General features: G+C 40.9%; 2 protein-coding genes across 6 annotated transcripts; both read left to right on the top strand.

Moving 5' to 3' along the window:
• Positions 1 to 13590: 13590 nt before the first annotated feature.
• Positions 13591 to 70100, top strand: LOC115146166 (protein phosphatase 1A). Of its 5 annotated transcripts, none has more exons than XM_065004207.1 (6): positions 13591 to 13941; positions 14951 to 15796; positions 15943 to 16060; positions 16199 to 16310; positions 16621 to 16678; positions 69963 to 70100. In XM_065004207.1, the coding sequence occupies exons 2-6, from the start codon at positions 14966 to 14968 to the stop codon at positions 70011 to 70013; spliced, it is 1170 nt and encodes a 389-aa protein (XP_064860279.1). In that variant the 5' UTR covers positions 13591 to 13941; positions 14951 to 14965; the 3' UTR covers positions 70014 to 70100. The 5 variants fall into 5 exon arrangements, with proteins under 5 accessions (XP_064860279.1, XP_029543920.2, XP_029543919.2 ...); XM_029688060.2 differs by lacking the exon at positions 69963 to 70100 and adding an exon at positions 20945 to 21236; XM_029688059.2 differs by lacking the exon at positions 69963 to 70100 and adding an exon at positions 35646 to 36242 and having other exon boundaries at positions 13592 to 13941.
• On the top strand, positions 67608 to 68925 carry LOC115146167 (homeobox protein SIX6). Its single transcript, XM_065004208.1, has one exon. The coding sequence runs from the start codon at positions 68350 to 68352 to the stop codon at positions 68923 to 68925; it is 576 nt and encodes a 191-aa protein (XP_064860280.1). The 5' UTR covers positions 67608 to 68349.
• Positions 70101 to 72089: the final 1989 nt, after the last annotated feature.

Genomic DNA, 72089 nt, shown 5'->3' with positions numbered 1-72089 from the left:
CGGGAGTGAGAGGAAGCTCGGGAGTGAGAGGAAGCTCAGGCAGGTTGATGGATCTACCAGATCCTGGCTGGCTGGTGGTTCCGACAGATCCTGGCTGACTGGCAGATCCTGGCTGACTGGCGGATCCTGGCTGACTGGCGGTTCTGGCAGATCCTGGCCGACTGGCGGATCCTGGCTGACTAGCGGATCTGGCAGATCCTGGCCGACTGGCGGATCCTGGCTGACTAGCGGATCTGGCAGATCCTGGCTGACTGGCACTTCTGGCGGATCCTGGCAGACTGGCGGATCCTTGCTGACTGGCGGATCCTGGCACACTGGCGGATCCTGGCTGAATGGCGGATCTAACTGATCCTGGCAGACTGGCGGCACTGGTGGCGCTGGGCAGACTGGCGGCGCTGGGCAGACTGGTAGCTCAGGCGGCGCTGGGCAGACTGGCGGCACTGGCGGCGCTGGGCAGACGGGTGGCTCAGACGGCGCTGGGCAGACGGGTAGCTCAGACGGCGCTGGGCAGACTGACAGCTCTGGATGCTTCATGCAGGCTGACAGCTCTGGCTGCGCTGAACAGAGGAGTACTGGTGCCTCTGGAATGAGGGGCTCTGGCGCCTCTGGCATGAGGGGCGGTAGCTCTGACAGCGCCGGACAGGCGGGAAGCTCCGGCAGCGGCGCCGGACAGGCGGGACGCTCCGGCAGCGACCGCAGCGGCGCCGGACAGGCGGGAGGCTCCGGCAGCGGCGCCGGACAGGCGGAGGCTCCGGCAGCGGCGCCGGACAGGCGGGAGGCTCCGGCATCGGCGCCGGACAGGCGGGAGGCTCCGGCAGCGGCGCCGGACAGGCGGGAGGCTCCGGCAGCGGCGCCGGACAGGCGGGGCGCTCCGGCAGCGGCGCCGGACAGGCGGGACGCTCCGGCATCGGCGCCGGACTGGCGGGAGGCTCCGGCGTCGGACAGGCGGGACGCTCCGGCAGCGCTGGACAGGCGGGACACACTGTAGGCCTGATGCGTGGTGCTGGCACTGGTGGTAATGAACCGAGGACACGCACAGGAAGCCTGGTGCGGGGAGCTGCTACCGGAGGGCTGGGGTGTGGAGGTGGTACTGGATAGACCGGACCGTGCAGGCGCACTGGAGCTCTTGAGCACCGAGCCTGCCCAACCTTACCTGGCTCGATGCCCACTCTAGCCCGGCCGATACGAGGAGCTGGAATATACCGCACCGGGCTATGCACCCGCACTGGGGACACCGTGCGCACCACTGCATAACAAGGTGCCTGCCCGGTCTCTCTAGCCCCCCGGTAACCACAGGAAGTTAGCGTAGGTCTCCTACCTAGCGTAGCCCTACTCCCTGTGAGCCCCCCCCCAAGAAATTTTTGGGGCTGACTCTCAGGCCTCCATCCGCTCTGCCGTGCTAGCTCCTCATAATGCCGCCTCTCTGCTTTTGCTGCCTCCAGCTCGGCTTTGGGGCGACAATAATCTCCAGGCTGATCCCAGGGTCCTTTACCGTCCAGTACCTCCTCCCATGTCCATTTCTCCAGGTAGTGCAATCTCTCCCACTGTAGCTGCTGCTGCTCCTGCTGCTGCCTCTGTTGCTTCTCCTGTGGCTCCTGCCTGTTGACACGCTGCTTGGTCCTGTGGTGGGTGATTCTGTAACGGCTTTCTACTGGTGAAGGAGAGTCGGACCAAACTGCAGCGTGTAGATTTCGATCCATGTTTAATAAAACAACTTAACACGAATCAACACACAAACTCAACAAAACAATAAACGAAAACCGAAAACAGCCTATACATGTGTCTACAAACCTCTAACAAGGACATCAAGACACACAGGACAATCACCCACAATACAACCAAAGAATATGGCTGCCTAAATATGGTTCCCAATCAGAGACAACGGTAAACACCTGCCTCTGATTGAGAACCACTTCAGACAGCCATAGACTCTCCTAGAACACCCCACTAAGCTACAATCCCACTATACACACATTCCAAAATCCCAAGACAAAACACACCACAATACAAAAACTCTATGCCACACCCTTGCCTGACCCAATACATGAAGAAAACACAAAATACTTAGACCAGGGCGTGACAACAATACATAAAATACTAAATACACGGATTAAAGCAACCACATATTTAGCCATGGAGCACATTATTCTGGTTGTGAAAATAGCACAAATATTTCTGACACACCCCCAAACCTATATCACCTCCAGCGCTAAGATTTACCATTGCGTTAGGCTTTATAATATAGAGCCCTTAGAATAAGACTACACATCTAATAAGACTGAGCTGTACTGGACTTAGCCTTGAATTCCATTTTCATTTTGAGCATGTGCATTGAATACAATGTCTTGTCTTTTAAATAAGTAAGGCCAGTCTGGCCAGACTATTAAGTAAATGCTAAGAAACTATGTCCTAAGTTACTAATGACTGGTTACTTCTTAAACCTTGATTGAGTGGTTAATCAATTGGAAATTGTCAGACACTAAGTTGAATTGAATTACGATTACTTGAAATCCCACTGAAATAAAAGTGATAAGGGGGAGTCTAAAACTGAAACAATGTAGCAATTGAAGGGAGAGCAACAAGTTACAATCAGTAGAAGTCCGTATGTAAAATCATTGGGGAAGCCAAGCGCTTTATTATGGGCAGACTTCTCAATAATCTTAGCTACTATTGTATCAATATGTTTTGACCATGACAGTTTACAATCCTGGGTTACTCCATGCAGTTTAGTCACCTCAACTTGCTCAATTTCCACATTATTTATTACAAGATTTAGTTGAGGTTTAGGGTTTATTGAAAGATTTGTCCCAAATACAATGCTTTTAGCTTTAGAAATATGTAGGACTAACTTATTCCTTGCCACCCACTCTGAAACTAACTGCAACTCTTTGTTAAGTGTTGCAGTCATTTCAGTAGTAGCTGATATGTATGCGGATGTTGCAATCCTCAGCCAGTGGCATGTCATTAGTAAAGATTGACAAAAGTAATGGGCCTAGACAGCTGCCCTGGGGAATTCTTGATTCTACCTTCTATTAAAGAACACTGTGTTCTGTTCTCTGGGTTCTGTTAGACAGATAACTCTTTATCCACAATATAGCACAGGGTATAGAACCATAACATGTATATTTTTCCAGCAGCAGACCGATATGATCGATAATGTCAAAAGCTGCACTGAAGTCTAACAAAACAGCCCCCACAATTTTTATCATCAATTTCTCTCAGCCAATCATCTGTTATTTCTGTAAGTGCTGTGCTTGTTGAATGTCCTTATTCTTCCCTATTCTGAACGTTTGATGTCAATTTGTTTACTGTAAAAGAGCATTGTATCTGGTCAAACACATTTTTTTCTAAAAGTTTACTAAAGGGTTGGTAACAGGCTAATTGGTCGGCTATTTGAGCCAGTAAAGGCTCAAAAAAATCATTAAAATCATTAAAGTAGTTGGCAATAACAGTTGCTTTTGTGATGAATGAGCCATCTGATTCAATGAAAAATAGAGCAGAGGTTGCTTTTTTCTCAATTTCATTTAAGGTGCTCCAAAGCTTTTTACTATCATTCTTAGTCATTTATCTTTGTTTCATTTTGTAGTTTCTTCTTCTTTCTATTCAGTTTAGTCACACGATTTCTCAATTTGCAATATGTTTGCCAATCGGTTGTGCAGCCAGACTTATTTGCCATTCCTTTTTCCTCATTCCTCTCAACCATACAATTTTTCAATTCCTCATCAATCCACTGGGATTTAACGGTTTTATAGTAATTTTCGTAATAGGTGCATGCTTATTAGTAACTGGAATAATACTCCTCATTAAGACACCACGGACCAACAAATATTCTTTACATCAACAACATAGGAATCACTAAAAAATGTATTGTATGACCTCTTATACACTATATTACGCCCAGCCTTTGAAACTGGGTTTTTCTTAGATATGGCTACTATATTGTGATCACTACATTCGATGGATCTGGATACAGCTTTCAAGCAAATTTCTGCAGCATTAGAAAATATGTGATCAATACATCTTGATGATTTCATTCCTGTGCTGTTTGTAACTACGCTGGTAGGTTGACTGGTTACAATTTGAAGCTTTTTCTTGAGTGGGCAGCTTGATGAAAGCCAGTCAATATTGAAATCATCCAGAAAATATACCTCTCTGTTGATATCACATAGATCAGGCCTTTCACCCATGTTATCCAGATACTGACTGTTAACTCTTGGTGGTATATTGCAGTTTCCCACAAGAATGGAATTGAGGTGAGGCAGGTGAACCTGTAGCCATATTACTTCAACAGTATTTAACATGCAATCCTCTCTAAGCTGTACAGGGATGTGGTTCTGAATATAAACAGCAACACCTCCACCACTGCCATTTCTGTATTTTCTTGTATTGCTACCACTGTATCATCAAAAATATTATCTAAGTGGGTTTCAGAGATAGTCAGAATACGAATGTCATCTGTTACTGGCAAATTATTGATTTCATGAACCTTGTTTCATATGTTAACGTGGGTTATTTTGAGCACTTTTCTTCTGGGATGCTTACTTGTTTGTATTGGTTAGCAGAAGTAGATATGCTCATGCTATTGATGTTAGTGCAGGGTGAACTGCACACAATGAACTTCCTCCTAGGGCACACCGGCTCAGTGCTAACAGTATAAATCTGGTTATAGGCACATGATTACTGCATACTATTGCTGTAGGATCAGCAGAGGCATTCAGGACATAAATTAGGTTACTTACATTGTGTCTGCCAACGCCCCTTGGTGTAATGTACATTTGCTGAAGCATTATGACAACTATGCGTCAAATTGGTAGGGATTAGCTGAGCTGGGCTTTGGTCAGTGACAACTAAAATATATTTTTTAAACAATTTAGTCCAATCAACATAAGCTAAATATGATGTGGCTTTCCATGGTTTTGATTTATGTTTGCGTGTGTGAGTTCATACAAGTAGAAAAATATGTTGACTCACCCAACTTGTACAGAAACACTGAGGTAAAGACAGTTTACATTTTTGAATTTCAATAGCTCAATTTTCAACTCACATGATTTTACATTAATTTTTCAAACTTTAACATTTCAATAGCTCCTTGGTCATGTGACCTACTGACTTCAAACAAGGTTCAGAATGTCCACTGACGACCCTTATATGGACTATACACTACCTGGTTAAAGAAAGGTGAAATAAAAATAAAATAATTAATTAAATAATTATTCCATTGTACTGGATCTAATACATATTAGCATTTTACATACATTCATAAGTGTAATCATTTTTTATGAAAATACTGTGAAAAACTCTTGGCTGCTGGCTCTGTCACTTTCAGACATGCGCAGAGCAAACTGAAAGGGGAAGGGTAGCTCTTGACTTGAACCACAGGGGTTCTCTGTAAAGAGAGAGTAATCCAAAAGGCTAAGACACACCCCTTGACTTTCAATTGGCACCCTTGACCTGTATGTATTCTCTCCTGATTGGTCTCCGTGGTGATTAGTCAATGGGAACTCAGTTGCCGGCCCCATCATAAAGTTTTTACACAGTCTGGCAGTCTGACTAAAGTGCCGGAAGTATGAGGAGAGACATCCTCCTTTGTATTTATAGGAACAAATATGTCCTAACACTTTGGATCCTATTCTTGGATAGTTAGAAGACATAATGTAAAACGCTTTTTTTTAAACTAATTACTGTCCATGAGTAAGTAACCTCAACCTTGTGGGTCTGTGGGTGTTTGGGCCAATAAAGTGCCAACTCAATTCTACCACTGACTAGTCTCTCATGCACCTATGAACGGGGACACAGGGCAAAAGTTTTTAATCTAAACCAGACCATTTTTACTGAAGTACACTAACCCCTAATTGGGTCTCTTTTCTTGACACACAGTAGCAGTTTACCAGATAAGAAGTCAAGAAGATCAAAAAGTAGATTGTTGTAAGGGTGTATTACGTCTTGTGCTGGCCCCATTGTCATATCCATTCTGGATTCTAAGTGGTAAAATCATAGCTGAACAATGCCTCTATGTAAGGTGTATGTGGGAATGTCTTATGTCCGCCCTACATGTGGTGTTGGTACATGAAATATTCCTCAACTGTATTATCATAAATTGCTATTGTAAATAGAAGTATTATGTTCATCAATTAACATTTTCAGATATTATTTTGACAAACACACTTTAACACGCTTTGTTGCTTACAATTCATCGACCTGGCCAAGGCTTTCGACTCTTGTCAATCACCACATTCTTATCGGCAGACTAAACAGCCTTGGTTTCTCAAATGACTGCCTCGCCTGGTTTACCAACTACTTCTCTGATAGAGTTCAGTGTGTCAAATCGGAGGGCCTGTTGTCTGGACCTCTGGCAGTCTCTATGGGTGTGCTACAGGGTTCAATTCTCGGGCCGACTCTCTTCTCTGTAAACATCAATGATGTTGCTCTTGCTGCTGGTGATTCTCTGATCCACCTCTATGCAGACGACACCATTCGGTATACCTCTGGCCCTTCAGTGTTAACTAACCTCCAGACGAGCTTCAATGCCATACAACTCTCCTTCCATTCCCTCCAACTTCTCTTAAATGCAAGTAAAACTAAATCCATGCTCTTTAACTGATCGCTGCCCGCACCTGCCCACCCGTCCAGCATCACTACTCTGGACGGTTCTGACCTAGAATATGTGGACAACAACTAATACCTAGGTGTCTGGTTAGACTGTAAACTCTCCTTCCAGACTCACATTGAGCATCTCCAATCCAAATTGAAATCTAGAATCGGCTTCCTATTTCTTAACAAAGCATCCTTCACTCATTCTGCCAAACATACCCTCGTAAAACTGACTCTACTCAACAAATTGGATGCAGTCTATCACAGTGCCATCCGTTTTGTCACCAAACCCCATATACTACCCACCATTGCGACCTGTACGCTCTCATTGGCTGGCCCTCGCTTCATACTCGTCGCCAAACCCACTGGCTCCAGGTCATCTACAAGTCTCTGCTAGGTAAAGCCCCGCCTTATCTCAGCTCACTGGTCAGCATAGCAGCACCCACCCATAGCACGCGCTCCAGCAGGTATATCTCACTAGTCACCCCCAAAGCCAATTCCTCCTTTGGTTGCCTTTCCTTCCAGTTCTCTGCTGCCAATGACTGGAACGAACTGCAAAAATCACTGAAGCTGGAGACTCATATCTCCCTCACTAGCTTTAAGCACCAGCTGTCAGAGCAGCTCACAAATCACTGGACCTGTACATAGCCCATTTGTAAATAGCCCATCCAACTACCTCGTCCCCATACTGTATTTATTTATTTATCTTGCTCCTTTGCACCCCAGTATCTCTACTTGCACATTCATCTTCTGCACATCAATCACTCCAGTGTTTAATTGGTATATTGTAATCACTTCGTCACCATGGCCTATTTATTGCCTTGCCTCCCTTAGCTTACTTCATTTGCACACACTGTATGTAGAATTTTTTCTACTGTATTATTGACTATGTTTGTTTATTCCATGTGTAACTGTGTTGTTGTATGTGTCGAACTGCTTTGCTTTATTCTTGGCCAGGTCGCAGTTGCAAATGAGAACTTACCTGGTTAAATAAAGTTGAAATATATATATATTTTTAAACTGTCATCTGTGATCTTTGTGATATGACTAAGCACTACTGATGAATCTGTCACTTAATATTGTTTTCTTCAAGTCTACAAACACACTACATTTATTCACTCTGTGATAAGGTTGGATACTATATGCTACTTTTATTATTCTCCTGTAAATGGGTCAGGGCCTATAATTTAGGCTGTGTGTAGAATGGGGCATAAAGGAAATGACCTCTGTTAGATTATAGTGATAAGGAAATCAGCATACAGTTTTGGCCTGTGTATTCATTTGCCTATAACTAATCAGAATTCAATTTTGTTTATATGAAAAAAGAGAATACTACAAAATGAGAAGATCCTGCCATGGAAAAGATGACTGGGCGGACATAAAGTGAAAAGGAGGGGAAATAACTCCCACCATGCAGCAGGACACCTTCAGCTGCGGGGTCTTTGTAATGCAGGTTTGATAGTTATATTTTCAATAATGAATAATTAGCTGTTATGTGACAATTAGGTCAAAAACTCAATTTATTTTTTGGTGTAGATGGCCAAGGAAGTTGCACAGAACTTCGCCAACATCCCCTCCCAAATTGATATAGAACCTTCACAAAAACACATGGAGCAACTGCGAAAAGAAATGGCTAAGGGTTTACTAAAAATGCCTGGTATGTAATGACATTTAATTCAAAGTAAATGCTTTATTTTCATGTAGTTGAGTGGGACAGCCATATGTTCAGTTCATGCCTATGATGTCAGAGTTCAACAAAGCCAACAACTGCTTCATGTGTGCCACTGATAAAGAACCTGCATGTGGCCCAAAGACTGACTGGGTTAGTAACTTAATTGAACATGTTTATAATCTTTTGACAATACTGACGGCATGTAAGACAATTTATGGTATAACACAATGGATGGCTAATTCGTCATACTGCATTGATATTATTTATAACGTGTTACACTTTGTTTTGTTTTAGATTGAATGTTTTGCATGCCAACGGTGGTTCCATGTGCTGTGCCTAGGAATGAAGACAAAAGATTTCAGACTGGAAGTGCTGTCTTTGTTGTTGAAAATATATGCTATACCCCATCCACACTGAAGCGGCTCTGAATGTACATCAACCAGGGATAAAGAGAAAGTTAACACTGAAATGTTTTGCACTGATTTGAAGTAACGTGTCTGTTGACATGTTGGAAAAGATTAAAGGGCTACAATTAGTTTAATTTGTCAAAATTAAATTTGTATTCATTGATTTTCTGGCCACCATTACTGTGGTTACATGTTCAGTATATGTATTGACCAGCAAACCCACTGCAGCCTACCTCACTAGCTCACTCTCCATCCCTGCTTTGGACAATTAATAGCATGTCTCTACTTTGCCCTTTTCATTTATGGTTGATATTAAAGACAAAAGGAGATATTATCTGTCTCTCTCCTATTGTGTACCACTGTTAAATACTGTGGCAAAATAAAAAAACAGGGAAAATAAGTACTTAGAACTACCAATTATTATAGATAAATATTAAAGAAAAGGCTTAACACTGGACTTAACCCCCTAATTGTCAAACTAATTTTAATGTACAACAATATAGAAGATACATGACTAGAGGTTATGCAATATGGGTGTATATCCACTGCACACTTCTTAGGTGTGTAATTGACATGACCAAGGAGCGTTAAAAATTTAAAACTATGAAAAATGTATATGTTACACTGCGTGATTTTACAGTACACAAACAAGAGTGTGCAATGTATAAGGCTAGTCTGTGACATTCCGAAGTTTGTTTGAGTCCAGTAGGTCACATGAAAAATTCATGTAAAATCGAGTGAGACAAACTAAAGGGTGTGCAAAGTGTAGGCCCACTGAGTGTAGATTCTGAACCTTGTTTGAAGTCAGTAGGTCACATGACCCAGGAGCTGTTGATATTGGAAAGTTTGAAAAATTAATGTAATAACGTGTGAGATGAAAATGGACAAACCAAAGGGTGTGCAATATAGAAGGGTAGTCAGTGGACATTCTGAACCTTGTTTGAGTCAAGTAGGTCACTATTGAAATTCGAATGTTAAAAAAGTTTGTACTTTGTTTACGCTCCCAAACTAATTCAATTAGCAACACAAAATGCTGCTCACATTTCCACATGTTTATTAGCTTAGGAAAGCGAATTAATGTCCAAATCGTGAAAATAAGACCTGTGTAATGTTGTGCACAATTTTTCCAACATCATGACACTTATTTGGAGTCTGTGGCTCACGTGGTTCGAAGCACGGAATATCCAATTTGAAACGGTTAGAGAAATGCCTATGCATCCTCCTCTCTCTCATGTTGATGAAACAGTCTATCACGCTGTCATACAGTACACACTTTTATTTTTTGTTGTTGTCCTAAATTACCTGGCTAAAATGCTTGCTCGCTAGCCTAACTTCCATTAATCGGCAACATTTGCTAGTTAACATTAGCCTTCTACATCTAGTTAATGTACATATTGAACTAACATCCTCTCAGATCAGGGGCACAACAATGACAATGCATTAATTAATGGTTGGATCAGAATCAACCTAATAATCACTGGCCAGTACGAAAAAATAAGTAGCCACCGGACAACAACAACACAACAAGATGCAACAATTCAAGTTGTTTCTGTTAATGACAGAGGATATGTCATTAACAACGCGATTTGATAGGAGAGACCCCAAATCCAAGCTGGCTTCCCTTGACACTGCTTTTTCTTCACCAGGACCATTCACTGTTATTAAACTCGCTCGGCGAGTTTTTTTTTGCTCAACGCTGATTGGCTAATTTATTATACTTTTTTTTGTCAAGGGAGGCCAAATCAAAGGTTATTATAACTAAGATAGACCAGAGCCTGTTGTTTCAATGGGAACAAATAAATCATAGCGGGCAGAACAAGCAAGGAGGTGGGCAGAGCCAAGCACAAACAAGCAAGATCAATTTTTGTTACGCTTTTTATTATACGTTTGCATATTTCTGTTAGGGAACGCCTACTCCATGAAGTGCGCGTGTGCAATTTTTAAAAACTTTTACGAAGGTTAAAGTCTACTTTGTTCAGCACATATTCTAGTTTTGGGAATAGAAAACTGTAGAGATAAAAATGTTTCATTGATGAGAAAATGTGCAGAATGTCGGCCAAAATGTTTCTTGTTACGTCTTCTCCCACTGCAGGCCAATTGGCTTTCTCTCACTAACATATTTGGGAGTGAGTGGAAACGCCAAGCGGATGCTTCACATTTATAAGTTCGATGAAATATCTGTCATTGTTCTATTTGTGGCCAAATGTTCGCTTGCTTCTTGCTTCCCTTGCATTCAATGCTACGGGCTGCAACAATGTCATACTCGTTCGGACAAGACAGTATCAAATAGATGGCCTACACGCAGAGAGACAGAGGGGCACTGTTTCGCTCGCCCGGGTGCTTTCTTCTGTCATACTTTCAGCGTCTTGCGAATTGAAGGGACATTTTACAAAACACAGCGAGATGATAGATATTATTTAATGTTATTATTATTATATATATTTTTTGGGGGGAAGGCTTGCTGGCTTCCCTTAGCGTCCATGAATATAGGCCACTGCTTACAGTGTATCTATCGAAAAACTCATACAATGATACCAGTGGCAAATGCATGGAGTTCTTGATCAATACAATTAAGGGACTGGTGCTGATACCTGGCTTGATCCCGAACAAAGTTGCCCATACTAAGGTAAATAAAGGTACTAAAGTCCGAGTCTGCAAATATGAAGTGCCCAAATTGTACAAGTGAAGTCATGCAACAATCCATATTCGTCTGGCTGGTGTGAAAATTATATGAAAGACAGTCACAACACAAGAACAATGGCCATTTGCAGCCCTTGTGACCACTGAGTTTTAGAGAGGAAGAGGTGAAGAGAGGCCCAACTCGGTGGAAAATCTGTCTTCCTCCAGCAGTTGGCATTTTTTTGTTTTTATATGGAGGTCATATAAAACGTTTTGATAACCGTATAATCTCTCTTGGACAATGTGACGATCAATATATTTGCCTGTATTTAACCCCAACAAATGAAATGCTAATTAGCTACTAATGTGGCTATCATAAACAACTACAAAAATGCCATGACAATCTGGAGGAGGCAAAGGTAAGAATCTCTGGATGAACTATCTAGCTAAATTGGCTAAAATATTTTTATATGTACCTGTTAACAAAGGTGGCGGCTGGAGATGACGTGCAGGGATTTGTAGTCTTGCATGATGTCTACTTTGATGCTAATTAGCATTTTTGAATCTGAGACAAAATAAAGCCTAATATATTAATAACAGTCACCTTGTCCGAGAGATTTACATGGTTATCAAAAGGTCATGCCAGGATAAGCCTACACGAAATACAGCCCTTCAAATTTTCTAAAATCCTCTACAGGGAAAAACTATTGGAACCAATTAAGTGTTTGATCACTTGGCTTTATGACACCTCCACTGTGAGGCTCTATGTTTAGGTTGTTAGGAGTGTATGATGTGGCATCCCCACAACTTTGATTTTTTTTATATCAGATTTGTTTCGAGATGGCTATGCATGTTCAAGGTATGAGGCTAGTAACATAGCATATTTTACCTTTGAATACAGGCGGTTTCCCACAACAACCCTCATTTAATATTTTAAAACTGATTACAATAATGAGATGTATAAGGCGGGAGCTAGACAGCCCGCGATGTCGCTTTGTGGACATTGAACAACTACTTCTATTGTTGGGGCGGAGAGACATGTATCTTCTTGTTAGTTGTGTCGTGCATAAGAACACACAACTGGTGTGGCATATTGGCCATATACCACACCCTCTCGGGCCTTATTGCGTAAATAACGCATGGTATATTTGCACCATAGAATTGAATGGCTATCGTTCCTTTTTGCATGTTTTATTTGAGCTGTTTTTGAATGCAAAAGTTGAATTGAAAACAGCATTGGTATTGTTGAATTCAATTTTCATATTAGCAAGCTAGGACAGATGGTTTGGTTAGCTGCAGTAGTTGCCGTGGTAACCAAACAGCTATCTAAACTTGCTGGCTAATTCATTGGATGTTGAACACATTTCTAGTGCCTAATGTGGTAAATTATAGGCATTATATAAAAGGGTTAACTAGGGGCTCTATGCTTTCTATGGAAAATAACACAACTCCGTGGACGATCAGTTCCACTCTGTTGGCGCGTCGTGGAACACACCTTTACGTCGTTCATTATTTTCCAGAGAACGCATATGCCGCGTTCAAAACAATTGGGAAGTGTGAACTCTGAAATCTCCGAGTTCCGACTTCAGTGCCTTCAAAACCACTGAGAACTCTACTGGGAAAAATCGATTTGAACGGTCATCCAACTCGGGAAATCGGGCCTCTTCTGGAGTGACCTGAAGATCACTGACGTCATGATTCGACCTTGTATTTTTCCGAGTTCCCAGTTGTTTTGAACGCGGCGGCAGCAACCCTCCTTGATTAGACAGTCTGCCGTGCCGCTTTGTTAATTAACGACTCCCATTTTTAGGGCGGAGAGAAAAGTATCAGTATATTAATAATATTTGGCTTTAGCAGAAAATAATTTCTCAATAACCCGGAAGCGACTATTAGAAATACAAAACACTTCTGGTTACAGTTTACTCTTATAGAAAAAGATTATCTCGAATTTTTAAATATTTTTCAGTATGACTAGACCCGATTAATATTGATATTTGGCGCACTGTGCCACTTTAATATAGACGGAGAGTGATACAAATTGTGACTGAAATAAATGCATACTGAGAACATTTTGAATCACCACAGCCCACAGATATTTCCATACGAAATGTATTGGCTTTATGTTAATATGCGTGCTCGCCTTTACAATGTTGAATCCATAGAATTAGGAATTAAAATACTAATAATAGCAGTAATGTAATAGGATATATATGGTTGAATCAATGTATGGGCTTTTGTGTTGATTACCAACTGCCTCATAGGGATGATGTAATGCTTTCAAGCACGCAACCTGCAACATCCGGGTATTTTTTGAGTCCACTGTTTGGTTTAGCTAGTGTTTGCAGGCTGTGTCAAATTCAAGTGAATAGGCTGGGGCTTGACATTCATTTGGCCATAACAGCTCCGGCCTAAAAATTCAAAGGAGGGACATTTTAACTATACTTTACGTCGACAAATGTTAAAGTAATGCATCCCTGGTTTAGTCAGAACAGGGAGTTCCGCACTTTCACAAATTGATGCACTGTGAGGTGATTGCTAGCTAGCTAACGTTACCCGCAAACTCCCTCCATCTCGTCGGTGTTTCTGTTTCGGTCACAGCACCTCTGCTCTGTTGCTGTCTTTACAACTTCAAAACAGGTCTTGCGGATTTTGGTAAGTCACGGTGATTTGTGCCTGTGAGAAATCTCTCTTGATTGTCTACCAGGCTAGTCTGTTAGCATTACTGATTAGTTATACACAGCGGGTGTTTCGCGACGAGGATAGGCCGTGGGGTAGTGTAACTAAGGCCTGCCAAAGCTATGGGGCCAAGGCCCACAACGACGCAGCTGTTTGTTTATTTTGGTTTTCATATTATTGCGACCGAAGGATTTAAGCTAACTAGCTAGCTACCATAGCCAGCCAGCTAGTTAACGTTGTTGAAAACATTGTTGTTCGTAATTTTGTGATCATCAAAAATGTGACTTATTTAAATTTAAGTAACCCTGGCTCTGTCATTGACTTAGTTGGACGATGTCTACAGTAACTAGCTAGTTGGGATAGGAGGCTATTTGACGTAACTAGCATTAGTCAGGTAAGAATACCTACTAACTAAGTTACTTCATTGATGGCTAACATCACTAAAACGCTAAACTAAATAGCTAACTACACTGTATTCTAGCTAGCTACAAAACAATAACACGTAGTTAGCGAACGTTGGCTTGGGACCTAGCTGGCTTGGGCGTAAGGAAAGCGGAAAATAGCAAGCGGGAGGATCTTGTTTTGCAATTTGGGTAGTTAACGTTAACTATTTGCAGTGCTGACTTTATTGTTGACATCACACAATCAATGTCCAACACCTACAAAATGGGTTATTTAGCTAGCAGCTAACGTTAGTAATTAATTGATAGATGTTTCTAACTAACGTTAGCTAGTGTTTAAAATGTCTACAGTACTCACCTATTTTTAGACTAGAGGGTGCAACGTATGAGTGCAGCCCAAGGTGCTATCTAATCTTTTTGCCATAAAAGGATTGTATCTGTGTCATCTGCTTCGAAATCATCCATATCTTAACTATTTATATTTGGCAAATATTTTGGGGTTTAATTAGTAAACATGTAGCCGAGTTTAGCAGAATAACAAGTTAACATATTATATTATCCTTTGTTTTGTTCCTGTTTTGAAGGTTTTAAGAGCTACAATGGGGGCGTTTTTGGACAAGCCAAAGATGGAGAAGCACAATGCTCATGGTGAGGGGAACAGTCTGACCTATGGCCTGAGCAGCATGCAGGGCTGGAGGGTGGAGATGGAGGATGCGCACACGGCAGTCATTGGCCTGCCTCATGGTCTCGACCCTTGGTCCTTCTTTGCTGTCTATGATGGGCATGCTGGCTCCCAGGTGGCCAAATACTGCTGTGAGCACCTGCTGGAGCACATCACCAGCAACCCAGACTTCCAGAGTGGTCTGGAGCCCAACGTAGAGAGTGTGAAGATCGGCATCCGCACAGGTTTCCTGCAGATTGACGAGCACATGCGGAACATCTCAGAGAAGAAGCACGGTGTGGACCGCAGTGGCTCAACTGCGGTGGGGGTCATGATTTCCCCAGGCCACATCTATTTCATCAACTGTGGAGACTCCCGGGGTCTTCTGAGCCGTGGAGGAGCTGTGCACTTCTTCACACAGGACCACAAGCCCAGCAACCCACTGGAGAAGGAGAGGATTCAAAACGCCGGAGGCTCTGTCATGATCCAGAGAGTGAACGGCTCTCTGGCTGTGTCCCGGGCCCTGGGAGACTTCGACTACAAGTGTGTGCATGGCAAGGGCCCCACTGAGCAGCTGGTTTCACCAGAGCCTGAGGTGTATGCAATTGAAAGGTCTGAGGTGGAAGATGAGTTTATTGTCCTAGCCTGCGATGGCATCTGGGATGTCATGGCCAATGAGGAACTGTGTGACTTTGTCAGGTCCAGGCTACAGGTGACCAATGACCTTGAGAGAGTCTGCAATGAAATTGTTGACACTTGCTTGTACAAGGTGAGACCTGTTAATTTATTGTTCACTGAATCAGTAACAGCTAAGCATTTGCATGTACCTGGATGTTACCACAGCATGTAAATTATTTTCCTTTTTTTTCCTTTTTAAGTCTGTCTGTATTGCTCTCGCTTTCTCCCTTTGAACAGGGGAGTCGGGACAATATGAGCGTTGTGCTGATCTGCCTCCCAGGGGCTCCAAAGGTGACTGCAGATGCCGTGAAAAGGGAAGCAGAGCTGGATAAGTACCTGGAGAGCAGAGTAGAAGGTGCATTATCTAAATATGCCATATAGAAACCTAGATAGTACAAGAACATTGTCATGAATTTGATGTGGTTGAAGCTCACTTCACTCCGTGTGATATTGTTTTCTACTCACAGAGAATGTTGTTCTGCTATTCCCACAGAGATCATAAAGAAGCAGGGAAACGAAGGGGTTCCAGACTTGGTCCACGTGATGCGGACGTTAGCATCAGAGAGCATCCCTAACCTCCCTCCTGGGGGTGAACTGGCCAGCAAGTGAGTGATCTCTTTTAACTGGACCTCAGCCAACTCAAAGTTTGAGGTCGATTAAGTACTAGGGAAATAGTACCATGCTTTGCAGGGTAAGGTTTAATGACTTTTCACTAAAGTGGTTTTGATAGTTTGTACTAGTGTGGAAGTTTGGGCTGTTAGTTGGGCTAATTGATTTTTGCCCTTCAATTCCAGCCTTGTATGCTCAGCATTTAGCTTTTCTGTATAAACTGTTTTGTTTTTATTGGGCTTATATACATTGGTATTTTTATTGCTTGCTACGCTAAACCTGCATGTTAACTTTTATGTGTCCTAGGCGAAACGTTGTTGAAGCGGTGTACAACAAACTCAACCCATACCGAAGTGACGACACAGTAAGTATCTCCTGGCAACTGCTATCTACTCACAAAAGCTTGTTTATTTGAATGTATGTAGATACATGTTTGTGCAGATCCGTTTGTGTTTCGAGGGCAAAATACAATTACATGAATATTTTTGTGTTCGTTTTCTAACTTTCATCAACCCAATTTGTAACATTCAACATATCAATAACCATATCTGTTTTTAAAGATGAATCAAGGGGAGGCAATATATGGATTTCTGTATGTTTTAGTTTATTGTAGCACTCGTCTTTTGAGTATCATCCTTGTTTGTAATCCACTTTACTCGTTACCATAACATCACAGAACTCATTTAGTTCTTCCCACAGTTAACAGCTGTTTCATGATGTGTATAGTTTAGTTCACTCCTGAATTAACACTGCAGCCAATATCACAGAACAGTTAACACATCTCTGGGCTGTGTTTACACAGGCAGCACAATTCTGATCTTTTTCCACTAATTGGTCTTTTGACCAATCAGATCTAGTCTTGCCAATGATTGGGCTGCCTGTGTAAACACGGCCAATTCAAATCGTCAATTTACTTGTCAAGATGGAACGCTAAATTGTTGCTTGTCCCATCAGATAACCTGGCACAGGTTAGCCCAATGCTAATCTCACCAGCTGACAGTGAATATTTCCTGCAACAAATTCCACATCAACCTATCAAAGATCTTAAACTTTATCCACTAATCAATGGCATTTCTTAAAATACAGTACCAGTCAAAAGTTTGGACACGCCTATACATTCCTTTGTTTTCCTTTATTTTTACTATGAAGACCTCAAAACTATGAAATAATACATATGGAATCATATAGTAACCAAAAAAGTGTTAAACAAATCAAACCATATTTTATATTTGAGATTCTTCAAAGTAGCCACCTTTTTTGCCTTGATGACAGCTTTGAGACGCAGTGTCGGGAGCCATCCACAACAGATGATTCTAAGAAGTGGCAAAGTGTGGCTCCGGCAGCTCTACACCCCTGTATAGCAGTAGTCTCAGTCTGCAAGAGGGACTCCAATAAGCTCCTTGTTAAATATATTTGTAATCTTAATTTACAAGTAAACGTAATTATACATTTCCCAAAGGAAAAAACAATCTCACCTGGGATTTGAACTTACCACGAACCCCCCCCCAAAAAAAGCTGTCTCACAATACTGTGAGCTATATGTCCAATTTAACTTTTGTGCATGTTTTAGTAACTTTGATTAGAAGATTGTGCCATGTGACTTCTGTTCACCTGTTAAATGTAATGTCAAATTGTAGATTTCCACCTAAATAGACATACCCAAAAGTAATTATTTATCATGAGGGTCATAAACAATACATAGTGATGCTTATACTGACAACTAAATATTATCTCACGTTTCTGTCAAATACAAAATATTTGCTTAGGTGTATTCGTAAAGTATTCATACCCCTTGACTTTTTCCACATTTTGTTAAGTTAGCCTTATTCTAAAATGGATTAAATACATTTTTCCTCATCAATCTACACACTACTCCATAATGACAGTGAAAACATGATTTTTACATTTTTTAGCTAATTTATTTAAACAAAAATGACAAACACCTTATTTACAGGATTATTCAGACCCTTTGCTATAAGACTTGAAATTGAGCTCAGGTGCATCCTGTTTCCATTTATCATCCTTGATGTTGCTACTACTTGATTGGAGTCCACCTGTGGTAAATTCAATTGATTGGACATGATTTGGAAAACACACACCTGTCTATATAAGATCCCACAGTTGACAGTGCATGTCAGAGCAAAAACCAAGCCATGAGGTCGAAGGAGCGTGAGACATCTGTGTTAAGTCACAGATCTGTGGAAGGGTACCAAAAATGTTCTGCAGCATTGAAGGACCCCAAGAACAGAGTGGCCTACATACTTCTTAAATGGAAGAATTTTGAAACCACCAAGACTCTTCCTAGAGCTGGTTGTCCGGCCAAACTGAGCAATCGGGGGAGAAGGGCCTTGGTCAGGGAGGTCACTCTGACAGAGTTCCTCTGTGGAGATGGTTGTCCTTCTGGAAGGTTCTCCCATCTCTGCAGCACTCCACCAATCAGGCCTTTATGGCAGAGTGGCCAGGCGGAAGCCACTCCCAAAAGGCATCTAAAGGACTCTCAGACCATGAGAAACAAGATTCCCTGGTCTGATGAAACGAAGAATGAACTCTTTGGCCTGAATGCCAAGCATCACATCTGGAGGAAACCTGGCACCATCCCTAAGGTGAAGCATGGTGGTGGCAGCATCATGCTGTGGGGAGGTTTTTCAGCTGAAGGGACTGGGAGACGAGTCAGGATCAAGGGGAAGATGAACGGAGCAAAGTACAGAGATCCTTGATTAAAACCTGCTCCAGACGCTCAGGACTTCAGACTGGGTTGAAGGTTCACCTTCCAAGAGGACACTGACCCTAAGCACACAGCCAAGACAACGTTGGAGTGGCCTCGGGACAAGTCTCTGAATGTCCTTGAGTGGCCCAGCCAGAGCCCGGACTTGAACCCGATCAAACATCTCTGGAAAGACCTGAAAATAGCTGTGCAGCGACGCTCCCCATCCAACCCGACAGAGCTTGAGAGGATCTGCAGAGAAGAATGGGAGAAACTCCCAAAATACAGGTGTGACAAGCATATAGCATCATACCCAAGAAAACTCAAGGCTGTAATCACTGTCAAAGGTGCTTCAACAAAGTATTGAGGAAAGGGTCTGAATATTTATGTAAATGTCATATTTTGTTTATAAATTAACAAACATTTCTAAACCAGTTTTTGCTTTGTAACTATGATGTGTGTGGGGGGGATAATTTAATCCATTTTAGAATAAGGCTGTAAAGTAAAAAATGTTTGAAAAGTCAAGGCGTCTGATTACTTTCCAAATGTACTGTAAGCTCAAGTGTAATGAACATATGAAAAAATCATTTTTTCCCCCTTCTCCTATTCAACAAAAGTGGGGAATAGGGCTTGAAATAGGGCTTGAAATGCTTGTTATGTATATTACATATCAAATTATTATTTCACTTTTTAACTATAAAATAAATATTATTGTACTCTGTGACAATACAAAATTGGTACCATTTCAAATTATTGACAGCATTTTCTGCCTAGTGTCTTCTGAGCAACGTGCAGAAGCCATTCAAATGTCTGCTGACTTGTACAACTTGAGCTGTAAACACGGGTGATTTAATCTTGTTTCAATTCTACGGAATGATTTTTGCATCCAACCATTTGACAGCACAGCGAGATTAGACTGCGTTTGCTGCAATCGCTAGTCTCCCATTTCATATGCGTTATTTTAAACGGAGCTGCACATTTCAGACTGGAGTTCGATCCTTTGTCTGGATAAGCCAGAAAATGTGATGTCACCCCTTGTAAATTAGGTATCATATTTTATATACAGCATCTCAGATGAGAGCGTAGAACGGCATGTGAAGCGGGACAACCAGCGCTGTTACGTAGTGCACAGCAATCAATGTTGCACCATTGACAGAGCGCTCTCTTAACAAAAATGTTAGTCGGAACCGGTCTAGAATCGCTCAGTCCCCTAAATGGGGGACTTTACTTTTAGGACGCTCTCAAGACAAAGTGACGTCAACGTTTGTAATTGGTTGATACAGAATTTGTTACAGGAAATAATGCTATCTGATGGGGGGAAAAGCTAACAAGTAGTGTTCTATCACGTGCAACCTCGTCAACAATTGTAATTGGCTGATGCGGATTTTGAGACGGAGAAACAATTTTAATTTAAACTGTTTCTAATGTTTCGAGTATGGCCCTCCCAGTGTTTGAAGGCCAAATATGCTTTCTGATCTATGCGGGCAGCATTGTAGTAGCAGTGACAGCTGGCAGAGCAATCTTAGACCATTATTTAGGCTGCAATTATTTGATATCAATCTTGTGTACTTGCTCCCTAAAGTTCCATCAATGGGGATAATATTCAAGATTCTTCAAATGGGAGCATCTTAAAAATAGTTTAACAAGCAATCATTCATAACAACCATTCATATACAAACATTCTCATGGTTATGTGAATGAAATGTGTTTCTTTATTCTGACATGGCTTTCTAGGCAGGAAACAGGAATTTTTATCACAGAAAATATAAGGGTGCTATTCAAACAAACCAGTAATAAAATGCTGTTCCTAAGCTGTTTCTGGATTAGGAATAGCATCATTTGGGTTTGTTTGATCAGCCTAAAATGACCTTGTAACAGTATCACTATCAAATGGCATATGACAAATAAAATCCCCTTATTTTACAGTCCAGAACTGGAAAAAATGTAATTGGTTAAAGTGAAGACTTCAAGATATTGCTGTTAATACCAGGGATCTCAATCTCAATTGCCGGAAAGCTCTGCTCACTTATCCGTACTCTTTCTTGAACAACGTCTTGGACTTTATTTACATTTATTCCTGTCCAAGTTCGTAACTAGTGTAGGACAAAATTAACCTCTTGGGTGGAAAGATCAGCCCTCTTGCACGTCTCCAGGAGTTGAAATCGAGACCCTTTGGATGTAGACCCAGAGTCTGAAGGGTTTTTCCTTCCTTCCCTCCTTCAAGGACTCAGCGTCCACAGACGACATGTGGTAACACAACCCCCACCACAAACACAGCACAGAGTTTACAACCCGCAACCCTCTCAAGACCCACAGCAGCTCCCTTCAGCAGTCTGTCTCCCCACCACTTTGAGCGTTACATTTTTAAGAAGGGAATATGATGGGAGGACGAGGAGATGCAAACACACCTCTACACCCTGGATAGTGCAGCACCAGTCCGCTCTGAAGTTCAGGATTCCCTCCATTTTGTCTCACCTTTTATCCCCCCCCCAAACTTACCCATAACTAGCGAGTCCATTAGGTTCTTTTAAAAAATCAGCTGAAACAATTTATTTTTTTGCTGTAATTAGTTTGATTCACATTTCCTTGTGTTTTGTATATTTCTGTTTTTGTGAAGTGCAATTGTCGTGTACAAACAGCCTGTATTTAATGCAGCTTGAGTTCAAGTAAAACAATGAAAGAAGTGAGAAAGAGAACCTTTTATGCACTATCTGCCTTTTTCCTGCTCTTCTGGAGTTCCAACAAATGTCTATTCAGTGAATATTACTGTTTGTCCTCCAGGTGATATTATCCTCCTGCTCTTGTTCTTTTTTAGTTTAAGTCTTTGCTCATTAAAGAAACGGGTAAATTGTATAGGTTCACAGCACAGTAAGCTCTCTAAATCTAACCATATAAATCCTAATATTTACATGTTCAATTTTAATTATTTTTCATATACCTTTTTCTTTATACGCTGTGGTAACTATGGTGAAGTGTTATACAGTCCTTCATTGTGTTCCTGTCTTTTGGAGAGAAATGATCTTGTTGCTCTCCTGTAAACACAACAAAGCAGTTCCAAGATGCAAGTGAAGATTATCCCACCTGACACCTTTTTAACACTTGCTGTGTTGGATTCCGTGTGTGTGTGTGTGTGTGTGTGTGTGTGCGTATACTGGCAAGCGTGCCTGGGTGCTTGTGTGTATGTGTAGAAGTAGGTCTCTATCTGCAGCACTGTAGCTACTAGCTAATGTTTGCTATGGTGGTGCTGATGTCAGAACCACATGGGCTGGAGATTTAGGCGCCATTACTCCTACATACCTCTTCTGCACCTCATCAGTCCTTCATATCAGCACAATACAATCTCTCACTACCCCTCACTCAGATAACACTTTATTTGACAGTGGAAGGATTAAGTTGACAAATTGCAATTTGTACTTCAAAATGACATCTACCACAACCACTTTGTAATTGTCAGTGAAGTCTGTGACACAGTTAACCTGTCTAATGACATACAGTGATTAAAAAAAAAATGTATATATTTTTTAGTTTGAACCTTGACTAGTTGACATGTTTTCATGTGTCATGAGTGTTCGATCATTTACTTTGAATAAACCACATGAGGTTGGTGGCACCTTAATTGGGGAGGATGGGCTCGTGGTACTGGCTGGAGTGGAAAAGTATCAAACGCATGTGTTTGATGCCATACCATTTGTTCCAGACATGAGCCGTCCCATCTGCAGCCTCCACTGGAATAAGCATAATATGTGACAGGTGCCACGTGGTCTATGAAAGCATAGGTCAGCTTTATGACAGCCCATGCCAAGTGAAGTTTTCTAAGTTTCAGAGAGGAGTTCAAATCACAACATTTATCTGATTTTTACAAGTGTTTAAGTGCTGATTGTTAGAAACCCTAGTTACCACCACCAGTCTAAGTGAAATTCAATCTTCTGTTTCCAATTTCCAAGTGGTGTTTTTTCTAAAGAAGCAAATCTCCAGTTGTTACATGCATTTTTGGGCTTGTAAATTAATGGTATGTTCACATTTGTTTCTTGAAGAATTTAACTTATAAATGCCTAGAGCTTAGTTAGGTCAACTGCTGATATACGCTTGTTTTACTCAAATTCTTGTAAACCAAGTAAATGTGAACAAACACTAGCCTAAAAATATGGATAAAACTATCATTTTGATATCATGGATGGTCAGTCTTTACATGTATAGCTATGAATTTGATTGGTTACATTTCTCCAGCTTCAACCCATAGCTTTTTACAGAAACAGGGGTGTTATAGTTTCAACTGCTGATTGCTGCTTTAAATGTTGCTATATTCAACTATACAACCAAGAACAAATCCACTAAATGCATTGAGCTCTCCTAGAGCTCCTTGTATTTACTGTGTGGTTTGGGGTGCTCTTACTGTAGAGACCTCAGCCACTGCACCAGGAGCTAGGGCACGGTATGCTGCTAAAGTGTATGATTGATTTGCAGTTAAATTTTCCCTTTTAAGAAAAAAGTGTATAGTATGTATTTCGTGGTGAGATGGTTTTATTTAAATGTGTTTTCTTCCATTGTTTAAAATTCATTGTTGTATGTATATACAGTCAGTGGCCAGTTTATTAGGTACATCCATCTAGAACCGGGTCGGATCCCGCTTTGCCTCCAGAACAGCCTGAATTATTCGGGGCATTCTACATGGTGTCGGAAACATTCCACAGGGATGTTGGTTCATGCTGACGCGATGGCATCGTGCAGTTGCTGCAGATTAGACGGTGGTACATTCATTCTGCGAACAGCCCGTTCCATTTTATCCCAAACATACTCTATTGAGTTGAGGTCTGGGGACTACGCAGGCCACCCAAGTAAGCTGAACTCACTGTCATGTTCCAGGCAATGTTTTTCCACTCAATTGTCCAGTGTTGGTGATCGCATGCCCATTGGAGACGCTTCTTGTTTTTAGCTGATAGGAGTGGAACCCGGTGTGGTCATTTGCTACAATATTGCCACTGTTATTTGTCTGTTTATGGCCCGCCTGGTAGCTTGCACGATTCTTGCCATTCTCATTCGACCTCGCTCATCAACAAGCTGTTTTCACCCACAGGACTGCCACTGATTGGATGTTTTATTGTTTGTCGCATCATTCTCTGTAAACCCAAGACACTGTCATGCGTGAAAAGCCCAGGAGGGCGGTCGTTTCTGAGATACTGGATCCGGCGCGCCTGGCACTGACCATCATACCACGCTCAAAAGTCGCTTTGGACACTCGTTTTGCCCATTCTTACGTTCAATCAAACCGTAATTGAAGGCTTCGATGCCTGTCTGGCTGCTTTATATAGCAAGCCATGGCCACGTGACTCACTGTAGGAGCGATCCATGTTCGTAAACGGAGGGGTGTACCTAATAAACTGTCCACAGTTTATTAGGTTAGATAAGTGGTGAGCAAGATGCTCTTGTTTTGTTTGTGGATGTTTAATCAATTAGAATGGAGCACTGTAGGTTAAGGTGCCCTTCTAATTCCTGTGGGCTCTGCTCAGGGTTGGGACACTATCCTGTTTGTCTGACACACAGGGTAACATACTGAATTTGAAATTCTCTCTCTTTAACCAACTGACAATCTAATGATGAAGGCTAACTTCAGGCAACAAACTACCACGTTGTCTCCTGAATTTGACCCCTATATATTGTTCAACATTTTGGGGTCACTTAGAAATGTCCTTGTTTTTGAAAGAAAAGCTATTTTTTTGTTGTCCAAATTGATCAGAAATACAGTGTGGACACTTAATGTTGTAAATCACTATTGTAGCTGGAGACGGCTGATTTTTTATTGAATATCTACATAGGCGTACAGAGGTCCATTATCAGCAACCCTCAAGCTAATTGATCATTATAACCCTTTTGCAATTATGTTAGCACAGCTGAAAACTGTTCTCCTGATTTTAAGAAGCAATAAATATGGCCTCCTTTAGGCTAGTTGAGTATCTGGAGCATCAGCATTTGTGGGTTCGATTACAGGCTCAAAATGGCCAGAAACAAAGCACCTTCTTTTGAAACTCGTCAGTCTATTATTGTTCTGAGAAGTGATGGCTATTCCATGCAAGAAGATCTTGTACAATGCTGTGTACTACTCCCTTCACTGGCTCTAACCAAAATAGAAAGAGTGGGAGGCCCCGGTGCACAACTGAGCAAGAGGACAAGTACATTAGTGTCTAGTTTGAGAAACAGACGCCTCACAATTACTCAACAGGCAGCTTAAATAAATAGTACCCACAAAATACCAGTCTCAACATCAACAGTGAAGAGGCGACTCCGGGATGCTGTTCTTCTTGGCCGAGTTGCAAAGAAAAAGCCATATCTCAGACTGGCCAATAAGAAAAAAAGATTAATATGGGCAAAAGAATACAGACACTGGACAGAGGAACTCTGCCAAGAAGGCCAGCATCCCGGAGTCGCCTCTTCACTGTTGACGTTGAGACTCAGTTGTGCACCGGGGCCTCCCACTCATGATGATGCTGATGCTCCAGATACTCAACTAGTCTAAAGAAGGCCAGTTGTATTGCTTCGGTAATCAGAATAACAGTTTTCAGCTGTGCTAACATAATTGGAAAAGGGTTTTCTAATGATAAATTAGCCTTTAAAAATGATAAACTTGGATTAGCTAACACAACATGCCATTGGAACACAGGAGCGATGGTTGTTGATAATGGGCCTCTCTACGCCAATGTAGATATTCCATTAAACATCTGCCGTTTCCAGCTACAATAGTCATTTACAACATTAACAATGTATACGTATTTCTGATCAATTTGATGTTATTTTAATTACTCAAAAAGTGTTTTTCTTTCAAAAACAAGGACATTTCGAAGTGACCCCAAACATTTGAACGGTAGTGTGTATGTGTGTATATAAAATATATTATATTACACACACACGCACACAGTTTAGAGATGGTTTGATATGCCACCCTTTTGTTACTGTGTTTTATGCGTACCTGCAGTTGTTTAGAAAGTAAACCATTTAAAGTATGTCTCAGATTAACGCTTAAATATGTTTGTCCATGAATGAGGGACTTGGACCCAGGTTCTTTTTTGTTGTGAACTTGATATACGAACAGTTGATGTACCCTTAAACTGCTGAAATGTCAATCACACAAACACTTATTGTTCAGTTGTATACTTAAGTCAAACAATGCTTCATAATTATTACACCGCATTTGCGATCTTAGAAAAAACATTAAGTGACTGAATGAATCCGGTACCCAAGTCACTTTTTTAAAATGAGAAAGAAATGTGGTTAGATTGGTAATCGTTAAAAAAAAGATTTTTTAAAAAGTTGTATTTCCCCACTGGTTTTGTGGAAGGGAACCAACTTTTAGGAGCACAGAGCCGTCCGCTGTAACACACAAGCCCTAGCTGTTTTAGAGCCTGCATAGGCATTTGAATCTTCCCCTGAGGATTGCAAACGTTCATTGTCCTTATACTCAAGTATTTTCTCCAGAAATACTGCAGTATGTATATAATTTTCAAGTACCTAAATGAAGTCAAAGGAAAATCTGTTTAACCTGTTTTAAACTTGCAGGTTACTTATTTACTGTCAATGTTTTTATAAGGCTAGACTGGAAATAAATATATTTTATTTCAGAAATGCATTACTTTTATCTTTAGGTTAGCTGCATATTTTTCAGTCATCTGTACAGCTTGACACTGATTTTGTGCTGCGGCACTTTTGTTTTTAAAGAGTTTTGGATAGTATGTTAGTGTTCTGTTGTCGACACACCAGTTTGAATGCGGACTACTTGCATATATACTGTAAGACTTGCATAGTGACTAAGGTGTTAGAGATGGGGCCTTACATGAACATGTCATGTAATTATGTGAGCCTCATAAGGAACGTATGTACAGTTCCTTCAAAGTAGCCATACACTGACTTATTCCACATTGTTGTTACAGCCTGAATATAAAATGTAAAAAAAATGTTTTTTTCCCCCTCACCCATCTACTACTCACACCACCCTATAATGACAAAATGAAAATGTTTTTCTAATTTATTGAAATTGAAATCCAGATATAATTTACCTAAGTATTCACACCCAATGGTCAATACTTTTTAGAAGCACCTTTGGTGGCGATTGCAGCTTTGAGTGGTCTTGGGTATGTCTATATCAGCTTTGCACATCTGGATTTTGTGATTTATTTTCCCCCCAACCCCCCCATTCTTCCTTGCATATTTTCTCAAGCTCTTAAGTTGGATAGGGAGCGGTGGTGAACAGATATCTTCAAGTCTTTCCACAGATTTAATGGGATTCAAGTCTGGGCTTTGGCTGGGACACTCAAGGACTTGCACTTTCTTGTTCTGAAGCCATTCCAGCGTTGCTTTGGCTTTATGCTTGAGGTCATTGTCCTGTTGGAAGGTAAATCTTTGCCTCATTCTAAGGTCATTTGCGCTCTGAAGCAGGTTCTCATCAAGGATTTGCCTGTATTTGGCTCCATTCATTGTTCCCTCTATCCTTACCAGTCTCCCAGTCCCTGCCGCTGATGGTAGGGATGGCGTTAGATGAGCTGTGCCTGGTTTTCTTCAGACATAGAGCTTTGCATTCAGGCCAAATAATTAAATTTTTGTCTCATCAGACCACAATCTTTTGCCTTATGCTTTCAGTCTTTCACGTGCCTTTTTGCAAGCTCCAGATGTGCTGTCATATGCCTTTTTCTCAAGAGTGGCTTCCGTCTGGCCACTCTCCCATAAAGCCCAGATTGGTGAAGTGCTGTAGAGACCGTTGTCCTTCTGGCAGGTTCTCCCATCTCACCCAAGGAGTTCTGTAGTTCTGTCAGTGGTTATTGGGTTCTTAGTCACCTCCCTGATTTAAGGTCCTTCTTGCTCAGTTTGGTCAGACGGCCAGCTCCAGGCAGAGTCTGGGTAGTTCCAATTTATTTTATTTTTTTCAAAGTTCGAGACCACTGTGCTCTTGGAACTTTCAGGACTCTAGAAATGTTATACCCTTCCCCAGGGTATTCCTTACCACAATTCTGTCTCGGCGATCTACAGACAGTTCCTTAGACTTCATGGTATAGTTTCTGCTCTGATATGCACTGTCAACTGTGGGACCTTTATATAGACAGGTGTATGTCTTTCTAAATCATGTCCAAACAATTGAATTGGCCACAGGTCACTACAACTTTGAGTCCACATCTCAAGGATGATCAAAGGAAATTGGATGCACCGGAGCTCAATTTTGAGTGTCTTAGCAAAAGGGTGTGAATACTTATGTAAATGAGATTTCTGTATTTCGTTTTTAGTGAATGTGCTAAAATCTCGGTGTGTGTGTGTGTGGCTGGCAGGCAGGCAGGCAAAGGAAAACATGTATTCAATCCATTTTGAATTCAGGCTGTAACACAACAAAATGTGGAATACGTCAAGGGGTATAAATACTTTTCTGAAGGTACTTTTTGCAAAATTCAGAGGCCATATCCTGATCTTAGATCCATTCACCATGCTTGAACCTTTTGTAGATCTTTCTTTGCCTCCCATTGAAATAGGATATGGCTCTAAAAGAATTCTCAATTATGGTGCATTTATTTTTTTCAATATTTGACTTTTGATCAAAAATTGACCCGTCTGGTACCATACAAGACTGACCTAATTGTTCAAAGGCGTAGCACTTACTAAGCATCCAATGTATTCTTTTTCTTATATACCATAACTACAGTACCTCATAAATTCATAGAAAACCTATTTGTATTGGTTGTTGTTTTAGACCCCACCCCCTCTGTAGTTTTGCTTTGAAAACAGCCATCATACACTTGGCTGTTCTGACTGTCAGAGTCTGTGGAATGTCAGACTGAGTTGTCATAGAGTTGGGCAGACCCATTGTAAATGTATTTGACTGAAATGTGCAAATTTGAAATGTTGATATCTATAATGTATCCACTGCAAATGCTAGTTTTATTTTATTAACTAGTAAAATCATTGACCTTATACGAAAAAGAATGGCCTCAAACCCTTGCTTGTGTAATTTCACCAACTTGTTTAGCTTTTGTGTGATATTCAACTAGTTCAGAGATCTAGAATTGTAACAATGTTCAGGGTTCTAGAAATGTAAGATGTGTGAGAGGTATTTGGTGTAATTAATGACAATGGTTAAAAATGCACTGATAGTCTTATCAGCTTTTTCACAAATTATTGTTCTAGAAAAAACGATGAAGCTCTCTACAGGTTGTCCCTTTGCTCCCCTGGAACTAGTTCTGTTCGGTTCAGAGGTATATCTGGCTGGAGTAAAATAGATTTGAATGCTCGCTCCCATATTGTCCATATTGATGTACCTCAGTTGTGACGTTACTGTGTGACCCTTAGCAGTGGTGGGTTGTGTCCCCTTAAACAGGGGACCTGAACCCCATGTTGCTGACCTTTTCAGCTCACTAATAAGCTCACCGATTTGCCTTACCCAATCTAACCCTATCACTTAAGTACTTGTTTATTGGAACACTTCAAGGAGAGATGTAGACATGACTTTCTTGTAACTGAGAAATAAATCAAATCAAGTGTTTCCATGTTAGGGTGCTTCTCTTCAAAGTGGCATACTATGTTGGTAGTTACATGGTACACATTTTCAACCGTTTCTGGTTTGTATACATTTTTTTTTTTTTCACGTTACCTTGTTGAATCTTGAAAGCTTATTTAATTGCTCACTCCTGCAGATGATGTAATACTTTAAGCAAATGCAAGTGTATAACAATTGGGTAACCTTGTAAGCATTAGAAATGTGCATACATACATACATGTCTGCTGTATTTATGAATACATTCAAGAATGGCTTTAGACTGCTGTAGTATTGTCTATGTTAATTCAACTGCTTCTCAGAGGCCTCTGTGATTGACTTTGCAAAGTTCAATAACTGTATATTTTGTATTATGTCCCATCTCCAAAGGAAAGACCGAAAATAAAATGTTAAAAAGCTTTGTTCCCTGAACTAAATTGTGCTACTTGTGTTGAGTCGATTGAACAAATTGCATTCCTTGCTTGTGAATGTTTTTTCTCTTCTTTCCCTGAATTTCCTCGCCGCCTTTCCGTCCTTATTTCTTTCATTTTTTTTTGCCTTTTGAAGTTTGAAATAAAATGTATAGTTTGCAGAATGTATCACTAAATAAATGGGTTGTTACCTTGCATAGCTCTTCTTATTTCCTGTCTTGAACTGTTCAATTCATTGTCACATTTAAATAATTATATAAAATTTAACTCTGTCAGATTCCTTCATAAAAGACCAGTGTTTTCATTAACACAGTATACTGAAAGACCCACCAACACAAACTAAGTACTGATTCATGTTTTGCGGATACAAAAAGGGCATCCCCCCTGGTTTGGAATAAAGGTGATCTCTAAAACTGGGGTACTTAAATACTATTTGAGAAGGTCTGGTCACACACACTTCCTAGGTGGCAAAGGTCTCCGGATGAATGTTATTTATCGGTGTAGTAAGAAACCCCTACCTCGCAACCAATTCAACCCCCAAACTGTCCACACCCCTCTTGTTGGCAGAGAGAGAAATATGCTGTTTTAAATTGTATTTCCTTTAATTCTTCACATTATGCCAGGGCACTAAAGAAACATTTTGCAATTCCACACATTTTCCATGTGTTCATATACCAGAAGTTGAAACCCAACCGAATTTTAAAATAAAATAAATGTGTATTTAAGTCGACCCGCAGTCCGTATTGACCCACTTCTGTGCCTGGATCCGGCCTGCTGTCCACCTGTTGAGTATGGCTGTTCTAAAAGATACATTGTAACTGTAATTGATCCTAGCCAACAGATCTGACCTTTTTAGCAGTGAATCCTCTTTTGGACTGTGCTGCTGTATGCAGCAGTATAACATTATCCAGCCATGCATGGACAACAGAGGAGTGGAATCAATGCCAAATGGGTGTAATTGTAGCACTGAGCTTTGTGGGGTGTTTTACCCTGAGGTGGGGAATGTTGTATTAGTGTGTAGTACAGTTGACTGGTGATGACTTGTAGGGTTTATTTATGTTTTTATTGAGTGCTACTCATTCACATGTACAGTTGAAGTCAGAAGTTTACATACACTTAGGTTGGAGTCATTAAAACTCGTTTTTCAACCACTCCACAAATTTCTTGTTAAAAAACTATAGTTTTGGCAAGTCGGTTAGGACATCTACTTTCTGCATGACACAAGTCATTTTTCCAACAATTGTTTACAGACAGATTATTTCACTTATAATTCACTGTATCACAATTCCAGTGGGTCAGAAGTTTACATACACTAAGTTGACTGCCTTTAAACAGCTTGGAAAATTATGTCATAGCTTTAGAAGCTTCTGATAGGCTAATTGACATTATTTGAGTCAATTGGAGGTGTACCCGTGGATGTATTTCAAGGCCTACCTTCAAACTCAGTGCCTCTGCTTGACATCATGGGAAAATCAAAACAAATCAGCCAAGACCTCAGAAAAAAAATTGTAAGTCTGGTTAATTTTATTCTATACAGGCGTTCTTATTTTCCTCTGTCATTTAGGTTAGTATTGGGGAGTAACTACAATGTTGTTGATCCATCATCAGTTTTCTCCTATCACACCCATTAAAATCTGTAACTGTTTTAAAGTCACCATTGGCCTCATGTTAAAATCCCTGAGCGGTTTTCTTCCTCTCCGGCAACTGAGTTAGGAAGGACGCCTGTATCTTTGTCTTGACTGGGTGTATTGATACACCATCCAAAGTGTAATTAATAACGACACCATGCTCAAAGGGATATTCAATCTGTTTTTTTTTTTTATATATATATATTTTTTAACCCATCTACCAATAGACACACTTTGCCAGGCATTTGAAAATCTCCCTGGTCTTTGTGGTTGACTGTTTGCAATTCACTCCTTGACTGAGGGACCTTACAGATGTATGCATATGTGTATGTGTAAGTATGTGTGGGGTACAGATATGAGGCAGTCATTCAAAAATCATGTTAAACACTATTATTGCACACTAGAGTGAGTCCATGCAACTTATTATGTGACTTAAGCACATTTTTACTCCTGAACTTTTTTTTAGACTGACCATAACAAAGGGGTTGAATACTTATTGACTCAAGACATTTCTCAATTTAATCCATTTTAAATTCAGGCTTCAACACAACAACGTGGAAAAAGTCTAGAGGTGTGAATCATTTGGGAAGGCATTGTAGCTCAAATTAGGTTGAGAAGGTAGGGAGCAATATCCCTCTCTTTTACACACAACGAACACATTTCACATTATACACCGATAATACACATGAACATTGATTCCCATGCCTGCATGTATGTCTGCATTTGTCCCATCACCTGAGTGTGGTTGCACATGTGGGCTCTAGCTTAGCGTGGATATTGCTTGTCTCTGTCTGCCTGTCTGCATCCATGGTGTTAGTTGCAGCTCAGGGGATGGTCCAGGGCCATCTACAGCGACTGAGATTAGGAACCGTGGGAGGGATTACTTGAAATGTCAACATAATGTCATGAGCCGTGTTAAAAGGTCAAACGGTGCTCAGTGCCAAGCCGTTGATAGATCAGGTAGAATTTGGATTGTTATGATCCCCTGAATGGTCTGGTTGGGGGACGGGGAGCAGAGCAATGATCTTTTATCCCTGATTTAGTCAATAACTCAAATGTTATTTGTCACATGCGCCAAATACAACAGTGAAATGCTTTACTTACAAGCCCTTAACCAACAATGCAGTGTTTAGAAAAATACCTCAAAAATAAGAAATTAAAGTAACATAATTGAAGAGCAGCAGTCAAATAACAGTAGCGTGGCAAAATACAGTGGATACAGAGTCGGTGTGCAGGGGCACGGGTTAGTCGAGGTAATTGAGGTAATATGTACATGTATGTAGAGTTATTTAAGTGACTATGCATAGGTAATAACAGAGAGTAGTATCAGCATTTACATGTAAAGTGTGCACTCTTATATAGTCTGGTTTGTATTCAGAAGAATAGAATAAGTGTATCCGATTCAAAGTAACATAATACTGTAAATTAATGAATAGTTTATTCCAAGGATTTTTTTGTGACGCTATTTGTCTGTTTCTTTAACAATCATCTGTAAATGGCACTGTAGTTATCCGTTTATAGACAGTCGACCTATGTGCATCTCCGTTTCTGGAAATAAAATTGGATAAAGGTATTTTCCTTCAGCCCCCTCCTCCTTTCCCTACATCTCCTCTTCCTATTCAGATCTGTGAATGTGATTGGAGGAATGAGCAAAGTCACAGTTACTGGTAGATCTGCATGAAGCCAGCCAGCCAGAGGGTGGCAGTGTTATTAACTGTGTCAATTAGAGTTGTGTGGAAACACATTCTCACTGACAAAACAGTAGTGGACAGTGAGCCGACATTCCACTAAAGTTATTGATCAGGGTTTTCAGAGTGGTGTCTGAATTATTTGATGACACAGTTCTCAAAAACCATGTCAAGTACTTATTCCCATATTTGAGCTTTTGCTTAAATTCCAGATGAGACCATAACTCACCATTGGGTGAATTTATCAATGTTACATTTCCTGTAGTTATTTGCATTTTGAGATGTGTGTAATGTGGCTGACTCATTAGGTCTTCAGCCAGCTGCGTCTCATGCTGATTTACGCTGCCCTGATATTTCTCCACATCAAAAAGCGTCCGCATCAGCGGCGGCCATCATCAAATGGAGCTGGCCTGGCGTTGTTTAGTGCATGTCATGCTCTGTTTCTCATGGCAGAAACCCATTTGAGCCTTACTAATGCAGACACAGCAGAAAGAGGCGGGGGCGGCGGGGCTCAATGCATACTCTGCATTTGGGTTTTATAAACTGAGGTCACTGATTCCTGTAGTTGTTCGTTAGCTTTCTCTTGGTAGCCCAGTGAAAAAGACCTGAAACTGAATGCCATCCCTTTAGAGGATAGGCATTTCTCCTGGATGGTATATAGAGTGTTCATGAGCCTTAGCTCATTGATAATGATTGAAGTGGGCCATACAGTAGCTCCTAGAAATGCAAGTTCAAAGCCAACAACACTTAATGGAAATATTGTGGTGAATCAACATTCAAACGTTTTGAGGACTTGCATGGCTTGTCATCTCCTTTTTCTCTTGTTTGCTTCTAACCCTGTCTCTCTCATCTTGCTCTCTCTTGCTCTTTCTCTGTCTACCTCGCCGTTTCCTATTCTTGAGTGTACTTGTTGCCTGAGGTCAGTTTGTAACAGAGAGCCAAGCTTTTCTTTCTTGGTCACAGCAATTCAATGATGGATACAAACAAGCGTATCAGGCAGGGATGACATCTAGCTGTTCTTTCCCCTCCTCCTCTCGCCCTTTCCCCCTCTCACAGACACACTGTATCTCTCTCACATACTCACACTCTCTCTCCCTCCCCCTTTTTCTATCACACTCTCTCTCACACACACACACACGCATTGTGGGAGTTTGTGTCCCCCTTTTGAGGTGGGTTACACAACCCCCTGCCCTGGGAATCCTAGCCCAGCTCATTATCCTGCACCCCTGAGACGCGGATCACTGTGAATTAGGACACCAAACGAGACGGCCTCATTAAGGGCTCACGGATGCACTCATTAGCATCAGCACCTTTCCTCGTTAGGCCCTGTATCAGCATTCTCTCTCTCTCTCCCACCAAATCGTGTCCTGTCATTCCTCCACTCTGACTGGAAGGTTTAGGATTAATGTCAGATATGGCCCACAGGTCACTACTGTTGTTTTTGTCCAGTTATGGGACTGATTGATTTATGTCAGCTTGAAACTTTGATATGTGACCCCCAGCCGCCCTCCCTCCCTTCCTCCTACAAATATCACTGCAGGGAAATAAATCCATTGTTAGGATCCCCCTTGTTTTGATATAGCATGACAGTCGAGTTGCGTCAGAGATTCATTATGTGATGGGGCATGGAAACCATCTTCTTGTCACCTCTCCTGTGTTCATTCAAAGTTCACAGCTGTTTTCTGCCTTGTACAAAGCCCGGTCCTTAATTCCAACTTCATGCTTGCCTATTGTATTAAATGTATTATTTTGACTTTTACTTGATGTATATTGCACCGTTCAACCATCTGCTTAGTACAACTTTAATAATATGCTATCACATTCTGCTTCCCTTCGACTGGAAACTGACCTTGCGTGTTCAGCATAATTTCAAGCTCTACCTGCTGATCTGTTCATTCCTTTCTCTCCCCAAGATCAAGTATACTATTTGTTCTTATTTAAATGTGTTGATGAATACATGGCTGTCTGCTTTTTCTCTGTAGCTGACTACCGAAGCACCTGTTCTAACTAAGCATGGTCCGTGTCTGTCTGTCTGTCTGTCTGTCTGTCTGTCTGTCAGCTTGTGCTTTCTGCTTTGTGGACTGTGCTGTAGTGAGGTGGAAGTGTTTATCTCCCTCTCTTTGAATGTTTTAATTGCCTCTGGCCTTCAGTCAGTGGTTGTTTTCTTTCTCGGAATGCAATGCGGAAGTCAGTTTTTTCCTTTGTACCTCTGAGAAGGTAGTGAGTCACTTTTCTTTCCCTCTGCATACAGACAGTTCTCAGGTTTTTTGCATCTCTTGTTAGCATGTAGTCAGTAATGTTTGGTATCCATGTCCCTGCATGCTGTTAGTTACTCTATTTCTCCATCCTTCACCTACATCCTCCCCTTTTCCTCCCCAGGACATCCTCTTCTTCCGGGGTTTCAGCTAAAACAGGAACTAAACCGATGGTCTCCACCCACCTTTCCCCCTGAGTGTTTGCTGTTGTCTATTGCCAGATCTTGAAGTGTTTGAACTATTATTTTCTCACACATATTTTATGAATTTGAATACACCGGCCCCCTTCCTCCCAAAGAGGCTGAGAATAGTCTGAGAATCTCAGTGATTATCTGCACCCTCTTTGTCAAAACTGAATATTTTTCCACACACCTTACCTGTCTGAATCGATCACATAACATCATTCCAGCCCAAGGTGCGGATCTGAGAGATAAACCGGTACCTCAAAGATGTGAAATCTCTTCCTATGACCACACAGTCTATGGGCTAGCACTTACTAGTCTAAATGGTTCTCTCACAAGAGTGCTTTGAAAGTATATTTCATTTTGTTTGGGTAAAGCGCATCAATGTAGAAAGAGATTAGGAAGAGGGCTTCCTCAGCCTTGGAACCACACACATAACACGCTCAGTGATTCTCTGTTTGATGTTTAGTGCCCAACACCTTGTCAAGAGCGACATGAATAAAGACTCGTGAGCAGATGACGCTCTTTCTCGAAATCTCTTCTTGTGTGGTTGGTTGGTTTCTAGGTGTGTGGTTGGTCGTTGTGATACCCATGCTAACTTAGGCTAATTGGTATTTGTAGTGGGTAAGTATCTGGAGGGGGGGGGTCACTTTTCACCCTTTCACTGACACTGAGGGGTCAAGCATCCTCATTGTGTAGGCTAGACAAAGACACAAAGACCGGTACACTATATTGAACCTCTGATTTGGTTATTACAAGCAGTATGTACAGTTGAAGTCAGAAGTTTACATACACTTAGGTTGGAGTCATTAAAACTCGTTTTTCAACCACTCCACAAATTTCTTGTTAACAAACTATAGTTTTGGCAAGTCGGTTAGGACATCTACTTTGTGCATGACACAAGTAATTTTTCCAACAATTGTTTACAAACAGATTATTTCACTGTATCACAATTCCAGTGGGTCAGAAGTTTACATACAATAAGTTGACTGTGCCTTTAAACAACTTGTATAATTCCAGAAAATGATGTCATGGCTTTAGAAGCTTCTGATAGGCTAATTGACATCATTTGAGTCAATTGGAGGTGTACCTGTGGATGTATTTCAAGGCTACCTTGAACTCAGTGCCTCTGCTTGACATCATGGGAAAATCAAAACAAATCAGCCAAGACCTCCGAAAAACAATTGTAGACCTCCGCAGGTCTGGTTCATCCTTGGGAGCAATTTCCAATTGCCTGAAGGTACCACGTTCATCTGTACAAACAATAGTACACAAGTATAAACACCATGGGACCACACAGGCATCATAACGCTCAGGAAGGAGATGCGTTCTGTCTCCTAGAGATGAACGTACTTTGGTGCGAAAAGTGCAAATCAAACCCAGAACAACAGCAAAGGACCTTGTGAAGATGCTGGAGGAAACTGGTACAAAAGTATTTATATCCACAGTAAAATGAGTCCTATATCGACATAACCTGAAAGGCCGCTCAGCAAGGAAGAAGTCACTGCTCCAAAACCACCATTAAAAAAGCCAGATTACGGTTTGCAACTGCACATGGGGACAAAGATTGTACTTTTTGGAGAAATGTCTTCTGGTCTGATGAAATAAAAATGGAACTGTTTGTCCACAATGACCATCGTTATGTTTGGAGGACAAAGGGGGATGCTTGCAAGCCGAAGAACAACATCCCAACCGTGAAGCACGGGGGTGGCAGCATCATGTTGTGGGGGTGCTTTGCTGCAGGAGGTACTGGTGCACTTCACAAAATAGATGGCATCATGAGGTAGGACAATTGTGGATATATTGGAGCAACATCTCAAGACATCAGTCAGGAAGTTAAAGCTTGGTCACAAATGGGTCTTCCAAATGGACAATGTTCCAAAGCATACTTCCAAAGTTGTGGCAAAATGGCGTAAGGACATAAAAGTCAAGGTATTGGAGTGGCCATCACAAAGCCCTGACCTCAATCCTATAGAACAGTTGTGGGCAAAACTGAAAAGGCGTGTGCGAGGAAGGAGGCCTACTACAACCCTGACTCAGTTACACCAGCTCTGTCTGGAGGAATGGGCCTCAATTCACCCAACTTATTGTGGGAAGTTTGTGGGAGGCTACCTGAAATGTTTGACACAAGTTAAACAATTCTAAGGCAATGCTACCAAAATCTCATTGCGTGTATGTAAACTTTTGACCCACTGGGAATGTGATGAAAGAAATAAAAGCTGAAATAAATCATTCTCTCTACTATTATTCTGACATTTCACATTCTTAAAATAAAGTAGTGATCCTAACTGACCTCAGACAATTTTTACTAGGATTAAATGTCAGGAATTGTGAAACTGAGTTTAAATGTATTTGGCTAAGGTGTATGTAAACTTCCGACTTCAACTGTATACTGTATATGCAGTTTGTATACTGTATGTAGAAATATGATGAAGTGGCTAAGAAATCATGGATAGGAATCCATTAGGAATATCAACCCAACACTTTTTCACTATTCTCCTATTTGTGCTTTATAATTACCAGGTCTGTGGCCATTTCCCTGTCACAGTGTAGTGTTCTGCGTTTCCTAGTTTAATTACATATCATACACACAAACCGTGATTAGGTGACAACTACCATTAGCCTAAGTGTGATTATGAGAATCGGAGGTTGGAAGGTTACTTCCGTTTGCATTCATCATAACAGGCAATTGTTGAGTATGAGGCCGTTATTTTGCTACATCCCCTGTAGTGTTCTCAGTATAGAACCGCTTCAAGTAAGATAAATGCATGAGCCCCTCTTTCAATACATACAACCACCCGTACAGTTTTGTAAGGTAATTGGTTAAACTGCCTGTCTGACTGAGGTCCCGTCATTATGACACACACACAGGCCTACAGTGTTTACAGAGAGAACCCATTTCAGAGCCAGGTGTGGGAGGAAATATATTTTTTCTACATGAGGATGTGGGTTAAAAAGCCACAGTGACAAGAGAACAAAGGTCTTTTAAAATGGACATTCAGCTTCCCAATGGGGACTCCTCCACTCTCCACTTTAGGAATGCTTGGGCAGCCTGGCAGAGTTAAGAGACAGTGTGTGAGAGAGAAAGATGGGAGGAGGCAGAAATCCTATATATTGAATTCTAACCTAAACAAGTGAACATGATTGTAGAGAAGGTTGACATGGGTGAGTTAGAGCAGTGAGGAGGCCTGAACACATAGTCAAGGACATACATATTACCCATTAACAAAAGATACTGAAAAATGAATCATCAGTCTTTGTGGTTGAGTAAAGTGTTATGTTTAAATTCTGTTCACTGAATGAGGAATGTCAAACTTGGTTGAAAGTTCAAAGCCAGCTCATCAAGGTTAACATTTCAATAAATAATACTTTCCCTTCATATTGAAGTGTGTATTTTGCTAAATGTAATATTTTGTATCCTGGAGGAAAAAATACATTTTGATAAAGCCTTGGTGTTTTGTAGTTCACTGTTCTATCTTTGTGAAGCATTATAATAGAAGACACTAGCTAGGTTTCCTTCCAATTGGCGATAGATTTTCATGAGAATATTCTAAAATCTGTAAACGTGCGTTTTCCCACCAGTGGTGTGTTTACACCAAAATGATAAAAGTCGGTGTGTGATGACGTAGTGCACACAATGTACTTTTTCGCTTAAGTTTTCACGTACCGAATAAAAATCTAAAGTGTTCAATGTGTTTCCATCACATTTTTAACTCTACCATAGTTTTGTCACTAAATCTGTTGCGTTAAATAGCAAATGTGCCTACTCTGGTCTTGGCACAAGCGCTCTAGCCAACCGCTTGCAGATAGGCCTAAAGTGCGGGTAGGCTGTGTGGGTTGCTGAGTCTACATAATGAGATTATTATGGATAAGAGAGATAATATTTTTATTTGTCAAAAGGCAGTCCAGCAACGATCATCTTGTCACCAGGATGAGACCCTCGATTTTTATTGGAAATGCGCATCAAGCTCATCACCATGCACTTCACCCTCCTGTGAAGTTTATCATAATTTATTTCATCTGTAGCCTAATAAACTGCATGATTTCCCGAGTCATAGTGGGAAGACCACACACATAATCGCGTGACTCTCAAGTTTACTTGTATGATGGTTATTATATAAATATTTGCCCATTAAGGCGTTTCCACCACAATTTCTCGCATAATAATTTTTACCAACACAAAAGATCCCACCATGTCGAGAAAACAAACTGTCGGCATTTATAAAATTTGACGGAAATTACCTGTTTCCATCACAACTGTCGTTATTTATATATGTGTATGTAGATATATTTTGGCAGGTTTTGAATGAACTTTTTAAAATTAAGTTATAAAGCAATGAAGTGCACATTACAATATAAAATACTGAGAACAAGGACTTCACTTCTTGGTGAATGACTGATCAACTATTTTTTAAATTGGTTATTCAAAGATTTCATAAGTTAAATTAATCTTTACGTTTTGTAAATCATAGGCCATAATTAGGGAATATGTGTAGGTGAATAATTTCAGTAGGCTGTATCAATGTTGTGTGAATGAGATATTTGGAGATATTTATATGTTTAATATTACAACATTAGCCTAATTACAACGTGATGTATAGCCTACTTTTATTTGAACTTCTATGAAATAAAAGGAAGACTTTTAAAGCGTTGTTTAGCGTATAACTCTTCAAGGGGACTAAGTACAAGCTATACAAACCCAGGATATTTTAAACCGAATTTTCAAAACAGTACTTTTAACGAAAAAAAAGAGAAGTTGATTGCAGACGGTCAAAATGAAACTGATTATAGAATTGTATTAAGATTTGTATAAGCTTAAACAATGTGTTCCCTCATGAAATTAGCCTAATTATGCACAGCGGACTGGAGCCGTGTTAACAATAATTAAAACAATAGCTAGAGTTCCATCCAATTGAAGACAGATTTTCATGGGAATATTATCAAATAAAAACATTATGCTCATTTTCCCACAGAGGGGTGTTTCCATCAAACGGATCTGGTGTTGATAAAATTCTATGCGTGATGATGTAGTACACATACAAAGAGGGAGATACATTTTATTTGTCAAACGGCAGCCAAGCATCAATCATCATGTCACCTGAATAAGACCCTCGATATTTATTGGAAATGCCGATCACCATGCACTTCACCAACATGTGAAGTTTATCATAATTTATTTCATCTGTAGCCTAATAAACTACATGCTTTCCGGAGTCAGAGGGAGGACCGCACATATCGTCACATGATGATATGACGGTTGTTATAGCCTATCAATATTTGCTCATAAATGAGTTTCCACCGCCATTTCTTGCATAATACATTTTACATGCGCAAAAAGATCCCACCTTGTCTAGGCATTTTTTGGTCAACATTTGGAAAGTTTACTGGAAAATTAGCCGTGTCCATCAGCCCTGTCATTCTTTTTTTATTCGACATGGACTTTATCACATAAAAAGGTTGGATGGAAACCTGGTTAATGGCATACAAATTTATCCCCAATAAAACATTTAAAATGTAGGCCTAATTAACAGTTTATTGCACAGCCAATAGGCCCATTCCTTACATTGGTTTTCACTACGATTGCACACATTTCATGATGTGGACAAACATGTGGTATATAAAATAGCCAAATTAATGAAATTGAAAGTTCTGTCTTTTGTTTCCAAAATACTTGAGCCTTGTGAAATACTTTTTTTTTCTTCAGTTAACTAGGCCTACACCCCGCGATAGGCCCGTACTGGAAATGTGACTGTATAGGAGAACATTGCTCTTGTGAATGTTCATTCATGGTTTTCAGAGCATGGCAGACTCGAGTATCTTTACATTGTCCGTCAAGAAACTAGGGAGAAAATGCTGTCCTGGGTGGTCCAACTCATTAATACACTCCTTAGTGCTTGATTTACGGCTCGCAGTTCAACTGCTACCAATTAACGTGAAAACAGACAAAAAGAGAATTCTCATGATGGAGGAAGCCAGCTCTAATTTTTACTCTTTCTTATAAAATTTTAAGATTAATCATACACTCGACATAAAGGTAAGACATCATAAATCTTAACAGTTTGGCTGATACGTTAACTTATTATATTTTAGGTTGTGTGATCCCGGAATAGCCTGTTTCATCTTTCTTTTCAAAATGCCGTGGGCCAGTAGAAATGAATATAGCATTTAGCCTATATGCTCACTTTGAAATAGGTGGCTATTGTGTTGGTTATAGGCTGAAATGTATGTAAATCATTTTGTCCTACACTACTAATAAATGTTGGTCCAAAATGTATCCGGCTATTGAATTAATGTACTTAGCCTACTGATGTAAGTCATAGGACCAATTAAATACATGGTTTGATTCTATGGCTGGCTGGTTCTAAATTAGGTGGCAACTTTGAAGTATTCTATGTGTTATTCGTGAATTATTGTAAAAGTAAAACATGGCCAAGTAGCCTAACTTCATGCGTTAGCCTATTACTAGCTTGAACTTGAACTGAAAGAGATGAGCCGCTCTGGTTTTCATGCGCACGCCATTGTGAGACGAGATGACCTTGGATCTTTATCCTCCAGCCCTAGTCATGTTGAACTAGGCTACAGTAGACAACGAAAACGTTCCCAATAACACAATAAACACATGCATGTAGCCTACAATAAGTCATCCCAACCAAAATGGCACGTAGGCCTATGTCCATAACATGTAGTCTATATTCCAGTAAACTTTTGATAGGCCTAATTGCACAACACGTGGGAAGACATGTTATGGTTCATTAAAACCTGTACAGTAAAGAGCACACATCTTGCACTAAACTATCCAATCAAAACCTGTTGGCCTGTTTGTCTGGCAAAAGACACCTCATTATTATCCTTGTGTGAATGCTGTTTGGAGTCATTCAATCAGTAAAACCAATTATAAAATGGATATAAATTCAAATGAAAACAGGCACAGCACTGAAACTAACATGCTACTGCACATGCTGGTTTTATTTAGAACAAGCATGCTTAGGGAGACATGTAGCCTATTCTGACCCTCTTCATAACAATGGTGATGTTCACAATCAGCATTCAAACATTTTCACCATCATCTTTCAAATGTTTTTTTCATCACATAATATGGCTAATATCGTATTAATTTCAGTTGGTAATAGTTGAAAACAGATCACCCTTTTCAGTTGTGTCCCTTTGTCTATCATATTTGCAGGTGTGTCCTTTTGTCAGTGTTTTTCAGTTATATGCCAACCATAATTGGGTATTGGAGATAAATGCTAAATGCTGAGAGGAATAGTTAAAAGGGCATTTGTGTAGCAAAGTAAATTTCTGTTAAGGTCATGCACTGTTGCATGGCCCCATGACCTTGTCAAAAGCAATCACCGTAGTAACAGAGTCGGTTAAGGCTTTCCTCTTAGCTTAAGACATAATCTCTTTAATTGGTGTCAGAGTTGGGGTCTTAATGGTGAAAGAGTTCCAAAAACACCCACAGACCCACACTCCTGCTTGTTGCCACTTTTAAAAACAAATAAAACAGGCTCTGGTCAATGTGGTGGAACTCGTTAATTCCTTGAGAGTTGTCACCGCAAGCCCTCAAGCAACTCAAGTGTGACCAAGCCCCTGAGACCACTCACAACTGACCTCACAGACTATTAATTCTTACTTTATACACCAGTTGAACCCTAAATTAACTATAGTGTTAGAGAGATTAGGGAAATTGACTATAGTTCTTAGGGATTGTATTTGTCTGAAATCCCACTGCGGTTGTGTCGATGAGAGAGACACTTATTAGTAAATACATGCCCTGTAAGAAGTGTGTGTGTGTGTGTGTGTGTGTGTGTGTGTGTGTGTGTGTGTGTGTGTGTGGAACCATCTACACTTTTGCTTGCTAACTGGGAAAACTGAATTTGTTTGCTGAGTGCCAGTCTCTGACATTAGTTTACGTAAGACAAAATGTGGACACTATCAAAGAAAACAGCTCCATGTGTATGAAAGCAACATAAAGGGTTAAAATAAGCCAGTTGCTCAGAGAAGGGCATAAAAAACAGAATATCGATGTACGGGGGTCAGAAATACTGTCTCCTTTTCCCCGTCTCTTTGAAACGCCTCATGCTCTCTCATTGATGTGCAGTGAAGGCAGGAGATAGGACCACATCCCAAAGCAATTAAGTAATTCAATAGCAATCCATATGAGGTGTGAGGAGAAACCTTGAGGAATACAACAACACCTTTGCTCTTTGATGGCTACAAGTGTAATTTAACATGTCATCAGTCATGACAAGACTGTGTGGCTGTACATTGGCGAAAAAGCTGCTGACCCCTTGGAGAGAGTGGAATGGTTGTTGTTTTTTTACAAAATTCTTTCAAGCATAATACAACCCTTTCCAAGAACAATCAAATTGAGGGGTCTTGAAATGTGAGGGTTTTCTCTTTGTTTTTGAACTTTTCCTCCCTTGTACATTCACCTGTGTGTTTATTCACCACCTTTTCTAACTGTTAAGGTGGAGGAGAAAAGGAAGAAAACCAAGTGGATGTGGAATGTGGAAAAGTCCAGTTAATGAAACCAGGAAATTAGAGGATGAAGTGTGCAAATCACCCGTGGTTGTGAATGTGTCCATTGAGGCAGTGTTCTGGTGCTAGCCTGATGCTTCCCCTAATGGCCTGTTTATCTGAAGTAGCACAAGGAATTCTACCTCCTCAATACCTCCCAACTCACTGCAGGTTTTAGAACTGGATGACAGAGCTGTGTGTGTGTGTGCACACCCTTTTCCACTTTGAAAACCCAAATTCCAGCATCCTGTCTTCCATCCTGTATTGAACCAGGTCTTCAGATTGATGTTGTTGTCGCTGAACACTTTAAACACAAGAAGGGTTATAGTAAAGAGAGGGTGGGCCTTTGGGCTTTTTTCAATATTTTCCCCCAGTGCCCCCACAGGGTGGGGGAGGGGGGCTTCTTTACAATAATCAGGTGACAAGAGGAAAATAGTGTGGCCTTAACAAGCCCAAATTTAAAAAGAACATCATTTTCATTACGCAGTCAAACACAATTACAAGCAAATGTTTTCTCTGTGGAGCTGGCCCTGCTTTCAGGGGTTTTGTCCCCAGCTCCTTAGTGTGTGCAGAGAAAGGCCCCGGTGGTCAATGGGCAGCTGAGTGGCGTGTTCAGCAGAGGCCCACGTCCTTAGCCCCCAGCACAGAATGCGTTTTGTCAGGAGAGCAGCCATACATTCTGAGCAGATTTGTTGAATTAGAGAGCACAGCGGGAGATGGGGAGGACTTGTTGCTAGGTGACTGACAGACAACTGCAGCATGCCAGTTCTCACTGCTTGGCACTTCTTTCTGTTTTCCTTTTTGTTTTGTTTTCTTCCTACCCTCCTCCCACCAATTTACTTGTCTGTCTTCCTCATTGATGAAGTGTTGATAATGAAGGTAAAGAGAGAGTGGCTCAAACATGCAGGAGTTGTACTGTATATACCGAGCACTACTTAGGAACCCAATCATCATCTTTTTAACTATGTAGACACGTTGAGAGAGAAAAACCTAAGGGTTGTGAGAAGTGCTTCAGAGATGAGGATGTAGAAGTGAATAGCTTCTTTTTTAATGCGAAGGTGACTATAGAATCTGACATTAAGTATTAGCTTCATAGAGACACGTTTGCAGCATCAGCAGAAATCTGCTATTTTCCAGAGGCTGGTAAGTCACACACAAGAACATGCTGAATTTCCCTTGACCCCCCCCCCCCCACCCAGCCTCCTTCATAGCAGGGCTGCCGCCAGGGAGTATCAGTCCTCTCTCCGCTCTTTATTGTACAAATATTTTTGTTACCAAGGAATGAATCTACACGGCAGTGACATATGTCTTATAAAGTATTCCTACAAACAGTAGACCTAAAGATATGCACAAACGGTTGTCTTTCTCAGTTTTGGTCCGCCATATTAACAAACCTATATACACAAAGAAGCTGTCTCTTTACTCTTCCTAATAGTTAACATTTCCTGTGTAGACACTCTTGCTGTTCCATCCTCTGTGTGCCTGGCTCCAGCACTCTCTGACTCAGCAGTCTGGCCACTCACCTTGTCACCCCCCATTACAGCATGTCAAGCATGGCACCTCCACTGCACTGATAGCCTGCTCAGGGGCCTCTAGGGCGAGGGAGGGAGGGAGACTCCTGAGACAACTCATACACTGTAGCCATCATTGACGTAAGCTTCTGCAGATTGAAACAGCATGTGTACAACAGACTGTTTATTGAAACCTTTGAAGACTGTAGTAGGGTCTGCAGCTTGATCTTTTTATCTTTCACACAAGGAAGTGTGTGTGTGTGTGTGTGTGTGTGTGTGTGTGGTGGTGGTGGGGGGGTCTTCTTGCCCCTGACTGCATGAATTTTAAGGATGGGTCCAAATCACTTTAAAATGCTGACACCACCCACTGAGACAGGGAGCATCTTAATAGTATAGATTCAGCCTGTTGTGCCCAGGAGCACTGGACCACGATGGAAGGTTATGCTGTTTATTATGTGCATTTGTTAGTTTGGCAGAATTATGTGAATGTTTGTTATGGTGTAATTTTGGTGCTGGTACAGAATTTTCCCAGGTCTCTGTCTGAAAATATAAAACATTGAGAATTTGTATATTTTTTGTAAATACAGTCTATCAACATCACGTATTCATCCTTGGCATGGTGCAGAAATTCAGGGTCACCACAATGTTTTGATTTATCTCTTAGTGTTGCATTTATTTGAAGTTCAGCTTGAAGGTCACAACCGAATAGACCGGAAAACACATTGTGGATATTCTTCTCCACCCTGACTGTCCTCTTCCTCTCCACATCGAAAGCACCTTCCCCTCCTTTGTGCTGCTGGAGGCTGCTGAGATTATCAGGGCACACCTGTGCCCTAAGAAAAATTCCCCTGCTCACTCGAAAGCTGTGTATTAAGCGCAAGGCCATGACAGGCAGTGTTTCTAAAAGCATTCGAGGTAGAAAATGGCGATGAGAGAAACTCTCTAGTTCTCAGTTATCCACAAAAGACACAACATTTTAAAAAATACAATTATCTCATCTGACACACAATTTCTCTGGAATAAACGGCAGGCAACTCATCTGACAGTAACCCTTCTGATTTAAAGGTTCAATGCAGCCATTTTTATCTCGATATCAAATCATTTCTGGGTAACAATTAAGTACCTTACTATAATTGTTTTCAATTGAAATGATGAAAAATAAACAAAAATTTCTCAAGCAATCATTTTTCTAGGACTGTCTGGGAGTGGTCTGAGTGGGGAGGGAAAAACTGAAAACTAGCTGTTGTATGCAGAGCGGTTTGGAACTCTCTTTCTTTTGGCCTCCAGAACAGCCTCAATTTGTCGGGGCATGGACTCCACAAGGTGTCGAAAGCATTCCCCAGGGATGCTGGCCCATGTTCACTCCAATTGTTCCCACAGTTGTGTCAAGTTGACTGGATATTCCTTGGGTGGTGGACCATTCTTGATACACACGGGAAACTGTTGAGTGTGAAAAACCCAGCAGTATTGCAGTTCTTGACACAAACTGGTGTGCTTGGCACGTACTACCATACCGGCTCAAAGGCACTTAAATCTTTTGTCTTGCCCATTCACCCTCTGAATGGCACACATGGACAATCCATGTCTCAGTTGTCTCAAGGCTTATAAATACATTTTTTACCTGTCCTCCCCTTCATCTAGACTGATTGAAGTGGATTTAACAAGTGACATCAATAAGGGATCATACATTCATACATACTTTCACTTGGCCAGTCTGTCATGGAAAGAGCACGTGTTCCTAATGTTTTGTACACTCGGTGTATATGAAACAGGAAAATCCTATTTTGATTGCACTGAGCCTTTAACATTGTGACATATAGACAGTCTACATAGTGTATATATACATGGTCTGACCTCTCCCTTTGCATTGTGCAGTGAGACAGACACCGTGTGAATATCCTTTGATATCATAACAAGATCCATTCATCTTGATATAATGAGATGGGGCACGTATGGGCTTAGAGTGAATATAACTCAGGCATCTGTCATGGAGCTTTACTGACCTCATCAGTGTTAACCCTGTCTCATTGTTAAACCAATTAGTCTCTAGTAAGTCAATGGGCACAGCAATACAGGTATGTACTGTATACGTGGGGGGGTTTGAAACATTTGTTCTGTGTAAAACTGAATGTTTTCTCAAAAAGAACATAACACCCTCCTTATCCCATATCAACTGTCCCCACAACTCTTAATGAATTTAGTATTTTCCACTCTCTCTCTGTAATGGCCGTCGGTGGAAGAAGGTGAGGACCAAAGCGCAGCGTGGTACGTGTTCGTCATTTTATTAATGGAACTGAACACTGATGAACAAAACAACAAAAAGAGAACAACCGAAACAGCTCCGTCAGGTGCAAAACAGAAAATAACTACCCACAACCCATAGTGGGAAAACAGGCTGCCTAAGTATGGTTCTCAATCAGAGACAACGATTGACAGCTTCCTCTGATTGGGAACCATACCAGGCTAAAACCAGAAATACAAAACATAGAACAAAACATAGAATGCCCACCCCAACTCACGCCCGGACCAAACTAAAATAGAGACATAAAAAAGGAACTAAGGTCAGGATGTGACACTCTCTGTCTCGTCTTTCTTTCCCTCGCTCAATGGCTGTCATCTTATACCAATATCCTCCATTGAATACCTCATAGAATACATTTATTTCCACATGAAGGGTTGTTCAGAAGAAGAAAAAGTATTTTGTTCTCCTTAAAAAGTGACTCCACATCCAGCTAATTGCATAAAGTAGAGAATGTGATATTGCACTTGAGTTTTTCTTTTTCAGTTCCAATGGATCATCATTTCGGTATGAAGGCAAAGGCTTACGTGTGAAAGGGGGTCAAAAGCCGATAGGTGTGTATGTGTGTGCAACATAATGTTTTCTGAGAGGACAGACACTTGAGTTATTTCAGGCGTTTTAGGATCACAACAGAGTCATTAAAGGACCAGTGCAGACTACATTGGAACCAGAAGATAGATGTGGAGGGAGAGAGAATACTTCAGAGATATCAAAGCTAGACGATATCTCAGCCCAAATACCAAAACCCAGGGATACGTTCACAGGACAGTGTACACGGAACCCTTTATGTTTATTGTTGTGAAACTGTATGGATTTGGACCTTGGAGAAATTCAAATTACATTCATTGTTTTTTTGTAACAGTACTACTGGTGCTACTGTAGCAGGATTGAAGTGTGTGTGGTGTAGTTGCATATTCAATCAGTGGTTTCTCAGAATTTTTGCCATTGAAAGGAACTGTTAGAGAGGAGAGCAGGAATTATTGATTGGCTCAATTCAAAGCCTGGCTCAAAGCATATGGGCTTGTCTGTTAGCTGATTGGATTAACATCCCCTTTGGCCACCCTGCATACCGCCAAAGGACTAAGATGTACCAGGGAGAGCCTCTCTAAGCTATCAGGGCATTATCACTGCCAAGGATTTTACTTATCTGTCTGTGTGTGTCTGTCTCTGTTGTGGGCTACAGTAATGTACCCCTTGACTTATTCCACATTTTGTAGTGTTACAGCTGGATTTCAAAATTGATTAAATTGTTTTCTTTTTACACGCAATACCTCATAAAGACAAAGTGAAAATGTGTTTTTATAAATTTAAGCAAATGTATTGAAAATTAAATACAGAAATATCTCATTTACATAAATATTTACACCCCTGAGTCAATACTTTGTAGAAGCACCTTTGGCAGTGATTACAGCTGTGAGTTTTTCTGGGTAAGTCTCTAAGCACTTTTCACACCTGGATTGTGCAACATTTACCCATTTATTCATTTATCATAGCTAGACAACTATTTTCAGGTCTTACCATGGATTTTCATGTAGAACTGTAACTCTTCAACTCAGGAACATTCACTGTCTTCTTGGTAAGCAACTCCAATGTAGATTTGGCCTTGTGTTTTAGGTTATTGTCCTGCTGAAAGGTGAATTCATCTCCCATTGTTTGCCTGTGCTTAGCTCTATTCCATTTATTTTTTATCCTGAAAAACTCCCCAGTTCTTAACGATTACCCATAACAAGATGCAGCCACCACTATGCTTGAAAATATGGAGAGTAATACTCAGTAATATGTTGGCATATTTTTTCAGTGTTACTTTAGTGCCTTGTTCCAAACAGGATGTGGAATATTTTTATTCGGTACAGGCTTCCTTCTTTTCACTCTGTGAATTAGGTTAGTATTGTGTAGTAAGTACAATGTTGTTGATCCATCCTCAGTTTTCTCCTAACACAGCCATTAAACTCTAATTGTTTTAATGTCACCATTGACCTCATGGTGAAATTCCTGAGAGGTTTCCTTCCTCTCCGGCAACTGAGTTAGGAAGGACTCCTGTATCTTTGTAGTGACTGGGTATATTGATACACCATCCAAAGTGTAATGAATAACTTCACCACCTTCTTTTTTACCCGCCTTCTTTGCGAGGCTTTGGAAAACCTCCATGGTCTTTGTGGTTGAATCTGTTTGAAATTCACTTATCGACAGTTAATTGTATGTGTGGGGTACAGAGATGAGGTAGTCATTCAAAAATCATGTTAAACACTATTATTGCACACAGAGTGAGTCCATGCAACTTATTATGTGACTTGTTAAGCACATTTTTACTCCTGAACTTTTTTTAGACTGACCATAACAAAGGGGTTGAATACTTATTGACTCAACACATTTCAGCTTTTCATTTTAAATGAATTTGTAAAAATATAGAAAAACGAAAATTCAACTTTGACATTATGGGGTAATCCATTTTAAAATCAGGCTGTAACACAAAAAGTGTGGAAAAAGTCAAGGGGTGTGAATATTTTCTGAAAGCACAGTATAATGTTAGCTGAATTTCTATTCAATTGAATGGTAGCATTATGCTTCTGTTGGATCAAGGTTACCTAGTTGGGATGAATTATATTTCAATTCAGTGAAATTAATACAATAATTGTTCAGGTTCATTTAATCAAGGATTTGTTTTGAATTGACTACAATTTAGATGAAAAAGACGTCAGCCAAGGAAGATATACCCATGTGATTCATTTACACTTTGAACATATGCAGCCATGTGCAAGGATTTTTATCATGCATTTTGACATTATCTTTATTCCCCCTTTTGTACAGTTATCTGCGCAGCTGCTGACTTTGGCGTCCCACAATTTGCTCATTTACATTAACCCTAATCCTGAGAATGTGTATTAAATATGATGATTTAATCTTCTCTGACAGTGTACCCCTCTGCTTGCCCTCCAAACATCCATTTTTAATCAGCATATTAGAAAACTAACTTAAGATGTCACATAACAGTCTGGTCTCATAGCCCTCGCCATTAGCCATAGCAGATGTGCATTAGACTATTTACAGTGGCATTGGGCCTCAGCCGCCGACAGCAATACAATAATCCGTGTGTTTGCTGAATCTGTTAGTCATGAGGGGTTATTTTTATTTAACGCATCATTGTGTAAACATGTAATGTGATGCTGAAGGGAAAGCGTGTACTTTGCTTATGCGCCCAGTGTTTCCTAGTTATGAGAGTGTAAGGAAAGCCATTTTCATGCTGTAGGACGTTTTTTGGTATGGTTGAGACTGGTTGAGAGAGGATCAATGTGAAGTCGTTTCACTCACTCAGTTGGATACCTCTGCAGTGCCTTGTCCTCCCTTGTCCTCCCAGTGCCTTGTCCTCCCAGAGCAGGACTGCTGATGTGAGGCACTGCACTGAGGAGGCTCTGCAGAGATAAATATTTGAATACGTGTAAGGGGCGAAAGGGAGACGACTCACAGCCTGTCAGTTGTGATTCGAGTCATGGCATCAAGCAGGAGACCTGCTCTGTGACACAGGGTGACTCAAGTAGTCAGGCGGACACACACACACCACACACACACACACACACACACACACACACACACACAGACCTGTCAGCAAAGCCCTGTCAAACTCATCACCACATCAACCCCCTGGTACTAGTACAGCAGGGTTTGCACAGACAATGATGGGGCATCGCGACAGCTCTGTCTTCCCCTGCCTTCCCTCTACCTAGCAGAGCCCCTCAGCCTAATGAGCTCTGTCAGAATGGCATTTGACATAAGCCATCAATAAAGCACAGTTGACAGACATTAAGAATGTGGACATTCAGGAGATTCCTGGTCTCCTGAAGAGGAAAAACACACAACAGCAATGCTGACCTTGTAATCTGTCTGTAATCTGAACACGAGGCCCTCTCTGGATGTTCTGATCTATGGCACAGCTGACAGTTATCCATGTTACATCACTCAGATTGAAATCTGACTTCTGTTCTGCCACACATATTACACAAATGCATTCTCAGAAACGTTATGCCTATGCAATGCATACTTTGGCGATTGCGGAGGTGTGTTGGGTCATTGTCCTGTTGGAAAACAAATGATAGACCCACTAAGCGCAAACCAGATGGGATGGCGTATAGCTGCAGAATGCTGTGGTAGCCTTGCTGGTTAAGTGTGCCTTGAATTCGAAATAAATCACAGACATTGTCACCAGCAAAGCACCCCCACACCATAACACCACCTCCATGCTTTACGGTGGGAAATACACGTGTAGATCATCCATTCACCCACACCGCGTCTCACACAGACATGGCAGTTGGAACAAAAAATCTCCAATTTGGTCTCCAGACCAAAGGACAAATTTCCACCAGTCTAATGTCCATTGCTCATGTTTCTTGGCCCAAGCAAGTCTCTCCTTCTTATTGCTGTCCTATAGTAGTGTTTTCTTTGCAGCAATTCGACCATAAAGACCTGATTCACACAGTCTCCTCTGAACCATTGATGTTGAGATGTGTCTGTTACTTGAACTCTGTGAAGCATTTATTTGGGCTGCAATTTCTGAGGCTGCTAACCCTAATGAACGTATCCTCTGCAGCAGAGGTAACTCTGGGTCTTCCATTCCTGTGGCGGTCCTCATGAGAGCCAGTTTCATCATAGCGCTTGATGGTTTTTGCGTCTGCACTTGAAGAAACTTTAAAAGTTCTTGACATTTTCCGTATTGACTGACCTTCGTGTCTTAAAGTAATGATGGACTGTCGTTTCCCTTTGCTTATTTGAGCTGTTCTTACCAAATAGGGCTACCTTCTGTATACCAACCGTACCTTGTCACAACACAACTGATTCGCTCAAATGCATCAAGAAGGAATGAAATTCCACAAATTAACTTTTAACAAGGCACACCTGTTAATTGAAATGCATTCCAAGTGACTACCTTATGAAGCTGGTTGAGAGAATGCCAAGAATGTGCAAAGCTGTAATCAAGGCAAAGGGTGGCTATTTGAAGAATCTCAAATATAAAATATATTTAGATTTGTTTAACACTTTTTTGGTTACTACATGATTCCATATGTGTTATTTCATAGTGTTGATGTCTTCACTATTATTCTACAATGTAGAAAAACCCTTGATTGAGTAGGTGATCTAAAACTTTTGACCGGTAGTGTATTTCAGGGACTTTTCCCTGTAATACTAGAATAGTGGTGTCCAGGAATGTTCAGCATGTTCCAGACAGCTATTCCAAGACATGATCATCATGCTTTATTGTTAAGTAACATATTGGTGTCTGTAAGCTGCTCGCTGTGATATATGTAGCACTGCTTACGTTGCCTGGTGATGTTGCCCCTGCACTTTATACGCAAAGCCCAAATACCCATTCCCGCTACAGAAGGTAAGGTGGGTGCCTGGTTGTATTACGGCTGATTCTATTGAAGGGCTTACTTCTAAATAGGAAACAGAACAGTGCTATTTTTAAGGAGACTAATCTAAGGGAGCCTCATCATGGAAGTGGTGATGACGGAGTCTCCAGACCGAAGTGTAGCCTAACGATGAGTGTACTGTACTGTTACTCTGAGATCAGCATGAAGTCACTGTGCTACCAGGGACTTGTTATGAATCACCCAGCAGAGCTAATGGACAGACTTCAGGCTCCGTGCAGCTTTGTCCCATTGTCAGTCAGAGCAAGAAAGAAACATGGCGGAATTAATACCCTATTTGGAAGGGCTGGAGGTGTTTCAACCTTATGGTATCACTCCTCAACACTGATGAACTGGCCAGTGAATACACAGATTTTACTGCATTATCGTCCCTCACACAGTTACACTACGTAGACAGCACCATGTATCAAAATACACTAGCTAGTACCCCCGGTTTGGGTGTCTAGAGGTCGTTATTGCCTAAAAGCTAAGGTCTGCAGACAATAAAAGAGCAAAGGCTGTGCGAGAGAGAGAGAGAGAGACACAACACTGCAGCACCGTGACCTGTGCCCTGACTCGCGCATCATATGGGTCCCTGGCCCCCTCACCATGATGAGTTTTGACTCCTGTCACCATTGGGTGACATCAAGACCCTTTGACATGTACAGGACAGGAGAGACGCTCCCTCTGTCACAGCGGTTCTGCAGGTGACCATCTCTCCTCTGGCTCAGAGGATGAATCTGAACATTCAGTAAAGGTGCAAAAGAGAAACTCGATCTGATAATTTTACCCATGTCATCACAATGTTCAGTGTGCAAAACATTAAGAACAACTGCTTTTTCCATGACATAGACTGACCAGATGAAAGCTATGATCCTTTATTGATTTCTCTTGTTAAATCCACTTCAATCAGTGTCAGTGCCAACTTGATACAACTGTTGGAAGCATTGCAGTCAACATGTGCCAGCATTCTTGTGGAACGCTTTTGACACCCTATAGAGTCCATGTTGCAACCAATTGAGGCTGTTCTGAGTGCAAGGTGGGGGGGGGGGGTTGTACACTCAGTGTATATTAGCAACCTGAAATGCTATGATTAGATTTTGGGGATATTCTTCAAAAGTATTCAACATTTTCGCATGGAAAACAAAACTTAGTGTTTCTGTTTTAAAGTGTAATTAAGGGTAAAGTGTACACTGAAAGGCTGGTATTTTGGAACAATAGATTTATCAGAAAAAAGTATTGTTGTTGATACTTCCTTGCTGAACAGCCAGGTTGCTAGCCTCTGACTGTGTTTTTGACATCTGTCAAAGATAGTTGGCTTAAGGGATACCACTGTAGCTATTTGTTCTCCTATACCTCCCATTAACTAAACATAACAAGGTAAAGTACTGTAACACTATACAATACATATTCTGCTTAACCATTACAGATATTTTCTTGTGATTTATATTTTTAGGATGAATTTTTCTATGAATATATCAGTCATATTTCAAGAATTTCTGTGTAAATAATTCCTGCTTGCACTGTATACCCAGTTCATCTACAACTTATTACACCATGGTTATGCATATTCAGCATAATTCCAGAGTAAGTGGTTGAATGTGAGCATGTCCACATAGAAGGAAGTGAGAAGGCTTGTGGCAAGAATACTTATCTAAAAAACATACAGTATCAGTCAAAAGTCTGGATATACCTACTCATTCAAAGGTTTTTCTTTATTTTTACTATTTTCTACATTGTAGAATAATAGTGAAGACATCACAACTATTAAAGAACACATATGGAATCATGCAGTAACCAAAAAAGTGTTAACAATATTTTAGATTTTAGATTCTTCAAAGTAGCCACCCTTTGCCTTGATGACAGCTTTGGACATTCTTGGCATTCTCTCAACCAGCTTCATGAGGTAGTCACCTGGAATTAATTTAAATTAATAGGTGTGCCTTGTTAAAGTTCATTTGTTGAATTTCTTTCCTTTATGCGTTTGAGCCAATCAGTTGTGTTTGTGACAAGGTAGGGTTGTTATACAGAAGATAGCCCTATTTGGTAAAAGACCAAGTCCATATTATGGCAAGAAAAGTTCAAATAAGCAAAGAGTAATAACAGTCCATCATTACTTTAAGACATGAAGGTCAGTCAATCTGGTAAATGTCAAGAACTTTGAAAGTTTCTTAAAGTGCAGTCGCAAAAACCATCAAGCGCTATGATGAAACTGTCTCTTATTAGGACCGCCACAGGAACAGAAAACCAAGAGTTACCTCTGCTACAGAGGATACGTTCGTTAGAGTTACCAGCCTCAGAAATCAGCAATTAACTGCACCTCAGATTGCAGCCCAAATACATGCTTCACCTAGTTCAAGTAACAGACACATCTCAACATCAACTGTTCAGAGGAGACTGGTGAATCAGGCCTTCATGGTCGAGTTGCTGCAAAGAAACCTCTAAAGGACACCAATAAGAAGAAGAGACTTGCTTGGGCCAAGAAACAAGAGCAATGGACCGGTGGAAATCTGTCGTTTGGTCTGAGTCTAATTTTTTTATTTTTGGTTCCAACCGCTGTGTCTTTGTGAGATGCAGAGTAGGTGAACGGATGACCTCCATGTGTGGTTACCACCGGGAAGCATGGAGGAAGAGGTGTGATGGTGTGAGAGTGCTTTGCTGGTGACACTGTCAGTGATTTATTTAGAATTCAAGGCACACTTAACCGGCATGGCATTCCTTAACCGGCAAAGCATTCCAGGTGAAGCTGGTTGAGAGAATGCCAAGAGTGTGCAAAGCTGTCATGAATGCAAGGGTGGCTACTTTGAATAATCTCAAATATAAAATACAATGATTCCATATGTGTTATTTCATAGTTTTGATGTCTTCACTATTATTATATTATTGTAGAAAATAGTAAAAATACAGAAAAACCCTTTAATGAGTAGGTGTATCCAAACTTTTGACTGGTACTGTATATTTAAAAAAATGTATGGCACACGAGACACCTGTCTTATTCACGCCCATCTCAGCGGAGGCTGCCGGGATGGCATAGTCCAAGAAGAAGCCAGCAGCATACCACCCTGCATCTCGCTGCTGGCTGCCTCTCACTCTAAGCAGGGTTGGTCCTGGTCGTCCCCTGGATGGGAGACCAGATGCTGCTGTAAGTAGTGTTGGAGGGCCAGTAGGAGGCACTCCAGGGCAGTGATTGGGGACATTGCCCTGTGTAGGGTGCTATCTTTCGGATGGGATGTTAAACGGGTGTCCTGACTCTATGCGGTCACTAAAGATCCCATGGCACTTATTGTAAGAGTAGCGATGTTAACCCTGGTGTCCCTGCAAAATTACCAATTTGGCCCCCATACAATCATGGCCACCTAATCATCCCCAGCTTCCAGTTGGCTCATTCATCCCCCTCCTCTCCCCTGTAACTATTCCCCATGTCATTGCTGTAAATGAGAATGTGTTCTCAGTCAATTTACCTGGTAAAATAAGGGTTTAAAAAAGAGGGGAGTGTGGCTAAGCTGCACAATGCATGTATCTCTCCAGAATGCGCTCTCTCCCGCCAATTTGTGCACAGTCATTGTTTCATAACTTAATTTGTTTGATTGTTAGTGTCTATCAATTCCCAATTACATATAAACCCATAGTACATTTACCTTTTAATTAATTTCTAATCTACAATAAGCATGCTCCGTTCAAAAAATGCAGAACCAAGAACAGATACAGCCCTTGGTTCACTCCAGACATGACTGCCCTCGACCAGCACAAAAACATCCTGTGGCGGACTGCAATAGCATCGAATAGCCCCCGTGATATGCAACTGTTCAGGGAAGTCAGGAACCAATACACGCAGTCAGTCAGGAAAGCTAAGGCCAGCTTCTTCAGGCAGAAGTTTGCATCCTGTAGCTCCAACTCCAAAAAGTTCTGGGACACTGTGAAGTCCATGGAGAACAAGAGCACCTCCTCCCAGCTGCCCACTGCACTGAGGCTAGGTAACACGGTCTCCACCGATAAATCCACGATTATCGAAAGCTTCAATAAGCACTTCTCAACGGCTGGCCATGCCTTCCGCCTGGCTACTCCAACCTCGGCCAACAACTCCGCCCCCCCCGCAGCTCCTCGCCCAAGCCTCTCCAGGTTCTCCTTTACCCAAATCCAGATAGCAGATGTTCTGAAAGAGCTGCAAAACCTAGACCCGTACAAATCAGCTGGGCTTGACAATCTGGACCCTCTATTTCTGAAACTATCTGTCGCCATTGTCGCAACCCCTATTACCAGCCTGTTCAACCTCTCTTTCATATCGTCTGAGATCCCCAAGGATTGGAAAGCTGCCGCAGTCATCCCCCTCTTCAAAGGGGAGACACCCTGGACCCAAACTGCTATAGACCTATATCCATCCTGCCCTGCCTTTCTAAGGTCTTCGAAAGCCAAGTCAACAAACAGGTCACTGATCATCTCGAATCCCACCGTACCTTCTCCGCTGTGCAATCTGGTTTCCGAGCCGGTCACGGGTGCACCTCAGCCACGCTCAAGGTACTAAACGATATCATAACCGCCATCGATAAAAGACAGTACTGTGCAGCCGTCTTCATCGACCTCGCCAAGGCTTTCGACTCTGTCAATCACCATATTCTTATCGGCAGACTCAATAGCCTCGGTTTCTCGGATGACTGCCTTGCCTGGTTCACCAATTACTTTGCAGACAGAGTTCAGTGTGTCAAATCGGAGGGCATGCTGTCCGGTCCTCTGGCATGCTGTCCGGTCCTCTGGCAGTCTCTATGGGGGTGCCACAGGGTTCAATTCTCGGGCCGACTCTTTTCTCTGTATATATCAATGATGTTGCTCTTGCTGCGGGTGATTCCCTGATCCACCTCTACGCAGACGACACCATTCTATATACTTTCGGCCCGTCATTGGACACTGTGCTATCTAACCTCCAAACGAGCTTCAATGCCATACAGCACTCCTTCCGTGGCCTCCAACTGCTCTTAAACGCGAGTAAAACCAAATGCATGCTTTTCAACCGATCGCTGCCTGCACCCGCATGCCCGACTAGCATCACCACCCTGGATGGTTCCGACCTTGAATATGTGGACATCTATAAGTACCTAGGTGTCTGGCTAGACTGCAAACTCTCCTTCCAGACTCACATCAAACATCTCCAATCGAAAATCAAATCAAGAGTCGGCTTTCTATTCCGCAACAAAGCCTCCTTCACCCACGCCGCCAAGCTTACCCTAGTAAAACTGACTATCCTACCGATCCTCGACTTCGGCGATGTCATCTACCAAATGGCATCCAACACTCTACTCAGCAAACTGGATGCAGTCTATCACAGTGCCATCCGTTTTGTCACCAAAGCACCTTATACCACCCACCACTGCGACTTGTATGCTCTAGTCGGCTGGCCCTCGCTACATATTCGTCGCCAGACCCACTGGCTCCAGGTCATCTACAAGTCCATGCTAGGTAAAGCTCCGCCTTATCTCAGTTCACTGGTCACGATGGCAACACCCATCCGTAGCACGCGCTCCAGCAGGTGTATCTCACTGATCATCCCTAAAGCCAACACCTCATTTGGCCGCCTTTCGTTCCAGTACTCTGCTGCCTGTGACTGGAACGAACTGCAAAAATCGCTGAAGTTGGAGACTTTTATCTCCCTCACCAACTTCAAACATCAGCTATCCGAGCAGCTAACCGATCGCTGCAGCTGTACATAGTCTATTGGTAAATAGCCCACCCATTTTCACCTACCTCATTCCCATACTGTTTTTATACTGTTTTTTTTTTTTTTTTTTTACTTTTCTGCTCTTTTGCACACCAATATCTCTACCTGTACATGACCATCTGATCATTTATCACTCCAGTGTTAATCTGCAAAATTGTATTATTCGCCTACCTCCTCATGCCTTTTGCACACATTGTATATAGACTGCCCATTTTTTTTCTACTGTGTTATTGACTTGTTAATTGTTTACTCCATGTGTAACTCTGTGTTGTCTGTTCACACTGCTATGCTTTATCTTGGCCAGGTCGCAGTTGCAAATGAGAACTTGTTCTCAACTAGCCTACCTGGTTAAATAAAGGTGAAATAAAAAAATTTGTTTGGCTATAGTCATTTCTGTTAATGCATTCAATATATTATTATTCCAGTCGTTTACCGTTCTCATTGTCGGAGTGGACACGTCTCTTGCAGAGCGCACAAACTATGCTACACAGTTTTGGTATATTTCATTCCATTTATGAGTTTTGTCAATTTAGTCATTGTCTTTTGTTTGGAGCACTACTTTCAATGTTGAGTAATGATGCGCACCTGAATATGCATAGAAATAGGCCTATAGGCTACTTGGCCTGCGAGCAAATGTAGGCATATAAATATAGTATAGTATTTCTGATTGGCTTAACACACCACCACTGATGACCTGTGGAGCTTCTTAAAGTAATGTTTTCTTCACCTCAAACTGCAAGCAAAGTCTGTCTTCACATCCATTGAGAATGACAATAGTTCCTCAATGTAGACTATTTGAAAAATATTTCCAGCTCTCTCCCTTTCGATAACCACTCAGCTCAAAGGGGAAAATGCCATGCTCTGATCCAGTGGAAACGTCATAAAATAGACCTACCTGATTACTTCTTATCCCTTGTGCAAATAGCCTACAGCTGTGTCTGTCCCGAGTTCAGTGCCGCAAGAAACTGAGGGCCTAGAATATTTTATATAATGTTGCAAGCTTTGGCCCGGATTCTAGTTAAGACTCTAGTTAAGTTAATTGTTTCAAGTTATGCAGACAGGCCATGCGTAGCCAATGTGAATGATAGGATATTTATTTTCATCCGGATATTTTCTACCTGCAGGCCGCAATGTTTTTATATTTTGGCTTTACATACTATTTTTACATAGGCTAGTTGGCAATGGCAATATAAGTTAGTTTTTAGGTTTATATCATTTTCATTTGGATAGGATTTTTGATTAACGGCATGATAATGATTTTAAGATATGAAGACGTTATTATAAATGAAAATAAATGGTTACACGAAAATGTGCATATGAAAACCATAACTGGCACGCAGATTGGTAGAAATTGTAAGATACATTGGCATTCCACATGAGAGCGGCTGCCGAATCCTCCTGTAGCCTATTACCGGCAACTTCTGGAGAGTAACGGCAGAATCTGTGAAAGCCAGCGGGAGGAGGAGTATGGTCGGGTCTTTTTTTCTGGACAGTTTTTTAAAATTCTGGTTATCTTGATCTCTGGCTCCCTCTATTTCATCATACCTTGCGCTTAAAGCATCAGACAAGCTCAATGCTTATATAGTTGATTTTTATTCAAACAGGGCTTGTCTCTATATGAAAAAAATACACGTTTTAAAATGTCGACCAATCCATTGTTGAAAGAACAAATGACTTTCGGTTGACACCGCAAAATAATTGTAGGGGACAGTCCTGGTCATCTATCCTTTTGACCTCTTTAGAAACTTTAGGAAAAGGACTGGGCACAAACATGGATTGGACACAGTTACTGCATGGCTCTACCATGTGCTGTCAATGTGGTTAAAAAACAACACCAGGCAGATTCCATGAAATTCCTAATTGCTTTCTGTTGGTCTGCTCGGGCATGTTTGTTTGCATTAAGCCAAATCTAGTTTTCTCATGTACTATTTGTCCTGAAAGGGAGATTCTATTGAGCGTTTGATAAGACCCCTCTTCCCTCAGTCTCACAGCATCTGTATTCCATTAACTTCTATTAAGATTCTATTTCAGAGCACAGATTGTGGAAAAGCATATGACGTCGGAGCACAGACTGTGGAACAGCATATGAAGTACAAGGTGGATGTTCATGCAATGACACATCTGTCAGTAAATCTGCTTTGCCTGATATAAAATTACACTGACTTTTGCACTCATTCCCTGAGTCTATAAATACATGTAATTACACCATAGTAAATTTATAAAATCCACATGCCTTAGCATGTTACAACACCTGTAGTATACTGTATGTAATGGTTCTCTTCTCACCAGTAACATAATCTAGACTAATCCCAATTTAACGCAACATACACATATAGTATTGTAAAAGACTATTGTAAAACGTCATAAAGGTAACATTTGTTCTGTTTTATCATGTGCTGATTACACCTGTATTGTGATGCCTATATGCTGTGTAATGTGTGTCTGTTGAGACAGTGTTGTGTGCAGTATCTGTGTCATGCAGCAGGCCATGTGGGTACGTCCCCACACTGGCGGGTGGCTGCACTAGCCTTGGCCCTCCTCTATCCTTGTCAGCAGAGCTCTCTGACTGAGAGTCGGTGGATTATGCACACTGCAGGCCAATGGGTCACTGGATAAGAAGTCTTCTCTGTTACCGCAAATCCACAGATTAAATGCAGCGTGGAGAGCTAGTGCTACCCCGAGGGCAAATGGGACTGAAAACACGGCTCTGCGAGGTCTCCAGCTTTAGCTTAACCCTTCTGTCTGTCTAGTGATGAGACAATGTATGGATGGAATGGCTTATTTTAAAGTCCTCTGTCGCGGAGTTAAATACATCCAGGGCATTAGAGGGTTATGGCCAGTGTTGTTTTTCATGATATCTTAATTTGAAAGTTAATCCTGAGGCAGCTGAGTAGTATGAGACTAGAGGGAAACAGTCGGTCATGCAGAATGAACTGAACACAATACTACTGAGACAAATCATTCTGTGAGCAATAATTAGACAGTAGTATTTGATGGCTTCCTCAGTGTTTGGCAAGCCAGGGTGACTAACTCCATGCCCTAGGCAGCTCCAGGAAAACACAGCATGGGTATGTGCTCTCCTACATGCCTGCCAGGGCAATATGTTGATATTGTTAGGCTGCTTTAGAATACAGGGCTTATCGGGTTCCGATCTTTAGAGACCGGTTAAAAGGTAGCATGGCGTGGTCGCATCAAGGTTATACAGTGCCTTCAGAAAGTATTTATACTCCTTTACTTATTCCACATTTTGTTGTGTTACAGCCTGAATTCAAAATGGATTTAACAATGTTTTATACACACAATATCCCATAATGACCAAGTAAAACCATTTTTTAGAAATGTTAGAATTCTTTTTGAAAATGAAATGCAGAAATATCTCATTTACATAAGGATTCACTCCCCTGAGTCAATACTTTGTGGAAGCACCTTTGGCAGTGATTACAACTGTGGGTGTTTCTGGGTAAATCTCTAAGCACTTTCCACACCTGGCTTGTGCAACATTTGCCCATTTATTTATTTATTTCAAAATTCTTCAAGCTTTGTCAAATTGGTTGTTGATCATTTCCAGACAACCATTTTCATGTCTTACCATAGATTTTCAAGTAGATTTAAGTCAAAACTGTAACTCGGCCACTCAGGAACATTCACTGTCTTCTTGGTAAGCAACTTCAGTGCAGATTTGGCCTTGTGTTTTAGGTTATTGTTCTGCTGAACAGTGAATTAATCTCCCAGTGTCTGGTGGAACCAGGTTTTCCTCCAGGATTGTGCCTGTTATTAGCTCTATTCCTTTTTATTTTTGTCCTGAAAACCTCCCCAGTCCTTAACGTCTACAAGCATACCCATAACATGATGCAGCCACCGCTTGAAAATGTGCTTGAAAATACGGGACTCAGTAATATGTTTTATTAGATTTACCCAAACCATAACACTTTGTATTCAGGACAAAAAGTACATTTCTTTGCCACATTGTTTACTGTATTACTTGAATACCTTGTTGCAAACCGGGTGCATGTTTTGGAATATTTTTATTCTGTGCAGGCTTCCTTATTTTCACTCTGTCAATTAGGTTAGTATTGTGGAGTATCTGCAATGTTGTTGATCCATCCTAAGTTTTCTCCCATCACAGCCATTAAACTTTGTAACTGTTTTAATATCACCATTGGCCTCATGGTGAAATCCCATTGCGTTTTCCTTCCTCTCCGGCAACTGAGTTAGGAAGGACTCCTGTATCTTTGTAGTGACTGGGTGTATTGATACACCATCCAAAGAATAATGAATAACTTCACCATGCTCAAAGGGATACTCAATGTCTGCTTTTTGTGTTTTTACCCATCTACCAATAAATGCCCTTCTTTACAAGGCATTGGAAAACCTCACTGGTCTTTGTGGTTGAATCGGTGTTTGAAATTCCCTGCTCAAAAGATACTTGTATGTGTGGGGTACAGAGATGAAGTAGTCATTCAAAAATCATGTTAAACACTATTATTGCATACAGACTGAATCCATGCAACTTATTATGTGACTTGTTAAGTACATTTTTACTGCTGAACTTAGGCTTGCCATAACTAAGGGGTTGAATACTGATCGACTCAACACATTTCAGCTTTTAATTTTTAATTAATTAGTAAACATTTCATGAAAACAAATATTCCACTTTGACGTTATGGGGTATTGTTTGTAGGCCAGTATCAACAAATCTCTATTTAATCCATTTAAAATTCAGGCTGTAACACAACTAAATGTGGAAGTCAACGTTATTATTCAAATGTTCAAGTGTGTGTGTGTTTAGGTTAGTGTGAGTAAATGTTACTATACAGTGTGCGTGTGTGCTTGTAAGTAAGTGTTTTTATTTTGCATGTGAGTCTGAGGAGGTACTAATAGTGTGGTGTATAGTTAGTAGTGGAAGGGAATGACAAAGGTGGTCAGAATGGGACAGTGGCAGGATGGGTGTTGGTGACAGGGCTCTTGTACCGTCTCGTCTGCTCGACTGATCCGAGGGAATCTGGGTCACTTCCAGCCCGTTCACATGCTACTGTGTGTTCCCATCTCCTTTCCTGTTCCCTCTCCTCTGCCCTGGGCACGCTACGACCCAGCTAACTCCATGCTGATGACTCAAAGAAAATGTACTTGTCTCTTATGGCAAATTGAGAGAAAAATGAACAGCATTAGTCTGTGTGGTTGCCTGCACTACCCCCACCCCTCTCTGGAGTCTCAATCTTCTGTTCTGTCATTTATTCTAGTATAAAGATATATCTAGTGGATAGTTATTGTTGAAAGCCTTATCTATCATGGCTTTCGTGGCGGACTATTTTTCTCTTCGTGTCTCTACTCTGCTCTCCATTTGTTGTTGAGAATGAGCACAATGGACAGGTACAGTACTAGTAAATCAAGCCAGCCAATGGAATGGTAGACTCCCTCTCCACCTTTCCAAATAGCGCCATAGTCTGTGATGCTGTCCAGTCCAAAAAAATTAAAAATTAATCTTGATTGAAAACAAATGAATTAATCTCAACTGATCATGGCAAAGCTAATGAGAAAAGCAATACATTGTTACACAGATGTATATTTTAATCCAGGCTTTACACATCTGATACAGTGTCACTTGAGAATGTTATCTAGCATAGTGTCTGTGTATCTGATAGAATGGACATGTTACCAACAGCTCTAGAGTACAAACATTACCATAATGTTTTTGCCTTCATTATGTTAAATGTGAATGTAACTGAGTGCTTGTGACATCTGTTGTATTGTGTAGCTTATCCTAGTGATGCAAGTAAGCCCCTTTGAACAGAGCGATAGAGATAGATGGATATCTCCCTATAAGGTGGTTGGGTGATGTGATTAAGTCATTAATTAAATAATTTGCTAAACCATGAGGGAAGGCAAGCCACAGAAATATGGATTAGGAATTTTATGACCTACAATAGTGCAATAATCCATCTTAAAATAGAGGTGGTCAACAAACAATACTGATCATGAGAGATGAGATTACTCTAAATCTGTTTGACTGAAGGCCTCTCAAGTGGATGTATTAAATCATGCAGTTATTTCAAAATATATTAAGTAAAAAACAAACACCAAACCATAATGCTGCTCTTAACTTCTAATATATACCAGTAGGTCTATTAGTATTATAAACTATAATATCATCATAGGGTATAGAATTGTTCTCTCTATCTGTGTGTGTGTGTGTGTGTGTGTGTGTGTGTGTGTGTGTGTGTGTGTGTGTGTGTGTGTGTGTTTGTGTGTTTGTGTGTGTGTGTGTGTGCGTGTTTAGCAGAACATTTTAATTACTCGACAAATAGAATGGAAGGTGTCCCATCTCACAATGAAAATGTGCCGTCTTAAATAACAGAACTTGTTTGGACAATCATGCCCACAATCAGTGCCGAGTTTGGTTGTGGATGGGCCTGTGCGGTCTATGACGAACAAAGCAATAGGCAGAACAGACGTCTTTGTATGAGATCCACTGTCTGTGTTTTGTGTGGTTGAGTTGGTGAATGTCAGTCCGGGGATATCGGTGTAAGGATACTGTCTTTTGGCACAGTTGTATATGCACTTGTAATATGCTCACTGTAGGCCTGCCTACCTTTTAAAACTGTATATTCTACAATGAATAAGTAAGTACTCCATACATGGATTGGCAATGTAGCCTAATTGTTTATTTTTGTGTTAATCATCGACAAAATATTAATGATTTCATATTTTGCCCCTGTTAACCAATTAAAGGCCTATTTGAAAATGACAAATGCGTACATTATGCATGTAGTAGTATGAATAGCTATAGGCTACATAAAACCATAGACTTAAACACAACCATATACGTAGTAATTATATATATTTTTCAATTAGTGACAGTATTTTGGTTTTAGCTTAGCCTATGTGTGTCTATTTGCCCCTCCAAGAAATGTCCGATTTTAATTTCTAAAAACGTGAATGCAGTGTTATCATAGGTCTAGGGCTAGGCTGAGTAAAAGAGTCACAAGCTCATGTTAATTACTATGTTTCCATATGAAATCAAACTGTACTCCGCCATGTAGTCTTACTGTAAGCTTGGACATAGGCTTAAGGCTTCTGTTATGTTTGCGCTGTTCTACTGTCGTGCATAGCCAAATTGTTTATTGACAGACCTCCATTTATGATATCGAACATTTTACCATCTTTTATTGATGCGCTCTTCATAGAAAAATAAAGTGTCCTTGTAAATTTAGGTTAGGATTACAGCATGAAATATTCAAAGGCATCTAAATATTTCAAAGCTACACCTTGTCACTCATCTTCACAATTACTTTCCCCTTTTGTCTGTGTCCGGTCTGGAGTCCTTATCCTTTCTTTTCGCTTGTTCTCGGACCGGTGCTAAACCTATAATAATATGCTATGGTTTTATGATTAGACCCCACTATTAAGAACTTGAATCGTGTTAATCCGTATACTGCTCTCATATAGACTGTGTCCATCCTGTTACTCTGCAACATTAGAGTGACCGTATAGACTTACAACCTACTTTTATCACCTTGTTGACAAATGTGCAAATAACCCTTTTCTGTGTTTGATTATTATTAAGCTATTATGATCATATCAAAGATTTTAATAAAATATAATTTATGTTGATAAAGTAGGCCTGTTATTTACACTTTATGAAGGCAGTAGACAAAGGTTCAGAAAAAAATAACACATTTTGGAGCTATTTCTGTGATGATTTGGAGAAACTGTGTCGCCGAATAGCCAAGCGCACGTTGCATGAGATGAACAGCTTCTTGCGCAGAAGGCAGGCAGTTTCATAACCCCGCGCCATGAGCCTCCCATAATTCATGCAAAAAGAGCCCTAAGGGATTCAGTTGATCTGTGTGTGTGTGTGTGTGTGTGTGTGTGTGTGTGTGTGTGTGTGTGTGTGTGTGTGTGTGTGTGTGTGTGTGTGTGTGTGTGTGTGTGTGTGTGAGAGAGAGAGAGTCTGAAAATAATATCAGGATTTTCCGTTAGAATGAACTTTACCACTGTAGCCAGCCATGAAATAATGTGACCCGACACTTCAAACCATCTGCGCTATCTATCCGCCTTCTTATTTACTAAATCAGCCCGTGCACAAAACGGAGTGTATCTGATACTAAACCCGAGTAGCCCAGCAGTGCCACGATAGTTTTATACACAAACGTTCCGTTTTTTTCTGCAGTGTTTAGCAAAAAAACGTCTCTTTGATGGATTAGGCTATAGGCAAGTGTGCAGTGTGAATTAGAAATAGAAGCAGTGGTTTTATCTGAGAAGAAGCAGATGCAATACAATATGTCATGGCAGATCAAATAAAGATACAACATCTGTCAAATATGTCTGATCAAATAAAGATACGCCTATAATATGTCGATGTAGCCTACATCATCAAAATAACCCAATTTGATGCGAATGACTTCAATTGTTCCAGCATAAAATCCTAGATTCATTCAACATATAGCGTAGTGGCATATTTTTTTGTGATCAAATGAGTCCCAACAATTCTAGAGCGCGGATGAACGGGATTTTCTGCGTGCGTTAGGCTATACGACCATTCAATATCATGCTATTGTAATTGCAGAACATTCGTTGTCTGCTTTTATTCTTATTTGAACAATTTTTAAAACGGTATGATAATCAGCCAATGTCTGTCGTGCCTGCTGCGGGGTCTTATTTTCCATTTTCAATTAAAGAAGTAGGCTAAACGTGTGAACGTATTGCGTTTTAATTGACTCGTCGCTTTTCTTCTACACAGCCATGATTTACAAAGGAGGGGATGTAGGAAAACATGGAAGGCAATTAAAGGTTTGAAGACAAAAAGCAAAGGTCAAAATGTTTACATTCTAAAAAGCCGCTGTCGAGCACTGGGAGGTGCTGCATTCTCTTAGCGCTCCTTTCCGCGTGATTGGTAAACTTGACAGTGATTGACGGGCATCCATGGCAACCAATCTGCCAAGTCCAATAGAAAATCAGCAGAGGGGCTGACTGTATTTCCCCCTTCAAAATACATCTCGGGTCTAGTTTTTATACTCTTGTAATTTCTACATACCAAGTTCACCAGCCGAGGGCATAGTTCCTCCGTGTTTTTAACGGTTGATCTGTTAACTTTGGGATTGCCTTTTTGTGTGGATCCGACGATCAGAGAGCGAGAGGGAGAGAAGGGTAGGCGCGAGAGGGGAGCGTGTGAGTCAGAGAGAGACGGAGGTGAAACGAAAAGCCTCCATGTTTCAGCTGCCTATCTTGAATTTTAGCCCCCAGCAGGTTGCGGGGGTTTGCGAGACTCTGGAAGAGAGCGGGGACATTGAGCGCCTCGGTCGCTTCCTCTGGTCTCTGCCCGTCGCCCCAGCAGCCTGCGAGGTCCTCAACAAGAATGAGTCGGTGCTTAGGGCGCGGGCCATCGTGGCCTACCACACCGGGAATTTCCGAGAACTCTACCACATTCTGGAGAACCACAAGTTCACCAAAGAGTCTCACACTAAACTACAGGCCCTGTGGCTCGAGGCGCACTACCAGGAGGCAGAGAAGCTGCGGGGCCGCCCGCTAGGGCCAGTGGACAAATACAGGGTGCGGAAGAAGTTCCCTCTACCCAGAACGATATGGGACGGAGAGCAAAAGACCCACTGCTTCAAGGAGAGAACCCGACATTTGTTACGAGAATGGTACTTGCAGGATCCTTACCCGAACCCGAGCAAAAAGAGGGAGCTCGCGCAGGCTACTGGACTTACTCCCACACAAGTGGGAAACTGGTTCAAAAATCGTAGACAAAGGGATAGAGCGGCGGCTGCGAAAAATAGGTAGGCTACATGCTGCAGTCTGTACCTTTTTGTATTTTTTATCAAAGATGGTGTGAGGTGGCTACAACGTTTATTGTTACATTCTTAACGAAAGGGACCTTGCGTTGCGACTATCTCAGTCAGCCTAAGTATTTGCATTTTTTTCAATAAAAGCAATTATTTCTGCAAATATTGTTCCATCGAATTGTTTGAATTATGTTATTTTGAGTAAACATTGAAATATAGTTGGCTATAATATATAAATAGTATATTTAAATTACATTTGTTCATAAATATTCTCAACGGAAATGACACCATAAACGCTGTAGCCTATTGAAATGAAGCAAACTGTATGACAAACTCCATTGTGTGACTATAGCCCTTGTCATTTTCATTGCAAAACGAACGCATGTCTTAATGCAGTGTTTCCCCAAATTGACCATTAGCCTATGTATTCTTGCTAAAACAAAACTTGAAGCATAGGCCTAGCTACTCCCCGAGTCAAGTGTCTCAATAATTCCGTTCAGATTATCCTTCGTTTTCCACAATCCATTTAGATTGTATTGACCGCTGTCCGTGTTACATCTTTGAACATAATTTAACAACAAACATGAAATTGTCTGAAACATTTTTGCATCATGGATGTTGCTTAATTTAATGAAAGACAGAAACACAAGAGCCCTACAGTATTAGGTTATTTGTTCAATCATGTCTGATGACACTTGTGCTGAACAGCAAATCATGAAGGCAGCACGTGTATTGAACGAATCTAAATGATTTCCTATAAGAAAATATTCAGGCTAGTCTGACGATCTTTGAAATTGTGCTCACTGTGGGTTTGGGATTGATGTGTCTTGATTGTGTTTGTGCATTTACTTGTAGGCTATAGAATATTTTTTAAATGCATTTGTTTTGCTCCTGGTCTGGCACGTGTGTATCTGATGCTAGACTTAACTACAGCAAAAATGATGTTTCAATTGAGGATTTACTTTAATAGAACCTATTCGTATTGTATTGTGCTTTCTAATTCTAGTATTCCCCCCATGTCTGTCTTTTACCCAGGCTACAACAGCAAGGGATGTCCCAAGGCTCGGTTCGGTCTTTGGCAGATGATGATGGAACCGTCGATCGACTCGGTCCCGCCTCTAGTCCCGAGGCTAGTTTGTCAAGCAAAGCCGCCACCTCGGCTATCTCGATCACTTCCAGCGACAGCGAATGTGACATCTAATGGCGCACGAGGCAGTCCAGAGGAGGGAGAGGATAAATTCACAGGAGATAAATAAAGGAAATCCTAAAAGACAATCTAACAAAAAAACAGTCAGTGCCTGCGTTTGAATTTAAAGAAACTGGTCTTCTTTGATGGCTGCCAAAACATGAGGGATCTGACGGAATGCCCTGTCTTAAAGCTATACTTTCTTTTTGTTGTCGTTTTTCCGCTATGGATGGCTGAAGCTAATTACAAGCGGACAGAAAATGTAAAGAAAAATCATATTCATATTCACAATCCCTTTTTAGGGAGGACTAATAAACCAATGCCTCAAGATACAACTAAAAATGAAGAAAAAAAAGACATTTGAGCGCCTAACCTGCTATTTTCTGTGGGTATTTCATGTTGAAAAGACGCTGTAATATTTTTACTTTACTTTTAAAGTTTTATAAATAATGTTTATTTACCTATTTAAATGATTGGCTCTGTTAGAATGTGATATTATTTTGCTTGGTGTTTTTAATATTTACCTTGTGCACAGGTGAACCCGTTGAGCATGTGCGCTTTAGTAAACATGTGTTTCAGTAAAAACGTTTTTTTTTTTAAGAAGTAAAGATAACTTAATAAAATAATTGTTTATCAAAAGAACAAAACATCAGTTTTTTAATTCTCAGATTACAACGATTGAGAATGGTGTTTGCAGTTATTGTATCACTCGATTATTACTTGATATTACTAGGCAATCTAGTAATTTGCCACAATAAATTAGATTATAGTTTTGGGATTTGTGACGATATTTACAATATGATATCTGTGACAGAATATTTAAAGTATCGTCCTATGATAGGCCTATAGTGTGATGCAGCGTTCTGTATGTATAATTTTGTGCCTCTGCGTTGCCCTGATGAAGTGGTCTCGGTTATATATCTGGTTATTTCAGGCATGTTAAGTATTTAACTACTAAAAAGACATGAGGTGGCGCACACCCCAAACAAGTTAGTAGAGGTGCTGACTAACGGAGAGTGAACTGTAGTAGGCTATACAAATAAGCAGTCGCACAATAAGCTCCCAGAAATATATTGGATAAATCAACGTTTCTGCATCACATTGTGTTCTTCAGGGTGTACGTACTTAACTACCACATAAGCTACAGATCATCAAATGTGGACTCTGAGTGAGATTTTTTTTTTTTAAGTTTATAATGCCACACTTTGTGCCGTGACACGTTCTCGACATATAGCCTAATTGACCAACAACATGCTTTGCGTCATGTAATACGGCATGACAGCCAGAGGTCAGAGAAAGGCCGGCTCACAAAACGAGACAGTCTCCCGGAGCAAAAACAAATTGTCCTACACAACACCATAATATGAAATGCGATCTGGCTGACGGATGTGCATGGAAATACATAGGCTATTGTCCTACATTTTAATCTCAATAGTGCTATTGTTGTGTATTTCAAATTATGATTTTGTAGACTAAACCTATCACATTTAATTGAGATATTTGAATCATCGATTTCTAGCTGATAGGCTAAAACTTGTCAAAGAATTGCATCTGCATGGGATGCGATAGGCTACTATTCGATCCTGGATCTATTCTAAACCATATTTCCTATTATCGCGGAATGAATGTTTGATAACCTAATGTCTGCTACGATTAGCCTATATAACTATGGCCTATTTTTCAAAATGATATTTCATTTCATGGCTATAATGATATCATGTTAGCAAAACTGGTATTTGAATAGTCTCTTATTTATATTTGTTCATTAAGGGTTCAGTGAAAACAACGTTTTTAAGAGTAGACCTATAGGCATAAAGGTTTGTAGCAGACCAGTTATGGCGGGCTAAAAAACGTAATGGCCAGATAGGCCTGCCCTACATTTGGTATTATGATGATATGATCGATGAGGCAGGGTTTACGCATTGAGATACGCCCTTAAGTGTTTTGTGTGTGTTTTTTGCTTTGGGGTTTTGCCT

Source organism: Oncorhynchus nerka, linkage group LG18 (genome assembly GCF_034236695.1).
Source record: "Oncorhynchus nerka isolate Pitt River linkage group LG18, Oner_Uvic_2.0, whole genome shotgun sequence".
Taxonomy (NCBI): domain Eukaryota; kingdom Metazoa; phylum Chordata; class Actinopteri; order Salmoniformes; family Salmonidae; genus Oncorhynchus; species Oncorhynchus nerka.
The sequence above is the reverse complement of the archived record's forward strand: the minus strand, read 5'-3'. Positions and strand labels throughout refer to the sequence as shown.

What these genes read in the sequence shown, in the direction of transcription:
- LOC115146166 (XM_065004207.1), top strand. Translation starts at nt 14,966, where the DNA reads ATGGGGGCGTTTTTGGACAAGCCAAAGATGGAGAAGCACAATGCTCAT. An exon ending in TTGACACTTGCTTGTACAAG is followed by an intron (nt 15,797 to 15,942) that starts GTGAGACCTGTT and finishes CCCTTTGAACAG; the next exon opens with GGGAGTCGGGACAATATGAG. An exon ending in GGGGGTGAACTGGCCAGCAA is followed by an intron (nt 16,311 to 16,620) that starts GTGAGTGATCTC and finishes TATGTGTCCTAG; the next exon opens with GCGAAACGTTGTTGAAGCGG.
- LOC115146167 (XM_065004208.1), top strand. Translation starts at nt 68,350, where the DNA reads ATGTTTCAGCTGCCTATCTTGAATTTTAGCCCCCAGCAGGTTGCGGGG.